Source organism: Miniopterus natalensis, chromosome 16, assembly GCF_054644295.1.
Source record: "Miniopterus natalensis isolate mMinNat1 chromosome 16, mMinNat1.hap1, whole genome shotgun sequence".
Classification (NCBI taxonomy): Eukaryota; Metazoa; Chordata; class Mammalia; order Chiroptera; family Miniopteridae; genus Miniopterus; species Miniopterus natalensis.
In genome coordinates, this window is record NC_142096.1 from 43,187,900 (window position 1) to 43,256,392 (window position 68,493).

At 54.6% G+C, this 68,493-nt stretch overlaps 6 protein-coding genes across 6 annotated transcripts; 1 reads left to right on the forward strand and 5 right to left on the reverse strand.

Moving 5' to 3' along the window:
• Positions 1 to 5,254: 5,254 nt before the first annotated feature.
• Positions 5,255 to 8,806, forward strand: THEM6 (thioesterase superfamily member 6). Its single transcript, XM_087825214.1, has 2 exons — positions 5,255 to 5,839; positions 8,003 to 8,806. The coding sequence occupies exons 1-2, from the start codon at positions 5,327 to 5,329 to the stop codon at positions 8,114 to 8,116; spliced, it is 627 nt and encodes a 208-aa protein (XP_087681340.1). The 5' UTR covers positions 5,255 to 5,326; the 3' UTR covers positions 8,117 to 8,806.
• Positions 8,807 to 9,402: 596 nt separating this feature from the next.
• Positions 9,403 to 13,045, reverse strand: LOC107539819 (ly6/PLAUR domain-containing protein 2-like). The gene is given in 7 exon segments (XM_087825197.1): positions 9,403 to 9,615; positions 11,244 to 11,381; positions 11,383 to 11,442; positions 11,445 to 11,494; positions 11,694 to 11,806; positions 12,891 to 12,894; positions 12,988 to 13,045. Coding segments are annotated over 7 exon segments (636 nt in total).
• Positions 13,046 to 16,932: 3,887 nt separating this feature from the next.
• On the reverse strand, positions 16,933 to 17,803 carry LOC107539820 (ly-6/neurotoxin-like protein 1). Its single transcript, XM_016216418.2, has 3 exons — positions 17,683 to 17,803; positions 17,372 to 17,473; positions 16,933 to 17,129 (listed from the first exon to the last, which is right to left on the reverse strand). Exons 1-3 carry the CDS (start codon positions 17,732 to 17,734, stop codon positions 16,933 to 16,935), a joined length of 351 nt encoding a protein of 116 aa, XP_016071904.1. The 5' UTR covers positions 17,735 to 17,803.
• A 6,637-nt stretch (positions 17,804 to 24,440) lies between these two features.
• On the reverse strand, positions 24,441 to 25,638 carry LY6D (lymphocyte antigen 6 family member D). Its single transcript, XM_016216419.2, is given in 4 exon segments — positions 24,441 to 24,513; positions 24,515 to 24,659; positions 24,786 to 24,884; positions 25,587 to 25,638. Coding segments are annotated over 4 exon segments (369 nt in total).
• Positions 25,639 to 35,813: 10,175 nt separating this feature from the next.
• On the reverse strand, positions 35,814 to 39,822 carry LOC107539822 (secreted Ly-6/uPAR domain-containing protein 2-like). The gene is made up of 3 exons (XM_016216420.2): positions 39,771 to 39,822; positions 37,392 to 37,490; positions 35,814 to 36,025 (listed from the first exon to the last, which is right to left on the reverse strand). The coding sequence occupies exons 1-3, from the start codon at positions 39,820 to 39,822 to the stop codon at positions 35,814 to 35,816; spliced, it is 363 nt and encodes a 120-aa protein (XP_016071906.1).
• Positions 39,823 to 56,903: 17,081 nt separating this feature from the next.
• On the reverse strand, positions 56,904 to 59,796 carry LY6K (lymphocyte antigen 6 family member K). The gene is made up of 3 exons (XM_087825199.1): positions 59,718 to 59,796; positions 59,142 to 59,243; positions 56,904 to 57,190 (listed from the first exon to the last, which is right to left on the reverse strand). The coding sequence occupies exons 1-3, from the start codon at positions 59,794 to 59,796 to the stop codon at positions 56,904 to 56,906; spliced, it is 468 nt and encodes a 155-aa protein (XP_087681325.1).
• Positions 59,797 to 68,493: the final 8,697 nt, after the last annotated feature.

Below are 68,493 nucleotides of genomic sequence, written 5' to 3' on the forward strand. Positions count from 1 at the left end.
ACCTTGTCTCTGCTTAATTGGCTGAAGTAGCGACTGGCAGCCCAGACCCACTGTGTCGTTTCAGTTTTACCCACATCTCCGCAGAGCTTTCTAACAGGCACCTCAAACAGCATTCCTAAACCTGAACTCTGGACCCTCCTGCCAGCCTCACTCCATCTATGCACTCCCCATCTCAGAGTGGCTGCTCTCCACCAGCTCAGGCAAAACACTCAGAGTAACCACTGGTGCTCTGTGTCCCTTACACCCCACACCCAGTAGCCCAAGAGTTGTGCTGAGCTCTGCCTTCCACAGCCCTGTGATGGCTGCCACATTCTCGGTCGTCACATGCTCCCCCGCCCAGTCCAAGCCACTCGGTCTCACTGTTGCCTCCTCCCTGATCTCTGCTTCTGCCCTTGAGCCCCTGTACTAGCCATGACTGCTGTGTGCCAGCACGCCCCAAAACTTAATAGCTTGGAACAGCAACCACCTGGGTGTTCCTGGTTCCGTGTGTAGGGATTTGGCCATGCTGCAGTTAGACGTGCTTGGCAGAGAGGAAACAGGCATGTGAGGGGAACTAGAACCCAGGACTCTTCCTTGGTGGGTGTCTTGGGTGTTAACATAAGAAACATTCAAATCTGTGAAGAATTTTTTGACTTTATTTGAGCCAAACTGTCAACTTATGCCAGAAAGCAGAACCTCAAAGGATTGAGATAATGTTCGGTAGAATAGCAGTTTTGCACCTTGTTTTATACATTACCATCAAAAGAGGAGACAGGTTACATGGAGAAGTGGGTTACATGGAATCCATTGGTACTAAATTAATTTCAGACCATCTTTTGTGGTTACTTTAGGTCTTTGAGTTTGCAAGGCCACCATGCAGGCTTTCCCCACACTTGTCAGGTTTAGCATGTGGCCCTTTTCCATCCACATGGGACAGCGAAATTGTCCCCAGGAACAGACTCCATCCCTGTGTGTAACAGTCTGCTGGCATCTTGTGAACATGGAACCACCTGCACCCACCCCCAAGATGCATGGGGCACCCCAAGATTCCCCCACCATCACTCTGCAACCCTCTGGCCTCGCCTTAAGGATTGAGTCCACTCTGGCAGAGAGGGAGAGGTCAGAGAGAGGGCAAGGACGAGCACCTGCTAGTGTCCCCTGGGGCCAGGCACTGTTGTCCCTCACTTGCAACCCTTGGCTTGGAGGCGGCACTGGACCCAGCCGAGCCCCTCCTCCAGGTTCTGGAGGCCTAGAGTGGGGACACCTCACCAGCCAACCCCTGGGGGCGGGCCTTCGGGTGATGAGTTTCTCCCAACAAAGAAAGGGTTCAGGCTGAGGGAGCTTGGGAAGCCCACCTCCAGCTGGCAGAGTGGGGACCTCGTGTAGGAACAGTGTGGCAGGTCGCAGTGGCCTGTTGGCCATGACTTCCCGTGGGGTATGGAGTGCTCCCATCAGAGCCTGTCTCCCCCCAGACTTGGTGCTGCTGCTGGCAAGAGCTGGGAAGCCAGGGCTATGTGAGCTGCCCCTGCCAGATTTGCAGCTGGTTTGGGCCCAAGGGAGACTGGGCAGGTAGTTGGAAGATCAAGAGAGACACAGGAAAATCTGGAGTCCCAGGAGGTGACCACAGAGCAGAGGGAAGGAGGGGGCTAAGGGTGAGTCCTGTTAGAGCCTTATCTAAATACCGTCTACTTCAGATGTGGGTGAGACTCCTTCCTGAGGCTGGTTCCCCTCTATTTGCGAACCAACAAGAAACAACATCCAACCCTATAGAAAGTTTTTATGAATTTATTTGAACCAAACTGATGGCAACTGCCAGGAAGTAAAATCTCAATGGATTGAGAAAACACTCCGGACAATGGCAGTTTTGAAGCTTATTTCATAAGTTAGAGTCAAAGGAGGAGACATGGGGGGGGTTCCATGAAATCCATGGGTCACAGATTAGGGAGGCAGGAGAAAGCAAAGAGGGGGAAACCTCTGGGATTGGATAAAAAGTAAACCAGAGAGATGGGTACTTCTTTTACAGTTAACTACATGTTAACTGTAGTTAACATTTAACATTTACAGCACACAGAGATGGTACTCAGGGACCAAGATAACATGAGGGTTCTGTGGGCTTCCACTCTGGTGCTGTGGGTATACACTAAGGGGTCTGGAAAAGTAGATTGTTAGATGGTCCAGGTACAGAAACCAGGGTACGGAGACTCAGCAGGGCAGGAAGCCCCGGATGCCTAGCAAGGGGCACAACTGGGGAAACAAGAACCTGGTCCCCAGGGTAACCTGTCCTCCCCTAGCATATCACTGGTCACGCAGTTTAGACCCCTGAGCATTTCTTCCCTAAAGGTAACATCTAGAGCTCAGTTGTATTTTAGCTCCAAGCCCAGAAAAGCAGCAAAACCAGACAAGTGGCTGCCTCAGGACCAGATACATTGACTAATAACCCCCTGCCCTGGCACCAACCAGTGGAGACCAAGACCTTGAAAAAGTACATCTGTAAAGCTGGTGAATATTCTACTGAGACCCTCCCCTGAGACCTCCCCTAAGATTCCTGCCTGCAAGAAAGAGATAAATATGCTCAGGACAAAGGACCCAGTGCATGCTTCCCACCAGGGGAGCACGCCAGTGCCATCTCCATCCATCTGAGGGGACCCCACCAGGCTTGCAACCAGGAGAGCAATGGGCAGCAGCAGCTCATCCTGGGCTTACCCCCTGAACCTGTCTCCAAGGCCCCCGAACCTGACCCCTTCTCTCCAGCTTCTCAGGGAGCCAGAGCAGCCTGGCCCAGGCTCTCCTGTTGCCTCTTCTATGCCCGTCCTTGTCTCACTGTCCCAAGTACGCTTTTGCTGACATCATGGACCCAGCACCCTTTGGCTCAGTGTAGCCCTTCCCTTCGGCTATCCCCACCACCTTTTAATAAATTTAATTTTTTTTTACTCACCATCTGAGATGCTTATTTAGCTGACCTCGTATCACCACCGACCTCTAACCTTTCAAAGATTGCTCTGACATTCCAAAGATATGTTATCCTAAATTGCAAAAACACAATAGACAGACTCACTTAAGGTAAAAATTGACTTTGTCAAGGATGCTGAAGGCTTAGGATGGGGCTATTGCGATGATCCGTTCTTAGTTTGGAAGTTTTATGTTCAGACCATCCCATGTGGTTCCTTTCTGTCTCTGAGTTTGTAGGGCCCACCATGCTGGCATCACCTGAGCTTTTGTCAGGTTTTGTCAGTGGCCACTTTTCTGTCCACACTGTGAAACCAGACAAGTTGTGTGCTTCAAATACAGCGGTGAGACAGGCGCAGGGTGGGCATCCCAGGCATCCCACAAGGAAGACATCAGAAGGAAGGGTGGCAGGTCCCAAGTTTGGCAGGTAGCATTCACTAGCTGCTCAGGCTCAAGGAGAGTCCTGTTTGTTTTATGCTTTGCCCTCCACACCCACGGGGGACAGCAGCTTCATCCTACGTCGCTGGAGTCAGATTTGGGGAGGCTCCTGCCGCTGCAGTTCTGCCTGACCCTGGGGCCCGATGCAGAAACCACTCACGCAGTGGTTAGCCTCCAGCTGTCTCCCGGGACCAAGGCAGGTCGGCAGCCTGGGGGTTCTCCCCATTACTGTCCTGGGGCAGGGCCTGGCTCCTGGATGGGTAGACGGATGCACAGACAGCCTGCGGGGTGGATAGGAAGCACAGGGCACAAAGCCGCAAGTTAAGAAGTGCCACAGACGGAAAGCAGGAAGAATGAAGAAGGCCGAGGGTGGAGGGGACCTCTGGGAGGCTGTCCCCAGAGGACCAGAGTGCTGCTCCCAAGACCCAGGCCCTGGCTTCTGCTTCAGGCAGCACGGGGAGGGTACAGCCTGTACTGCTCCAGTCTGGACTCCAGGCCTAGCTATGTCTCTCCTGACTCAGGGTCCCAGGGTGGTCAATAACCTTTTCAGAGACTCAGCTTCTCTTCTGGAAAATGGGGATCATGACAATAGCCACCAAGGCCACCAGGGGACCACAGAGTTGTGTGGTCACAGCACAGGGCTGGCGGCATGAAGCTTGCTTGCACTGGGGTGACTTGATCCCAGCTTCATCGTTGTTTTGACCAGAGGAGACTTAATTGTCAGGCTCAGATACTCCAAAGCAGGGCTTCCAGGTCAGAGGTGTGTGCAAGCTGCCCAGCCCCAGCGTGGGACTGTGGAGTGGGGCTGCCCAGGAAAGCTGCTCCTTTGAGAGGGAGGCTAAGAATCCTGCAACCTGAGCACAGGCCTGGTGTGGGCTAGATGAAAGCCCAGGTGCTCTACCACCGCAGCTGCCGCTGGATGTGTTCTCACAGCTACATGATTGCACAGCAAGCACCCAGGAGCTCTTACTCCAGGACTCCAGCGAAGACTTGAAGACACGCCCCCCCCACCCCACCCCCACCCCCGCCCCCGCCCGTCACTGGTAAACACTGTGATTTGAGAGCCCTGGGGGCCAGACAGCTGAAAGAGCTGGGCTGACCTTCTCTGTTCTGTCCCTCCCCAGCCTTGCAGAGAAGAGAAACAGGCACCAAAATGTATGCCACAGTCCGCTGGGCTGAGTCCCAAGTGCAAGATACCTTTGAATCCATTGCTGAGTCATTCGCCTCCCCTCCTCCACCCCAGACGTTACTTGCTCCCGATTCTAAAGAGACAAAAGGTGGGAATGCTTGGGAATAAAGTTGGGATGATCAGGATCTTTGGGGGTGAAGGTGGGTGGGCTGGGACTGAAAAGGTGTATTGTGGTCAGACTGTGATGCGCCCTAAATCTGCCGCTTATACTTTAGGGGTGTCTCCCTGCGGAAGTGGGCAGCCCCTGGTGGTTCTGGAGTACAGGAGGGTGGGCTTCCAGTAGAGTCTCCAACCAGCACCTTTGGGGGCTGGCTGTGTCCATTTCTCTTACAAAGTTCCGCAGCCTGGGCTGAATAAGTGCTGGACCCTTTGACTCTGCTCAGATCACGGGCCGAATCACTAGGGCTAGTCCGCGTCTTCAAGGACCAGGAGAGACGCCAGGGGCTTGGGCTCCCGGCACAGTAGAGACCCTCCGGGCGACTCAGGGAGCTTCTTCCCCTGCAACACGGAGCGCAACCGCCAGACGCCGCTGTGGCCCTGGGTGCGCAGTCCCGTGCCCCGCCCGCCCAGGGAAAGCGAGAGCGGCGCGCGCGGCGGGGCGGGGCGGGGCGGGGCGGACCACTGAGGGCAAGGGGGTGCCCGCAGTGGGGGGCTGGGCTCTTGCCTACAACTCCAGCGGCCTCAGGCCCGTTCTCCCCTCAGCAGCCTTAGTAGGGTGGTTCGCTCCGGCAGTGCGGCGCTCGCGGGTTTCGGGACTGGCGGGGTTCCGACGAGATGCTGGGGCTGCTTGTGCCTTTGCTGGCCTTGGCGCTCGCCTACTTCGCGCTGCTGGACGGATGGTACCTGGTGCGTGTGCCGTGCGCCGTGCTGCGCGCGCGCCTGCTGCAGCCGCGCGTCCGAGACCTGCTGGCGGAGCAGCGCTATGCGGGCCGCGTGCTGCCCTCGGACTTGGACCTGCTGCTGCACATGAACAACGCGCGCTACCTACGCGAGGCTGATGTGGCGCGCGCCGCGCACCTGGCCCGCTGCGGCGTGCTCGGGGCGCTGCGAGCACTCGGGGCGCGCGCCGTGCTGGCTGCCTCGTGCGCGCGCTACCGCCGCTCGCTGCGCCTGCTCGAGCCCTTCGAGGTGCGCACCCGCCTGCTGGGCTGGGACGACCGCGCCTTCTACCTGGAGGCGCGCTTCATCAGCCTGCGCGACGGCTTCGTGTGCGCGCTTCTGCGCTCCCGCCAGCACGTTCTGGGCACCTCGCCTGAGCGCGTTGTGCAGCATCTGTGCAAGCGCAGGGTGAGATACCCCCAACCCGTGCACGACCCCGCGGGGCCCTCAGGACTCCTGGTCCTTGCCCCCTTCCCTGGTGAAGGCCTACTCCCTCGGGTGCCGGACCTGCCGCGTACCGTTCCAGACCTTTCCTTTGGGCCCAGGGCCTCCTTTACTGATGTTCTTCCTAGGAGCTCCCAGGGTCCCAAATAATCTCTTCATAACTGGAGTGCGCTTGTTTCCCCCTGCCACTTCTTAACCTGGCCCCTTAAGATTCCATGACCATTTGCCACCTTTTCCGGAACAGGGAAGCCCAGACCAGGCCTCTCCCAGCAGGCTGTGTTGTGTGTCTTGGAATGTGGAGCCACCCTCTCTGGTCCTTGGTTCTGAACATAGTGTGTATGGGAAGAGAGGGAGTCAGTGAGAGGACGTTGCTGCGAGTTCTCAAGACTGGAGATTCCCCCTTTCACCCAGCTTAGAGCTGAGGGACTGGGTCACCGTCCCCTGGGTTTGGCATTGGAGGATTGAGTCCTGGAGAGCTGCAGGCCTTTCTGCTTTTTCCTGTTGGAGAGAAAAAGCCACAGTGCTGCCTGGGGCTCAAGGCCCCTCCCCCAGGGCCAGCTCCTCCCAGGACAGCAGATTGGGCTCCTGCAGCCTGGCAACCCCGGGGCCTGGGGACAGTCAGGGTGTTGCTGCAGCCAGGTTTGCAAGGGCAGCTCCTGCTGCACGTGGGTTCCTGAAAACTTGCCTGGAACTTCCATGTCTAAGCTGGGCCTGTCCCAGCCCCTGGTACCCTCAGGCAAGGCACTGCCCTCTCTGAGAAAGGAGGGACACTGCCTCACCTTAGTTGTGAGAAGTCAGTGTTTCCCCATGTGGGGAAACAGGCTCAGAGAAGGAGGGGAACTGCCAGAGGCTGCACAGCAGGCCACAGGCACAGCTCCCTGGTTTTCTGTTTCTGTTGAGCCAGGAACACAACCAAAGGGCCTGGATCTCCCCCATCCCCATTGGCACAGAGATGTTCTGTGTGTCCTTTCATGTGTCAGGAGGCCGGGAGGGGGTGGCCATCAAGGCTGTAAGTCGATGGGCTGAGAGCTGTGACCAGAAGGCAGAGAAAGGGAGTCAAGGCCACTTTCCTATATGGGAGGCTGCTATGTGGGCTGGAGGCTAACTTGGGCTGATGGGTGAGGTCCAAGTGAGAGGGCTGACAACACAACATGGCAGGGACATGCTAAGGACACCCAGCTGGCGACAGGAGGGCCAAGGGATGGCCAGGAGTCGCCAAGTTTCCAGCCTGAGCCCTGGGAGTCCCAGGTGGAATCTCGGGTTTAGTGTGGGGCTGGCTGAGCCCAGTGCCCAGAGGTCCTGCAAGGCTGGCATGAGGTGGCGTGGTCTTGGGGGGACAGCTGGGCTAGGAGGAGAGTGCTCCCAAGAGCCAGGCCTGGACTTGGAGTAGAGCCTGAGCCCAGACTTGTCCTGTGAAAAGGGCAGCTCCCCTACCTGCAGGGAAGGCTAGGGCTCCAGCTCTGAGCAGCTCTGCCTGGCCTTCTGGATTACCTGAGACGGGTGGGCATTTACCTGGGGCTCTTGCCTTATCCCTGGGAGCTCCCAAAGCCAGTTGGTGAAGCCTCTGACCCACCAGGCCTGGCCCAGCATTTTGCCTGTCACTCCACCACAAAACAGAGGCCGAGTGGGCAAAACTGGAAATGCAGTGGTCAGGCCCGAGCGGACCTGGGAGGACAAGCTCCGTTCCTCATGGTGCCCTCAAGAAAGAGGGGCTCACCACAAGCCCTTGCCAGCACTCCCCCCCCCCCCACGCCCTCCGCCCCCTGTTCTTTCTGACTCTGAAGGCCTCTGGCTCCTCTGAGTTTCCCACCTCCTGTCACCCTCTCCAACTACCTGGCCTCAGGTTTTTACCTGAGTTCTGGGGACACATGGAGAGCTCAGGTATAGCTCTGGGAGACGCAGGCCTGATAAAGGAGAGCAGTGTCTTGAGAGCTAGGATGAGGAAAGTTTAACCACTGAGGGCCCAGGAGGGTGGGGGGGAGGAAGCCATCTGGGGCTGGGGACAGTATCAGCAGAGGCCCAGAGGTGTGAAGGCAGAAGCCTAGCTGGATGACCCTCCCTGTACCCCTGTTTGTTGCTGTGGCAGTGGAGGGCTCCTAGGAGCCTCACCCTACTCTCCCCCTGCAGGTGAAGCCCCCTGAGCTGCCGGAAGACGTACAGCACTGGATTGCCTACAACGAAGCCAGCAGCCAGCTGCTGCGGGTGGAGAGCGGGCTCAGGGATGTTGTCAAGGACCATTGACCACTCCCTGCCTCGCCAGCCTTTACCTGGGGCAGTTGTCCTCCCATCCCCCACCTGCCAGGGAGCGGAGAGTGCCGAATGGGCTGGCCAGGCTGGGCTCTCTGAGCTTGGAGTAGCCTTGTGACCAACCCAGCCCCCTTGACCCTCTCAGCCTCCTTTCCCTTCCCCTGTTATTTAATTTATTTATTTTTAAAAATATATCTTTATTGATTTCAGAGAGAGGGAGAGAGATAGAAACATCAACAATGAGAGAGTCATTGATCGGCTGCCTCCTGCACTCCCCCAACTGGGGATCAAGCCCGCAACCTAGGCATGTACCCTGACCAGGAATCGAACCGTGATCTCCTGGATGCTACCTAGGTCCATGCTCAACTGCTGAGCTATGCCCGGCCGGACCCCTCCCCCATTATTGACACCCCTCTGTGATCCTCCCACACTGAGCATGGGATGAGGTGACATAGGCCTATGGATAAAGTGGGAGGCCCAAGGCCCTTGGCATTAGGACTGTGAGTGGTATGGGGAGCCAGGCTTCCGTAGGCCCAAGTCCAGTGACTGCTCTGAGCACAGGGACCACCTGCAACTACACTGAGCACCAGAGCCTGCAGTTGGAGCTGGGTGGGGGAGGTAGGGCCCGTGCCTGATTTGGGTGTAGTGAGAAACTGCCAGCATCTCAAGGCAAATCCCTCTGGCTGCAGGTGAGGGAGCAGCAGGCTTAGGGCAGAGTCTTTAACAGTCAGAGGCCAGGCAGACTGACTGGAGGGTCCTTATGTGGGAGGTCTGGCCAACTGGGCTACCCTTGGGTAGGGACAGGGCCTGTAGCTGGGGTCAGACGGCATGGGGGCTCCTGTGGAAGTGGCGAGCTTCCTATAGCTGGGGAATGTCCTAGTCAGGACCTGCTGCCCAGGAGAGAATGGAACAGGGAGTGGGATTCTGCCTGGGTGCCCTCTACATCCCACCTTCGCCTGTCTGCATTCCTCGGTCCTGTAGGGGCGTGCTGTGTGACCACGGGTGGCCCTGCCCTCTCTGGCCTCCCACTGGGCTGTCCTTGCCTCACATCCTGTCCTGCTGCCTCCTTTTTCCTTCCTCTGAGGGGCCTGCCTCCCTAGATGGTCTGGGGAGGGGTCTTCTCCGCTTTGCTACAGTGGCCTGCCCTGGCAGCTGTTCTCAGGGCTTCCTGATGGAGTCAACAGCCTGCTGGTATGCTGGCCAAGCCCACCCACTCCAGCCTAATGCCTCACCCAGCAGCTGGGGAAAGGGAGGTGTGGAGAGGCAGGAACTGGCTGAGATCACCGAGCAAGAAAGCCCAAGCCCGGGCTCTGCAAGATGGCCTTGGCTCCCTGGCTGGCTGGGAACACTGGGCTCAGGGCCCTGGGAGTGTGACTGCTGCTACCTGCCTGTGCGGCCACCTGCCTGTGCACCCGCTGGCCCATGGGGCAGGCCAGAGCAGCTAGAGCCCGGACCTGCCTTCTTTCCACCCTATCCTGGAGGCCCACCACCAGCTAGAGCCAGGAGCACAGCGACACCTGACCCCACACTGTCTGCCTTAAAGCCACCATGGAAAAGCCTCAGTGTTTGTTCTATTTAAAGAAAGCCTAAGATTAAAGGGCCTTAAACTGTGAGCATGCTGGGCAAGTTCCTCATTTTGAAACCCTGACCCTCTGGAGAAGCAGGGGACACTTACAGGGGTGTGTTCTGGTGTGGGGGGCTGTCCAGGCTTATAGGGCTCTTGTGAGCTGAGGGACCCAGTTGGCAGGGCAGGACTTGTCCCCGTTCCACAGAACATGGGACTAAGGTCAGAAAGGAGTTGTACCAACCCCTGCCCAGCTCCCAGTTGAGGATGCCTAGCCCAGTTTCCAGTTTGTTCTAAGGGTCAAGTCCCATGATCCTATAGGGGCCTTGGGAGGTTGTACCCTAGACTCTGGATCCATGCCCCCAGGCTCCTGGTGGGGGTAGGGGGAGTCTTGAGTATAAGGGCTGTTCCCTTGAAAAGGGCAAGGAAGTGGGAGCCCCCAGGACATGAAGCAGGCGAGTGATGGGGAGCACTGCCCAGGAACGCTTGGCTCTGTGGGCCTGGGACAGAAAGGGTGGCTGGAAACAGTTGGATTTGCAACAGGCATTCAGCAATGGGAAAGGGGTCTGGAGAGAGTGTGGCCCGGCCAAGGTTGTGTGGCAGGTTGGTGGTTTATAGCTAGGGTATTGCTGAAACCCAGGTTCTCCACCTACCTGGGCAGCCTGACAGAAGTGACCTGGCCTGTGGGCTGGGACAAGTTGTACGGGCTAAGGGAGGGTTTCAAGGAAACAAAAGGAAAGCATTTGCAAAGAGGGAGGCAGTAGTTAACGAAAGTCAGCCACATGTGGAGGGAGCGTGCTCCAGGTGGGAGAAGCCACCAGGAGAAGGGACACAACCTTGTGTGTATGTGGTATGTGTGGTCTCAACCCAGACATAGGCCCAGGCAGCCCTCTGGGGACAAGAGTCCTATTAGGTGACTGGGGAGATGGTCTGGAGGATTTGGTGTTAGCCTAAGTCCAAGGTGAAGTGACTGTCCCCTCCACGCTGGAGCTTGGGTTTCCCTGAATACTCAAAGTGGGGCCCAGGAGGACTTTCTGGAGAAGGCAGGTAGACGCTCAGGGATTCCCCCTGCCAGCCACCTCTCAGCACCTTCTGCTATGTCTTCACAGGCCTGACCATGAGGCCAGGGGAACGTGCAGTGGGGTGCTTCATGGAGCCATAACCTGATCCTGGGCCACTTCTGGCTGGCCTAGACCTGCCCTCCACCTGGATGGTGTGCCCTCCTCTAGCTAACCAATTTCTCCATCATGTGAGGCCCTGCCCTGGCTCTGGTGGGTGTGGTGGTGCTCCTGCACATGGAGCCCCATTTCCTGCCCCACCCCAGTCAGGCATCTATGCCCGAGTGTTCAGAGGGCAGAGTCCTGTCTGGTCTATGTGAATGTCCCAGGCCTACTGACCATCCTCATTTCCTCAGGGAGAGAGGTGGGAACAATGATGTGTGAGGAGAGAGAGCTGCAGAGCCTGGAAGGCTGGGCAGAGGCAGATGGGGAGATGGAGGGGTAGAGGGGACACAGGCCTAGTGATGGCACCAGAGATGCAGGTGGAGACCCTCCCCACCCCAGAGAGGAGACTCAGGATGCCTGATGCAGGTGGGCAAGCTTCTTCAAGGGCATTCAGGGCTGGGAGGGGGGTGGGGGCCAGAGCACAGAGGCTACCCAGGGCAGGCGTCCCGTCCACATTGCATAGCTCAGTGTTAACAGCATGACACAGGCCAAGTTAGGCCAGTGCCATCCACATCTGAGGGCACACACTTGCTGGGTTGTTGGTGCAAGACTTAGTCACCTTTGCATCCCCCAGGGAGGGGTACACTGTGGGCAGAGAGCACCAGTGTTGGGACCCACTGTGGGGTCACCATCCCATTTCATTCCCTGAGTGGTCCAGCCCCCATGCCTTCTACCAACTGAGTGCCCACTACGCACGCAGCAGCCAGCACAGGGATCCTCACTAGCAGGGGAGGGGGGCCTGGGACTGTAGCCCTGCCAGCCCAGCCAGCCCAGCGCCACTGACCTATCTGCAGGGAGTAGAGTGTGGTCTTGAGCATGGTTTCATTGGCATTGCAGGTGGCAATGATGACACAGCTGGACACCCCTGTGGGCTCCTGATAGGTGCATTGCAGAGCCCTGCTGGGTGGGAAGTGATAAGGAGGCACTCAGGCAGGCCCTGCCCCTCCCAAGCCCTCTGTCCTGGAGGCCCAGGCTTGAGGGGACAGTGTCACCCAGGGCCCAGTTACCCACCAGGCAAAACTAAAAGTCCCAAGGCAGTGTGTGGCCCTGGGGGAGGTGGGCTCCCAAGGTGGGGATGAAGTGGCTTTGGCCATGTGGGGGAGGCACCAGTGTCTGCAGGGTAAGGGTGGGCTAAGCTGGGCCTGGTGTACCTGCAGAGACTGTCCTAACAAAGCAGGGACCCAGGGAGACTCAGGCAGGTCAGGCTGCACTGCAGCAGGGGTGGGGCACAGCCATTCCTCGTCCTGCTACAGTGCCCTACCCCTACACAGGAGCCCAAGCAGCCCACTGACACTTTGAGGCCACAGGCTTCTCCACCCCTATAGGGTGTCACTGTGTCTCTCTGGCTAACCTCAGTTTCCCTCAGAAATGGGCAGAACCATGTCATCTAGCTGGGACCCAGCTCCTGTGGTTGGGTGTGGGGGCCCCGAGTGGCTGGAATGTCTCCTCAGTTGTTTTCTCAGATGCTCGCCCCTGCGCATATGTCTGTGTTTGCTTCCCTCTGCCTGTCCTCTGCCACCACCAGCAACTACCTTGTCTGCCCAGGGCACCTGTGAGACCTGCCGCACACCCTGCCCTGCACCATGGCCCCAACTGTGGAGCTGCCTGTGGCCCCTGGTGAAGGGCAGTTCCCCAGCTGGCACCCAGGGCATTTGCTGGTGACCCAAGCCCACCTAGCCAGCCTCAGCGCTGAGGGGCAACCCCCTCACAGCACACCCCTCCTCACCCCCACGCCCCCTCCGTGCTGCCCCACCCCCCTCCATCTCTTTCCTCTCCCTGAACCAGGCAGCACCACCACCACTCCCCAGCCTCCCTGCTCCTTTTTTAAACCCTCATCACTGGACGTGCTCAGAGAGAGGGAGGAGAAGAGAGAAACATCGATCGGCTGCCCTCTGCACGCACCCCAACCAGGGATCAAACCTGCAACCCAGGTATGTGCCCTGACCAGGAATTGAATCAGCAGCCTTTTGGTGCACAGAACAATGCTCAACCGAGTCACTCCAGCCAGGCACCTCCCTGCTTTCTTCCTCTCCCTGTCCCAGCTGGGCTGTCCCCCTCACACCATCCTCGCCTCTCACCGAGCTCTCCACAAAAAGCCAGCACCAGGGCCAGCAGCACTAGCCATGTCCCCTGCATGGTCCAGTCCCCACACAGCCACTCGGTGCTTGTACTTGGCCTGCCTGCAGGGATAGTGGACACCCAGCACAGCCACCAGACCAGTCAGCTGACAGATTAGCGCGATCTGGTTTCCCGAGGGTGGTAGAGGTTTGAAGAGCCGCCCCCACTTGGGCCCTCCCGCCTCCACCTGGGCTTCCCGGTCCTCTGTGGGGACTTCTCCACCCTCTTCCTCATTTCTCCGCCTCCCCGCTCCCTGTCACCCCCCCATCTTAGAGTTTGGGAGTCCTCACTCCATTGGTAATTCCCCCTGGAGTCCTTCACCTCCCTCCTTCCCTCCACCTGGGACACACACCTGTGCCTGGAAGGCCCCCCATGCTGCCTGGGAGAGAGTGGCAGGGGGTAGGGGTCTCAGCCACCCCCTGACTCCTGCCTCTCTCAGGCACCCTCCTGCCTTGGGTCCCCACTTCTATCTCCAGGGCAGATCCCTGGTCTAGTGGCTCTGGGTCCAAGTTCCCCCAGGTTCCAGGGTCCCACCTCCCAGCCCCTTTGAGGTGGTTACGGGTAAGGCAGTTTGTAGTGATGGGGGCACGTTGCTTTGTGGGTAACCAGCTGCAGAGGCTCAGAGGCTTAAGGAGACAAAGAGGAAAAGTACTGAATCAACAGAAAGGTCCTAGATGGAGGGTGGAGGTGAAGACGGGCCAGGGTCACCTTGGGAACACTAATCCGGGTGTCCACCTTGATCTCTAATGAGGCTGCCCCTCAGGCAGGGCTCACCTGGCCCCATTGCAGGTCAGGAAATTGATGGGAAGTCCCTGGGCCAAGGTTCAGGCAGGAGCGGGTGAATTTGGGTCTGATGATTCATGGGTGGCTCCAGCCACTGCTTCCCCACCACACACACACACATCCCTAGGATGCCTGCACCTCAGCCTCCCAGGGTGTAACTGCCTGTCACCACTGCCACCTTCAAGCACCACAGATGCCAGAGCAAACCCTGGCATGGGGTGGTAGATGCAGCCCTGAGGCCTTTAGCAGAGTGGTCAAGGCCATGGTCTTGCTGGGCTGTGCTCAGACTCACTCAGGGCTCCACTGCACCCCACTCAAACTCCAAATGTTCCTGCTGCAGAGGTGCCCTTCCCCCCACGGTTGAAATTCTAACTGTCCTGGGACACCCCCCCTCCCCAGCTTTCCTGGGGGATCACGGATCAGCTCATTTGGGATCTGTTCTTCGCCTACAACTGGGAGGGCTTGTGTCTCATGGGCACTGGATAGGGCCCTAGGTCTCTCTCAGCACTACAGCTCCGGAGGTACCAGCCCTCAGGACTGCACTGTGGATGTGAGACTGAGGCTACTAGCAGCTGTCTGACAGGCAGTCACTGAGAGGGCTGGGTGAGCCAAGGCTGGGATGGGCCTGTCTGATTTTGCACTTCACCTCGCTGCAATAGGGCATTGATGCAGGTGAGCTAACTGGATTAGGCACCCACCTACCACACACCCTAGGTTCCTCCTCAGGTCTAGCCAATTCCTTTGTCTTGGTCCAGCCCAGCCCAACTCCTTCCTGTCCTCAGACCCAGGGGCTCCGCCCTTGCTTTGCACCCAGAGCACACACCTGGCCCTGGACATTTGCTCCTCCCAGAGTTTCTGTAGAGCCCCTCTGGGGAGACCTGGGCTGAAACTTTCTGCAAAGTTCAACTGTCTACTTAGGGTGGGAGGGATGTGGCCCAGCCAGGGTCTGGGCTGACTCTGTCTAGGGTGCCTGTGTGCTTAGAGGCCAGCACCCTCCCTCTGGGTCAGTGTACAGCTTGTGCCCAAGATCAGGACTCAGCATGTGACCAGGTCAGGGCTCAGCCTATGTTACTCTTCCCCAGCCTGCCTGTGGGGTGGTCTCCCAGTAGTCTCGGGAACCCCAAGTAGGCGGGAGCTGTCCCACCTGGGCTCTGCTCACTGTCCCCCTCTGAGGCACCAGGCAGAATTGCTCTATGCCAATGTTTGCAGCTGTGCAGGCTTCCCAAGGCAGCTGCTGAACCCCGTTCTTCCACATCCTTCCAGAAGGACCCCAGTTGGGCTGTCCCCCCTGGACCAGCACCTCTGGACTAGCCTGCACTTAAGTTGCTCCCAGTTTGAGCACCTTCCAAACAGTCTAAACACTTCATCACTGCTAGGAGACGCATGCTAGGAGGCCAGTGTCTCCCCCTTGTGCTGAGGGGCTCCTTATCCATGTCCTCAGGGCTTTGACCTCCCCTCCCCTATCACCTCCACTCCACCCTTCCAGATTTCCAGAAGGGTAACTCGGCAAAGACTACCATTCACTGCAGGCACTTCACCAAAGACCCATCGGCTCTTCAATGGGAACCATCACAGGGCAGTTTACCCCCACAGCTCAGAAACCCTGCCTCAGAATCCTAAAGTACTTTATCAGGGTCCTTCCCCAGCCCTCACCAAGCCCCAACACTGGGAGACCTGCCTTACAAAAGATGCTCCAACCTCAAGAGAGTGGAGGACAGTGGCTCTAACTTCAGCAGGGGGATGGAGTTCCTGCCCTTCCAGTGGGCAGAGTTGGGCCCACAGGACCCTCAGGTGGCCTCCATTGCCTTGGGGTCAAGGTCAGCACTTGTTCTGCCAGGATCCTGCAGCAGGCCAGCCGGGGCAGGGGTCACTCTGAGTGAGGGTGCAGAGGAAATCCGGGCAGTGCCAGGCAGGCGGGCGTGAGCATGATCCTACAGGGCCTCCTCTCCTCGATAGGCCGAGCCCACCCCTGCCCAGCTCTCCCATAATGATTCGAGCCTGCTCCCCAAGGCTGCCTGACTTAGTTGGATGTGTCCCCTCCAGGGCGGGGTAATAGTTCAGTCTCCCCCTAAAGGAGCAGGGTCAGGTCCAGGTGGCTCTGTGGAGCCTGAAAAACAGACCTAGGGTGGCCCCTTGCCCAGCTCCCTGCCATTCCAGCCCAAAATAGCCCTGGAGTTAGCTCTTTGGAGCAACCAAATATAGCCCCAGGCTGTTACATTAACCAAGCCCTTGGGTGGGGAGTGGCGCAACTCAAGAGTCTGGCTAAGCAAGAAGGGACAGATCCCTCCTCAGACCAGGACACAGCTTCTGGGTCTGGAGGGGCCTCTTGCGGCAGAACCACCTCCTCCCCATGCTATGGAACTTAAGGCGCTGACCACTTGGGGGTACTCTATTCAAGAATGAGACCTGGCTGTCTAGGTAGTTTTATTTACTTACAAGTAAAGGAGATGGGATTCACAACCAAAGTCTGGTTTCTGAAGGAAAGGCTCAGTTATTGCTTTTATACACTATTTGGTTAATTACATATGGATTTCCTTTTTGCAGTTGGCTAAACTTATTCAGTGTGGTTCTGGTTAAGCTCATTCAGTTACAGCTGTGTGTGCAAAATACTGAGCTACACTTTACATTTAGCAAGGACAGCATTTAGTAAGAACCCCCAGACCTTGAGATCCTCATCCTAGCTAACACAAAGTCCAACACTCCTTCCTAGGACAGCTGGGGACAAAGGCCTTCCCGCACAGCCCTCACATCACAACTTCCCCCAGGGCTACCAGGAAGGTGGGGCACATCTCCCTGCAAACAAGTGCTCCTTGGCCGACCAAAGGCCCCCATAAATAGCACACATTGCTGGGTGCCCCATCCTAGGACCAAGAAGTGCCACACACCTTCAGAAGGCCCAGCCCCACACCCACCTTTTGAAATAGAAAGGTCATGACCTGGTAGCAAGGCCCCATGGTGGTTCAGAGAAGTCAAGGGTCCTCTGGCAGACAATCCTGGGTGTGGTTGAGGGGGTCTGGGAAGGGCAGAGGGTGGATGGGGTGTGCAAGGTGAGAGGGTGGGGCTGTCCCTCTCAGAGCTTCACCCTTGAGCGGGTCTTCAGGGGAAGGGGGGCAGGCAGGGTTTCAAAACAGACCCCAGAGGATGGTCAGGAGTATGGGGGCCAGGGCCAGGGTCCCTGGGGCAGTGAGGCCAGCACCATTACAGAGGTCATACTGGCAGCAGGAGGTGGTGGAGGCATGCTTGGAGTAGCCATCATACACAGTCTCAAAGCAGCTGGGCACGCAGGACTTGCTCACCTTCATCCTGGTTGGGGTGTAGTCTGCAGAGGTGCAAAGGGCAGGAGGCTGGCTGGGACCCTGAGAAGGGCCACGACCCCAGGTTGGCCCAACCCCAGCATGCAGACCATTAGGGCAGGTTCCCTCTCAGCTGGGGGATCCCAGAAAGAATCCCAGGGCAGGTGAGAGCCTCCTCCCTCAGTCTCCCTCATACTCCCAGGGGCAGGTGGGAGCCTCCCCATTCAGTCTCCCCAGGAAGGGCTGTGGGGACATCCCACTGACTCACAGGTACGTGTGGTCATGCAGTAGGTGACCATGGATGGGCAGCGCATGGGGTTGAAACAGTTCTCCCCATTGTAGGCACACACATGGCAGTCCAGAGCCTGGGCTGGGGGCCAAGAATGGGGCAGGAGGGGGAGGGAGGTCACCAAACAGGGAGAGCCCCTCCTCAGGCCCATCAGACCCCCAGTTCCAACACCTTCCCAGGGCAGAAGAGTAGGCAAAGAGGTGGTCAGCAGAAATTCTGGTTCCCTCCCCACTTCCCGCCCACCTGCCCAAACATGGTCTGCCCAGCCCTCCATCCTCCATCTGTCTCACCCAGAGGTAGGCCCACCAGGCCCACCAGGAACAGGGCGAGCAGGGGCGCCATGGCTGCAGGCCAGAGGGCAGAGTGTGTGTGGGGAGTAGACAGCAGGTGGTCCTCGATTCAACTCAGACGGGGCTGGGGCAGGGCACAGATGCGGCTTGACAACCCCTCCGGGAGCTCCTGGTCTACTGGTGGTGCTGCAGCCCTGCACAAAAGGGACAAGGACAGGGGGCCTGGGCAGGGGTGCCAGCAGGCAGAGGAGCCACCCAACTCAGCCTGGGTGTCAGGGAAAGTTTCCTGGAAGAAGGGTTATGAGCTGAGAAAGAAGCAGGGGTGAGACAGGTGACCGCAGACCCAGAGCCTACAAAACAGAAGAGCTGTGCAGATTGAAGGGGTGGGCAGGGAAAGGGGAGGCTGGAGGGGCCCTGAGTGCCAGGCCAAAACCCACACTCTACACAGAGGGTGTTCATGCAGGGGTCCTACGGGAGCTTGGCACACAGCCCTCTCCCCACCCAGGGCCCTAGCTACAGGGTGACTGGCCAGGGCAGGGCTGGGCCCCATGGGGGGGGGGGGCTCTCCTCAGTATTCCCTATTCTCCTTTGCTCCCAGGGTGCCCCTGAGTGGGTCCCCCAGTTCCTGATACTTCCAGGCCCAGCTGGGGGTCCCCTCTCCCAGAAAGACCTCCAGAGCCCTGCCCTGGCTCTCAGGTCTGAGTCCCTGCCACTGCGGGAAGCTTCCAGGAGCGATGAGCTGCGTGCAGCCTGCAGGGACATGCGCTCTGAACGCCTTCCAGGAGGACACTCGGCCAGACCGCAGGACGGACAGCTCAGGCCGGGTGTGGTGCCTGGAGTGGAGGCGATGCCCCTTTCTGGGAGGGGGTGGGGAGGTCTGGACTACGGTTAACCTCCCCCCGCGCGGATATTTGGACTCCAGGTCCCAGCTCCGGGCACTAAATCAGACCCCCCCCCCGCAAAAACCCCACCCAATTCCCGCTGCCGCGCCCCATTTATGGGCTGTCAGCCTCGGATGCCTGAGGCCCGCGCGAGGCCAGGCCGGCGCCAGCACTTCCCACCCTTTCGGGAGACCCCACCCCAAAGCCGCGGCGCCGAGCCGGGTGTCGCCGGGACCCTCGGCTCGCCGGCCGCCGCGCGGCGCGGGACTCACCTCGGCGGCCGGGCCGGGCCGGGCGGACGCTGCGGGCGCCGCTTCTGGATCCGACCGGAACCGGACCAGCCCCGGCTCGGGCCCCCCTGGCCGCGCCCCCGCCCCGCCTCCGGCTCCGCGGCCCCGCCGGGCGTCAGGACGCCGGGACTCCGCGGACAGCCGGCCGCTCCCACGCACGCACGCGGCGCCGCAGTGACACCCGCGCGGTCCTCAGACGCACGCCCGCCCCCCGCGCTTCGCGGGCCGTGTGCGCGGGGCTCCTCGCCCGCCCCCTGCCCGCCGCCGGCCGCAGCGCCCCTTCTCCTCCAGCGCCGTCCGGCGGGGCTGGCGCGGCCGCGGGGCCTCCGGGCGCCTCCGGACCCCCGGCGCGCGCCTCGCCCGCCTCGCCTGCCGTGCGACCCGGGCAGGTCACCCGGCGCCTCCGGGCCTCAGTCCCCACACCTGCTCCTCAGAGCAAGCCGTTAAAGGCCCCCCTTGTTCCATGGGCCCCTTCCACCATAACAGTATCAATATTAAACAAGGTTTTTGATATAACTTTACTAACATTTAGCTTTTGTTCTGTTTTAGGCAAAATTTAAGATTTCCACAGGCCCTAAAATTTTCATTTTTTAAAATGTGAGAAATAAAATACAGGCCGTGGCTGGGTAGCTAAGTTGGTTAGAGCATCCTCCTGATATGCCAAGGACTCGGGTTTGAGCCGGGGTCAGTGCACACACAAGAATCAACCAATGGGTGCGTAGATAAGTGGAACAACAAATTGGTGTTCCTCTTTCTCTCTCTGTCTCTCTCTAAAATCAATCAATAAAGTTTTTAAAAAAAGAAAACAGGAGCCTGGCCAGCGTAGCTCAGCAGTTGAGCATGGACCTATGATACAGGAGGTCGAGGTTCAATTCCTGGTCAGGGCACATGCCCAGGTTGTGGGCTCCGTCCCTGTGAGGGGCTGCAGGAGGCAGCCAATGACTCTCTCGTCATTGATGTTTCTGTCTCTCTCTTCCTCTCTCTGAAATCAATAAAGATATATATTTTTTTAAAAAAGCAGGAGTGACTACATTGATATCAAGCAAAGTGGGTTTTAGAGCAAAGAATATAACCAGGAATAAAGAGGAGCACTACATAGCCATAGGGGTCGGTTCACTAAGGGGTCATAACAATCCTAACTGTCTATGTACCCAACAACTGAGCTTCAAAACACACAAAGCAAAAAACGTGCTAGAATTGAAAGGAGAAAAGTCAAATTCATGATTACAGGCAGAGATCTCAACACTGCTTTCCAAAGAACTGATAGAAGTGCACAGAACAGCAGGATAAAGAAGATGTGAGAACACTACCATCCAACTTGGCCTGCTTGGCAGGTACAGCTGGGGGTTAGGGGCTGACCACTGTGCAGTCAAAAATCTGAGTATAACTTAAGTTGGCCCTCTGCATACGAGAGTTCCCAACTACAGATTGAAAATACAGTTGACTAGTGGACCCTAAAAGTTCAAACCAGCATTGTTCAAGGGTCACTTGTAAAGAACATTCCCCCCAATAGAAGGAGAAACCATTCTTTTCAAGTACACACAGAATGTTTGCTAGCATAGACTGTATTCTGGGCCATGAAACAAATCTCAATAAATTTATAAAGATTGAAACCAAATTATTTTCTTGAGCTACAGTGAAATTAAATTAGAAACCAAGAACAGAAAATATCCAAAAGATCCCCAAATACTTAGGAACTTAACAACACATTTCTAAATAACTTGTGGGTCAAAGGAGAAATTTTAAAGGAAATTAGAAAGTCGTTCCAATGGAATGAAAATGAGAACTATATCAGTGTGAATGCAGCTAAATAAAGCAGTGTTTAGAAGGTAAGTTTTAGCACTAATGCTTGTATTAGGAAAAAAAAAATCTTGTTGACTTTAAAAATAAAACAATTAATTAGCAGCAAAAAAATGGGTTTATTCCGGACAAGCAATCTATAGCAAAAGCCCTGGGCAAGTTCAAGAAACAGGAGAGGGATATTTTATGAAGATAAAGGAAAAAGTTGAGAGGGATTTTTTTTGCATGAAAGCCCATGTGGGGAAAGCGAAAGTTCGCAGTTTGTCAGGGTCTGGGCTGCTGGGTGGTTGGTTCGTCGTAGAAGATGCAATGCGCTTCTTTTGCTGTTGGACCAGTAATTGAGGATTCTTTGTGGTGACGCTTCCTCACTGGTCTGTACTTGACCCTGTAGCTGACTCGCATGGTTGGTGTGAGAGCGCCCCCTTCTGGACTCCAGACTACATTTTAGTAAGGCTTCTTTTAATCATTTTTCAGTCTCAACACAATGACCTAATAAGCTTCAACTTCTGAAACTGGAGCAGAAAAGGCAAATCAAACCCAAAGTAAGCAAAATAAAGAATAATAAAATAGAGCAAAAAAAATCAATGAAATAAAAACAATAGAGACCAATCAAACCAAAATCTGATTCTCTGAGAATATCATAAGATTTTTAACCCCCTCACCAGATTGATGGGAAAGAAAAGAGAGGAGACAAATCACCAGCATCAGAGAGGAGAAAGAGGAATTATGACAGGTCTTCACAAAGTTGGAAGGGTAATAAGGAAACATTATTAACATTACGCCAATCCATGCTGTAACTAGATGACACGGCGAATTCCTTCAAAGACTCAAGGAGCAATGCTCACTCAAGAAGAAATGCAGGGTGGGGCAAAAGTAGGCCTGCAGTTGTGAGTACTCGAAACAGTTTGTTCTTGTATTATTATTTATTAATTATTGTACTATTTTCCATATGCACAACTGTAAACCTACTTTTGCCCCTCCCCGTCTATAAGTTGATTATCCCTCTGTCTTTTGAAGAATTTGAAATTGTAGCTAAAAATCTTCCCACAAAGAACACGCCAGTGAATCTACAAAGCACTTAAAGAAAAAATAATACCGATTTCATACAACCCCATCCAGAAACTAGGGAACATTGCCCAGTTACCTAGGAGGCCAGCATCACCCTGATACCCAAACCAGTGCAGCCATTGCAAGAGAAACAACTACAGACCAGCAACCTTCATAAACACAGCTGTAAACATTATGAACAAAGTGACCCCCTTTAGCCAGCCTCTCCGTCCAGCCACCCAGTCAGAGGTAGCCCATCCCTCATCTTGAGATGGTACCTGGTTAGGGTCTGAGTTGGGTCTAGGATGGTTGAAGTGGTGAGTGGGCTGCCCAGTGGGGTCACAGACAATAGCCAGGAGGATGGGAGGCGGGATGGGACCCTTGGAGGCTGGAGGTTAGAGGGCAGTGATGGGCTGGGAGCCATGTTGTTCTTGGGCTTGAAGTTGTCCCTGGAAGGTCACCCTGCAACCTGTGACCTTCAGCCTGGAGTCCTGCCATATCACAGATGCTGCTGTGACCACAGGGGACAACTGGTCTCCCTGGAATGTGCAGGCAGCCTTCTGGGGCCCATGTGGCCGAGGTTGCCCCTGTGGGGACCATGCTCTGTGGAATGGAGCATGTCCTCCATCCCACTTGTGTGGGGCCTTCTCTAGAGTCCGGTATCCTGGATGCACTTTTGCCCCATCTTGAGCTGAACCAGCCCAGAGCACCCTCCCCTTCCCCAGGTTGCAGCCCCTGCCTCACCCCCCACCATTGACTCTAATCTCAGCCTGCCTTGAGCGAGCAGCTTGATTTCCACTGGAAGAAATGAGGATGGTCTGTGGTTTGTGCACCCCTGGGCCACCTCAGACACACCTGTAGGGAGTGGACACAGAGGACGAAGAGAGAGTCTGAGTAGGGGAGCCAGTCCTGTTGGCCAGCTGCCAGTGCCTTGCTCTCTAGTGGCCACCCAGGGGCATGCTGGCCCCAGGACCTACCCCTCAGAATGTTCCTGTTGCAGTGGGAGCACCGGGCAGGATCTCACAGGCTCTGAGAGCACTGGGGGAGAGACCTTCAGCCTTGCAGAGGGTTCCAGGGCCACCAACCTCAGCCATAGGTGATAGACACTGAGGGGCACTGGCTTCCAGGTGGGTACCAAAGACACACATAGGAAACGGAAGCTCTGAGAGTGTAGTGCTGTGTTGAAGGTCACTGGTAAGGACAAGGTGGGACCCAGGTGACCCTGAGCAGGTGGGGTTTGGATGTAGAGGGGTGGGGCAGAGCACAAAAGCATGGGGTGGGCAGCCCTCCAGGGAGGGGTTCCATGGTGGCTGGTCCAGGCAAGGCAGTGAAGGCCCCACATCACCACTCCACTCACAAACATTAGAGCCCCAGAAGAGTTACTCATCTCACCAAGTATGGAAATCAAGGGTGAGTGCTTGGCCCATGGCAAGGAAATGCCACTGGCTCCTCCTTAGCAGCTGCCACCCCTCCACTGTCTGCTGGGGTGGGGCTACTACAGGGATTCTCAGGCCAGGCCTGCAAGGGTGCGAGCCCTGGGGGGAGTCAGGCCTCTGACCACAGTGAGGCCTGAGGCTGCCCAGGAAGTGGGGTGCTCCTGCCAACTCTGTGGTTCTCCTGGGAGGGGAAGGTCGGCTTGGGTACCTGTTGGGTGCTGGGTGTTCACACAGATACAGTGATTCAAACTGCTCATATCCAGGCAGTAGGCCCAGAACCTAGAGAGCTGGGCAAAAAACCTAGACAGTGGGGCTCAGAATCTAGATAGTGGGGCTCAGAACCTAGACAGCAAGGCTCAGAACCTAGACAATGGGGCTCAGAATCTAGGCAGTGGGGCTCAGATCCAGGCAGCTGGACTCAGAACTCAGGCAGAGAGGCTCAGAAGAAGGCCCTCAGAGGCTGTGCTCTTTCTTGGCACCCAGACCAAATGGGGACATACATGCGCACACACGCACACACACACCTCTCTCTCCACCCCAGGTTAGGGTAGCCAAGGAGGCTGCTGGGCTCACCTGCGGGAATCAACCTGAGGTAATGGAACTTACCTTGGCCATGGCTGGGCAGTCAGTGTCTGCACAGCTCCAAGGCTCAGCTGAGCCTGGGTGTCCCAAGACAGCCTGTCTGGAGACCTTGGACCCAGGTCTGGAGGATGTTCCCCTGGGGCAGAAGGGCAGCCTTTCCTCCCTGACCACTTCCTGTGGGAGGGGCCTGCCGCCCCCCCCCCCCCCTCCGCTGTCGCCAAAGACCTGTGGGTTGTATTCCTCCTTAGGCCTCCCCAGGAGCACCCTTCTCTTCTGGGGCATTAGAGGAGGTACCTGGGGAGGGCCCCATCCCCTCTGAAGATAAGGAGGAATAGTGGCATTTTAGGCATCACCATGCTGCCATGATTGGCCCTAGGACTCAGGGTCCTGTGTGGCAGGGTGCATTCCCCCACTTCTGGAACAGCACAGACTCAACCACACTGGTTTTCAATCATTTATTCCTATGGAGTTTCTAATAGAAAAATAAACGGAAACCAAGCAAACTGGATATGAGATCAGAAGGGGTCAGAATGCTTGACTCTGCCCTCCCTCTGCTTGGGGAGCTGGGTCCTCTCATCTTGGGGGAAGGAAAGCTCTCCTTGTCCAAGGACCTGGCCCCAGACCTTCCAAGGAAGCTGCAAGCCCAGAGCATCTGAACCCCCATCATGGCTGGGGAGAGCCATGGAAGTCCTTGGGAAAGGAATGGAGGCCTTGCCCTGGGGTCACAGGCTAGGGGCCAAGATGAAGGCAAGGAGGCCCAGAGCCAGCAGCAGGTCCAGGGTGGTGCTGGTGAGTGGGGCTCAGCAGTCTGTCATTGCACAGGTCACCCTGGCAGCACAGGGTGGCCCCTGTGCCACTGCTGACCTGGCTGGGCAGGTTGTAGGTGGGCACGCACAATTCCACTCAGTCCTTTGCCACCAGGTCCCCTGACAGAGGCTCCACTGGGAATGGTGAGTGTGGTCAGGCCAAGGCCACCTCTGAACCCCTCTCCCCACCTGGCTTGCATCCACAGCACCCCAACCTCCCTGGGATGGTCCCCCACCCTAAGTGCACCCAAGATCACTCACCCTTCGTTAAGGTCCTGCAGTAGCGAGAGTTGACTGGGCAGCTCTGAGGCTTCTTACAGTTGGTGGCACTGGAGAACACGTGACAGCGGAGAGCTTGGGCTGGGGGTGAGGTTGTCAAGGGTCTCAGCCAGGGCCAGGAAGTTCTCTCAGGGACACAAACCCTCCTGGACAGAGCTGTCTGCCACCCTGCTTGAAACCAATCCCTCCAGGTACTGCCAGGGCTCTGTCCTACACCCAGACTCAACAAGAGGAAGGCGACAGTGCTAGTTTGCTGGACCCTGGGGCCTGTGCTGGGAAAGTCTAGAGGAGCTTTGAGGAAGTGTGTTGGAGGTGTGTTGGAGACCCTTCTCCACAGGCCTCTGAGTGCTCTGGGACTTGCTAAGTCCCCCACCCCAGGGGCTGTTCCCCGATGGGCTGATGATGGTTCTGAGGACCTAAGTGTGAGTCAGGGTCTCTGGGGATCTCTGCTTGGCCATGCTGAGCCTGTGGGAAGAATGGCTATCTTGGGGGGAAAGGCAAGAGCCATATGACCCAGGCATCTGTCTTTTCCTGGGGAGAAGGCATTTCCAGAGAGTCGCCAGCATCACTCCCTGTCAGAGTGCCTACCCATGGGTCGATCCAGGATTCTGATTCCAAGCCTTGTAAGTCTGAGTCCACTACGTTAAGATGTGGGCTGGTTTTAAGTTCTAAGTCTAGCACCCTACAATCTCAGGATTCTCTGAGTCTCGGGGTCTGAAACTCCAGGCTTCCAGTGCCTGGCCCACAAGCCACCCCCTCCCCAGCCCCTCTACCAGCCCTCACCTGGCACAGTGGCCGCAGCCAGGGTGACAAGGAGCAGCAGGGCCAACTTCATCGCAAGGTCTTTGGGAGCAGTGGGGCCCCTCTTCTCCAGAGGCCTTATAGCTGGAACAAAGGCTGGTGGGAGGGGCAGGGTGGGCAGGCAGCCAGGCAGCGGCATTCCAGCAGGACTTATCCTGCCTTGGCCGGCCTACACCCACCAGGCAGAGGGCTGCCCTCCCACCTCCGGGCTGGCGGTGCAGCTCCCTGTCTAGCCCTGGACCACTTTGTCCTGATCTCCCATTGCTTCCCTTGCATTCCCCACCCTCAGGGTCACAGATAGGTCTGTGCAGGTGCCTTGTGGGTGCCCAGGGCTGTGCCTACCAGCTAAGAAGCAGGAACGGGTGCTGGCCCTGCCTTCCTGAGCTCTGGGTTCAGGATCGACCCAACAAGGCCCTGGAAAAGGACCCCAGGGAAGGCTAGTGTCCTACTGAGATGTCAGAATTCAGGGTGGTGAGGGGCAGGGCGGGCGTGGGGAGTAAGGTGTGGTTGCTGGATATGCCCACAAAAAGGTGAGCCCGACCAGGTATGTAACGCGAAGGCCGGTGGGACCTACCATGTTGGGGGAGAGTACGGTGGGGGTGTAGAGACAAAAGAATAGGAGGAACAAAAAAACAAAAAAAGAATAGGAGGAACTATGGGCCCCTCCTGTTTGCACAATCTTGCCTCCCACCCCCCAGGGGCCTCGGGGCTCCTCCTACCAGGGATCCCTCCAGTGTGCTGGGGTCCTGGCAACAAGGAGCAGCTGCCTTCGCCTGCTTTGGGACTGTTGCTCTCTCGTCTCTGCTCTTGTCCCGCCAAAACAGCCCCTCCAGGCTGGTGCCCAGGGACCGAAACACCACCTTGGGGGCTCCTGCCCTCACCCCTCCTGCTCCCCTCAGGATCTGAGAAGGTACCACCCCTGCACCTTTGGAGGGGAGCAGGAAGGGTGAGGGCAGGAGCCCCCCAAGGCCCCAAGTCAGCTTCCCGAGCCTAGGAAGTCTGCCATGCTGCTGGCCCCAGCTCCCGGGCGCTTGTTTAGGGCAGCTGGGGTTTCGCTTGACAAGGCTGGTAATGTGGGGGGTTCCTGTGTCCTTACCCAGACAAAGCCATCCCAAGTTCTGAGGCCTCCCCACATTCATCAGGCACAGCCATGCATGGACAGGGGGAAGGAGCATGACCAGTGGCCTTGGGAAGCAGGGCAGCGGGTTCAGTGATCATGTGCTGACTGGCCCGGGTAGGGGATGCAGGTGTGAGGGGTGACTCACTTGGGCCACAGGGCAGGGAAGCTGCTGGAATAACAGGTTGGGGGACTGGAGTTTCTGCTGGGCCTGGCAGAGCCCCAGGGTCCAAGGATGTAAGGTAGTAGTAGAGGTCTGGGCATGAGGCACCAGAGCAGAGGTGGCAACTGGGTTCTGGCTCCATGGGAAAAGGCCTTTGTCCTTGACAAAGCTGCCCACTGGGATGTGACTGTCCATCCTGGGGCCTTTGTAGCAGAAACATCAACAACAGCCCCAGACACAGTTTACCTGTGGGATAAAGTAGATGATTCCGAAGGCAGGAGCTCTCAGACCCGGAGTGGCTGAGACAGTGCAGCCAGGGAGGGCTTCCTGCAGGCTGTGACCTGGCTATGCTCTTGGAGGCAGGATTCAGGATTCAAAGGACAGAGGAGCTGTCATGACCCCCTCCCAACACCCTTTACTAGTTAGGAAATGAGGGCCAGAGAAGGTGGGGCTGGCACCAGGTCACCCAAGAGTGGGGCAGAACCGGCCACTTCTTTCCATCACACTGGACCCCTCCCCTTTTCTCTAGCCTGCTAGAGAAAGTCACGGCTTCCAGGACCCGAGCTCTCTCACCCAGCCCCTGGAGGCAGCCCTGTTCCCAGGCCTGACTGCGCCAGCAGAATGTTGGCATCAGGAGGAGGAGCAGCAGAGGCCTGGGGCGTCAGCACTCCTTCCTGTCCCCCTCCCTCCTTTCCCAGCAGGGACAGGTGGCCCAGCACAGAGATGCAGTGCCTGCCTTGGTCCTGCTCTGCCTCTTTCAGTCACACACCTACACACACAGATGGCCCCCCTGGATAACACACAGAGGGCAAGGCCCCACCCAGATTACCCAGCCTGTGAGCTGGGGCTCTTTCCCACACTCAGGCCTCCCTCCTCCTCCCTCCTGGCCAGAGTCACTTTTACACATGGCCATGGGTCTAGACAATGTCCCTCTTAGCTGCTTCCAGGGCCTGACATGGGCCCCCATGTCCTAGATTATTGCCTGGGACCCTGGCCACCAGCAGTCCTTCTCCAGAGACACCCTCCCCTCATGCTGGGAGGCTTCTGGATACAGTTAATGTCCTAGGGCTAAGCCAGGGGCTGAGATTCAAGGCCAGCCCTGCCTCTAAACTGGCCCCTCGTCCAGTCAGGGCCTCTCTTTTCTTCTCTGTCAGAGCATGAAGCTGTGGAGTGGTCACAGGCAGCTCTTCCCTGCCCCAGGGCGAAGCCTGTCCCCTGGGAATGCCTGGCCAAGAGAGACAAGCCAGTTCTCTGGCCTGGCAGGCGACACCCTGAGACCAGCCCCATGGTATCCCTGCCCACACCAGCACCCAGGACCAGCACTGGGACACCCTCCACAGAGGCCTGCATGGGCCCTGGTGGTCACCTTCTCTGGCTGTGGCCCTGAGAGGCGCTGGGATGCAGGGGTTGGGGCATGAGGAAGAAAGCTTCAAGGTGTGAGCTGCATCCTTCTACGAAGCGGGCAGAACCTGCAGAAGAGCTCGGGCAGAGCCACAGGCAGTCCCAGGGCTGCAGGCCCACCGCTGGACAGGCCACCGAACGTGCACCCCTAGAATTACAGAGCCCAAAGGGCTGGAGAATCAGGGAGCCTGGAGGGACTCACTCTCCCTGTGTTAGGACAAGCGCTCTCTTGTTCTAGGGAAGGACAGAGCGTTTGTTCTCATGCTCTATCCCTGGGTTTTTCCTCAGCTGTGCCATAGCTCATGACACCTCTTGTGTAGCCTGAAGCTTATGGCTGCAAACCCGTGAGCTCTGTGATGCTGTGGCTGGAGCTTCCAGGATAATGAACATGGGTCCTTCTCATTTTCCTTCCTCACTCTTCCACCCTCATTTGCTCCAACACCTATTCACCCATCCACCCACCCATCTATCCATCAACCATCATTTGTCCACCCATCTACCCATCCACACATGAATCCATCCATCATCCATCCACTCATCCGCTCACCCACCTACCCATCTATCCATCAACCACCCTTCATCCATCCACCCATCCACCCATCCACTCACCCATCTATCCATCTATGCATCATCCATCATCCATCCATCCACCCATCTACCCATCCACCCATCCACTCACCCATCTATCCATCTATCCATCATCCATCATCCACCCATCCACCCATCCACCCATCCACTCACCCATCTATCCATCTATCCATCATCCATCCATCCACCCATCCACCTTACCCACCCATCTACCCACCACCGATCTTCCATCCCTCCATCCAACAATTTGCCCATCTGTCCACCCAGTCATCCATCTACCCACCTAGTCATCCACTCACATCACTTATATGTCCTCTAGGAGTCAACCACAATGATATCTCTGTCTCCTCTTCCCTTTCTTTTTCTTTTTTTTTTTTTTTAAAAATATATCTTTATTGATTTCAGAAAGAGGAAGGAAGAGGGAGAGAGAGAGAAACATCAATGATGAGAGTCATTTATTGGCTGCCTCCTGCACACCCCCGACGGGGGGTCGAGCCAGCAACCGGGGCATGAGCCCTGACCAGGAATCAAACCAAGATCTCCTGGATCCTAGGTCGATGCTCAACCGCTGAGCCACGCCCGGCCAGGCCTTCTTCCCTTTCTTATTTACATGCCTGTCCCTGACAAGAGAGCACAGGAAATCTCAGAAACCATGGAGTGAAACCCAGTGGGGGCTCTGAGAGCCTTAGGTCTGCAGGTGGTCAGTGGGCAGCTCTGGGACTTGCAACACTCGACATGCAGACCCACTCCTTTTATTTAAGATTATATGATAACTGGGGTGTTGGGGGGACTCTGCAGGACACCACTGATCCTAACCCTTAAGAGGGAAATAAATATCTTACATATATACATGCTCTTTTGGTCTGTCTGTCCATCTTTGGCACCAGTGTCTCTTACCCAGAAAGTGTAAATTCATTTTCTTAACAAGCCACTACCCCCATCACTTTGTCCCCTGTCTCTTGGGAATAGGAAGTGGCCCTTGTTGGGTGCTGTCACTCTTTAAGCCCCACCAAAACACTGCCAGGGCAACCTGAAATTTTTAAAAAGATTTTTAGAAACAGCTGATGAAATTCTAGGATTGGGACTATTGTCTTCCCAAGCATGTGTGAAACCCAGATTTGAGACATGGACAACTTCTACCCACACCCTGCATTTTATTTTATTTTTATTTATTTATTTATTTATTTATTTATTTATTTATTTATTTATTTATTTTATTTATTTATTTATTTATTTAAATTTATTGGGGTTACAATGGTTAATATGAACATAGAGGTTTCAGGTGTGGGTTTTCGTGTTACAAGATCTGTATATTGCTCTGTGTGCCCTCCACCCAAAGCCATATCTTCTCCCATCACCATATATTAAGACCCCTTCACCCCCCACCCCTTTCCCTCTGGCAGCCACCACACTGCTCTTTGTGTCCACCATTTTCAGTTTTATATCCCACATATGAGTGCAAGCGTATGGTTCTTAGCTTTTTCTGTCCGACGTATTTCCCTGAGCATAATATTCTCGAGGTCCATCCATGTTGTGGCAAATGGCAGCATCTCACCCTTTCCACGGCTGAGTAGTGTCCATCGTGTGCATGCCCCACATCTTCTTTGTCCCGTCCTCTATGGCAGGACACTTTGGTTGTCTCCACGTCTTGGCCACCATGAATAATACTGCAGTGAAAGTGGGGGTGCATATATCTTCGCGAAACCGTGTTTTCGTTTTTCCAGTATACACCCAGGAGAGGGATGGCTGGGTCGTATGGTGGCTCTATTCTTAACTTGTTGAGGAATCGCCAGGCTGCTGTCCACAGAGGCTGTGCCAGTCTGCATTCCCACGAGCAGTGAGGGAGGGCTCCCTTCTCTCCACAACCCCTCCAGCACGTGATTGCTCGTCTTGTTGATAACAGCAACTCTAACAGTGCGAGGTGGTATCTCACGGCAGTTTTTGTATTTCCCTAATAGCTAGTGAGGTTGCACATCTTTTCATATCTGTTGGCTGTTCGTATGTCTTCCTGGGAGAGGTGTCTGCTCAGGTCCTCTGCCCACTGTTTGGGTTGTTTGGTGTTGAGTTTTATGAGTTCTTTATGTATTTTAGAAAGTAAACCTTTGTGGGAGCTACTGTTTGAAAACACCATCTCCCATCTGGTTGGCTGCCTCTCTGTTTTGTTGTTGGTTTCTTTTGCTGGCCGCTTTTTAGTTTGCCACAGTCCCACTCACTTACTTTTGCCTTTACTTCCCTCGCCTTTGGGGTCAAGTTCATAAAATGTTCTCTATGACGAAGGTCCGTAAGTTTTGTACCTATGTTTTCTTCTATGTAACTTATTGTTTCAGGCCTCACATTTAGGTCTTTGATCCTTTTTGAGTTAATTCTTGTACACGTGGACAAACTAATCCAGTCTCATTCTTTTGCATGGGGCTTTCCAGTTTCCCAGCACCATTTATTGAAGAGACCATCTTTACTCCATTGTGTGTTTCTGGCTCCTTTGTCGAAAATTACTTGCCCATGTACATGTGGTTTTATACCTGGCCTCTCTATTCTGTCCCACTGATCCTCGTGTCTGTTTCTGTGCTGATACCATGCTGTTTTGATTATCGTAGCTCTGTAGTGTAATTTGAAGTCAGGGAGTATGATTCTTCTAGCTTCCTTCTTTTTTCTCAGGGTTGCTTTGGCTATTTGGGGTCTTTTGTGGTTCCACACAAATCTGATGACTTCTAGTTCTATTTCTTTAAAAAGTGACATTAGCATTCTATGGGGATGCGTTAAATCTGTGTATTGCTTTGGGTAATATGGTCATTTTAACCATATTGACTCTTCCAATCCATGAATACGGGATATTTTCCCATTTTGCTATATCTGTTTCAATCTCTTTCAATAATGCTTTGTGATTTTCAGCATATAGCTCTTTCATGTTCTTTGCTAAGTTTATTCCTAGGTAAGTTTTGTTGTTGTTGCAATTGGGAAAGGAATTGTTTTTTTCACTTATTTTTCTGAAGTTTTGTTGTTAGTATACAGGAAGGCAATGGGTTTTTGTATATTGATTTTGTATCCTGCAACTTAACTGTATTTGTTTATTGTTTCTAAAGCTTTTTGGTGGAGTCGAGTCTTTAGGGTTTTCCATATACAGAATCATGTCATCTGCAAAAAGTGACAGTTTTACTTCTTCCTTCCCTATTGGATGCCTTTTATTTCTTTCTCTTGCCTGATTGCTCTGGCTGGGACTTCCAGAACTATGTTGGATAAGTGGCGGAGTGGGCATCCTTGTCTTGTTCCTGATCTTAGAGGAAAAGCTTTCAGTTTTTCACCATTGAGTATGATATTGGCTGAGGGTTCATCATATATGGCCTTTACTTTGTTAAGATACTTTCCTTCTATTCGTATTTTATTGAATATGTTCATCATAAATGGATGTTGTATCTTATCAAATGCTTTTTCTGCATCTATTGATAAGATCATAGGATTTTTACCCTTTCTTTTGTTAATGTACACCCTGCATTTTACAGACAAGGTTCCTGATGCTAGTCTGGGTGCAGAACGAAGGAGCCAGCAGGGCTGCCTCTGCATCAGCCAGTGGCCAGAAACCAAGATGACTGTCCTCACGTGGCAGAGACCTGAGCAGGCTCCATCTCAGTTCCTCTGGGCCCAGGCAACTGCTGAGCCTTGAGACTGGAACAGCCCCGCTCAGCCAGCCACTCTTTGCTCAACCTTGGTGGTCTCGGAGACTGGCTTTGGCACCCATTTCTGGTCCAAGCTGTTCGCATGTTTTTGCAGCTTGCTCTGGGTGTGGGGACAGGCCCGCAGGGAAGGGAGGTGAGTCCCAAGCTGGGCCTGCTAGGGAGCTCATTACAATCTCAGGGCTTAGGTGTGCAAGCACTTATGTCATCTCAGTCTGGGAAAGCTATGTAAGCTGGAGCATGGGTGGCTCCTTGGGGAGCAGGGGATGCTGGGTAGAGGGAAAGTGACACCTGGAGGCCCAGGGGCACCCTGGGGCTGTACCCAGGACAGAGGAGCCAGCCCCAACAGTGAGACCAGGTCATGTGAAGCTGCGTTGGTGGGAAGGCAGAGGAGAAGGCCTCCCTGCTAGCTGTCATGGCCACAGCCCCATGCATGTTGCCTCCAGCCCAATCTCTCTGGGCCCCGTTCAGCCCAGGCCTACCTCAGGTATTTCAAGAGTAACAAGTCACAGCCTGAGCCCATTTGTGGCCCACATCACGCCTCCCCAGATCTCCCCGCACCAGCAGCAATAGTAGGAGGCTCTTAGGGCCAAAGCCAGCCTCCCTGTACTGCCACCACCCTTGGCGCTCCCACTCTGGGGGGCTCTCCTTGCAGTCCCTCCAGCCCTTCCAAGCTCCAGGCCTTTTACCTACCGTCCGGCTGCCTTCTTGTGATCAGATGGCAGCCACTCCCTCTCTTTCTGAGAAGCTGGCAACCCCTCCACCACTGCTCTCCTCCACAGCCCCGTCAGGAGCTGTGTCCCATACTTTTTGGTTGGTTTGCTGGCTGTAACACCCAGTCTGTTCTGTCACCATGGTGTCCCAGCACCCATACGATCCTGGTATACAGCACGCGCCCTCTGAGTGCTGATCTAATGACTGTAGCAAAGCTATGGGGGTGGGAGGGAGTGGAGAGAACTCAGACTTCATTGAAAACCACTCTGCCAACCCAGGAGTGAACCCAGAAAACGTGCCTCAGTTTCACCATGTGTAGTGAGGGAAAACCACTCTTTCCATGGAAACAGTCTCCTTGCCCCACCCCAACTTCTGAACACAGAAGCTCTGGGACAAGGCAGTCTTGGGTTGTCATGTGGCGGCCCAAGTGATTTTCCATTGAGACTTGTAAGGGTGGGTCTTGCCCCAGAGCAAAGGAGCCAAAAGAGGAAATTTCCATCATGAGGCTGAGTGGAGAGCCCAACCCTGAGCCCCAATTTTTCTCCTAGGATGGTGGCCACGCCTAGGCCCTATGCCAACCTCCTCCTGGGTCTCCAGAGCCCACAAGTCTGGCTGTGCAGGAAGATTGTGCTGGAGGCTTGGGGGCACCGAAGGAACCTAGATGCCTTGTTTCAAGGCAGGGTCCCCTCAGCCTGCCTTGTCCTCAGAAACCCCGAGGTACACATATGGTGGGCAGAACCTACAAAAAGGCAGGCCCTCCCACTGGCCTGAGCCCTCTGCTTCCCTGCAGCCTCAAGAGTACTGTGCTCCCTGATAGAATGGCCACCACAGCACTGCCATAGGCCAAGGGGACTGACAGCAGGCCAGTCATGCAGGAGGGAGGGACAGTGGTCCAACAAGGCCAGAGAGGTAGCTGCTGGGAATAGGAAGCACCTCTGTCCTTTCGAGGGGTGTTTAGGAACATCCCGGACCCAGCTACCAGGCTAGGCTTTGAGAAGGATGGAGATTGAGGGGAGGGCAGTTGGGAGGCTGGGCATTTGGTGCCCAGGACTGAGGCACAGGTCCAGGTCCAACTGGGAAGGCTCCTAGCCATCACGACTCCCCTTTCCTAGCATCTGAGCTGCGGGAGCCAGGCAAGCAGGAGATATGCCCCGCTCACCTTGCCTGGAAGCTTGTCACCCAGGGGAGGATGTTTGGGAGAGAGGGGCAGGAGAAGGAAAGGACTTGGGCCTGTGGGAGGGGCAGAGGGGCCAGGACATGGGTCTTCTGGTTGGGAGCAGGGACACCCGAGGGAGCCATAGGGCCAGGACCTGGGTGGGCTCCTAAAGAAACGCCCTGAGCAGAGGCATGGGGACAAAACTTCTGGAGAGTTGAGGGCCTCTGCCCTGGGAGAAGTCTCAGAGCCCTTGGCACCTGGCTGTGCCCCAATGTGCCCCCATGCTGGGGGACACCGAGGTTCAGAGAGCTCCCCAGAGAGCCAATGTGAGCCCCAACCTGGGATTTACTGAAAGTGTGTTTGCCACCCGGCCACGGGGTCACCATAGGCACTGGCTTCTCAGATGACAAGAAATGTGTGCTTCCTCCTCACCTGAGCTTGCGCACGGAGAACCGTTCCCACCCTTCTGTGCAGAGCCCCACATGCCTCTGAGGTATAGGGGACTCCCCCTCAAGACCAAGGAGAAGAAACGCCCCCACAAACTCAGCATCTCAGAGAAAGAGGACAGCAGGGTCGGCAACTTTATTTACCTCTCATGAGACCTTGGGGGTGGCTGGCAGTGGTGCCCCTGGGGGTGGAGGGCGGCCCCCATTCCCAGCAAGAATGGGACCTAGCCCAGGCCCACAGTGGGCAGCCAGAGGATCATGGGACAGTCTTGCCTTCATGCGGCAAGGCTGGCGGGACTGTGGAGCCCCTGAGGTAGAGCCGGGGGGACGAATCCCCAGCTGGCTCTCCTCGGGGCGCCTGCCGCCAAGGAGGATCCCGGTGGGTCTGTGAGGAACGGATGCACCAGCTGGGATGTGAGTGAATGAGGGCATATGTGGATGGGCCGATGAATGGGGGTGAGTGAACACAGGAGTGAAAAGAAAGCCCAAGAGACCCAGCACCCAAACCTCTGATCTACCTTCCCCCTGCCCAGGCAGCTCTGGATGCAGGAGGGGCAGGAGGGCCCGGCGGGCATGGAGCACAGGGGGCTCGTTTACGGCAGGGCCCGAGAGCAAGGAACCCAGGCAGCAGCCCCTGTGTTGGGGTGGAGGATGAGGAGGAGAACAGAGGTGCTCTTATCACTCTTGGAAGGCTGAGGGTCCCCTCAAGTTGGGGGCCTTGGGGAGGCTTGCCCCCTGCATTTCCCACATTGGTGGGTTCCCTGGGACAAGAGAGAGCATCCCTCCCTGGAGTAGGAGCCTAGAGAAGCAGGGAGGAGTGACAGGTAAGATGAGGGTTCTTCCTGCCACGGCGGGGTGCGCAGGGAGCCGGGCAGACTGGACACAGGCCACATGCAGCCTGAGTCTAGTCTGAGAGGGGACACAGGAACCCCAGGGCTGGCCTGTGGGTACTGGGCTCACCAGGCTGCCCAGAGCAGCACCCACAGCAGGCTTGCAGAGGTGCTGACCCACAGGGCCCCACGACCACCCACCAGACCCAACGCCCCACTGCGGTTGCACTGGTTGCCCTGGCAGCAGGAGACAGAGAGGGCTCGGCCGTCTGAGGACACGGTGCTGTTGGGGCAGGTGGGGGCGCAGGACTTCATCACCAGGATGCCGCCCGGGTTGGCTGTGGAGACAGGGGCGAAGGCCCATGGGTGGCATGCTCTATGCACCACCCACCCAGCCAGCCAGCCCTGAAGCCCGTCAACATGGCAGGCACAGCCTGCTGCTGGGGCTCCTAGGAGCTTGATGTAGGTTCCCAAAGAGCCTGCCACTGTGTGCAGGAGGATCCTTCCTGGCACCTTTGGGCCTGGGAGTCCAGTTTCCCCCTCAGACCAAGCTCTTCTGTGACATTGCGGGCCAGGGAGTTGCTTAGGGACTCCCACGCCTAGACCCTCTGCCTCTTTCCCTCTGGGAGCGCCTCTATGCTCTGGCAGTCAGGGTCTAGAGGAAAGGTCAGGCCCTGTGCTCAACCTCTGTCCCTTTCTGGGACTGGAAAGCCCTAGGAAACAGTGGGAAGGGGAATATGACACGGCAGCCTGCACATAGCTCTTGGAGTCGACAAGGGAAACAGAGGCTGGCTGGGGGGGGCTGCTCCAGGAGCAGAGCCCCTGGGGAGTGAGCCCAGGCCTCAGCCGCTGCCTTCGTCTGCTCTGGAACTGCAGGCTGTGCAACAGGGACAGCTGGAAGGGAGGGGCTCTAAGACCACAGGCCAGGCGGTGCTGGGGAGATGAGAGCTGCTCCCCCAGCCTGTATTAGTCAGAAGGTGCTGAAGCTGTGGCCCTGACACAGGGGATTGTCACTGGCAGTGGATCCAGAAGCGAGGGGCAGGGTGGGGGGCTCTATGTAGAGGTGCCTGATCTCTCTGTCCCTCTATTTCCTTCCTGGAAAATGCGGATAAGAGCGCCAACCTCTGCGGTTGTTTGGGGTGAGTGAGAGCCACACTGAGGACATGTATGTTTCTAGTTGTGGGTGGTGCTGAGAGCAGCAGTGCCCAGAAGGACACAGCCATTCCGGCTGTGGCAGAACAGAAGGACAGAGCCAGCAGCTCCCCACAGATCAGAAGCCGGGGCCCACCAGAGGGGCCAGGGCAGGTGGCAGTCCCCACTCCCTCAGGAATCCATCTCATGGGACACAACCTGGGACAGCACCAGGCAAAACACCAGACAGTGACATATCTCCCCAGTCACCTCCAGCCAGGCTCAGACCTCCACTATGTGATCTCCACACCCTGACCCTGCTTGTCTCTGTCACCATCGAGCCCTACTGGACACGGACTCACACTAATTTAAACTATAAAGCCCACTTTGGGACCTTGGGTTGCTGGCAGAACTCTGACCCTCACATCAACACCTGACTGTGAAAGTGGGCTCGCTGCTCCCTGCCACCTCCAGCCTCGGGGTGGGCTGCACTCCGGGCTTCCTGCTGGAGGGTGGTGGTGTTCCCAAGGGTCTGTCCATGGTTGGGTGGGCACTGGGGGCAAAGGTACTCACTGGCCCGTGTGATCACACAGTACTTGTCCGTCAGGGCACACTCCACCAGGGACTCACAGTTCTCGTGGCCACAGCATACGTGGCAGTGCAGGGCCAGGGCTGGGGGGAAGGAAGCACAGGCCCATCAGTGTGGGCTGAGGGCTGGGGACCCGGCCTGGGGCTAGCTCAGTGCCTGGCTGCCTGCTGAATGGCCACCACCCGTCTGGCCCTCTCTGAGCCTTCTCTTCCTCTCTCCTTTCCTCCCTCTAGAGGCACTCCTGGTCCCTTGGCATAGGGACATGGTTGTGGTGACTGGCTCTGAGTGTGTGAGTACCAATCCATCAGCAGGATTGAGGATGTAGGTAGGGTGTGGGTGTCTGCAGGCCACCCCAAGACTGAGGAGGACATGGGCAACATGGTGCAATACAAGGAGGGTAGGTTTCAGAGGCCATCTGGGTCCCTTTCTCACTGTCCCTGTCCATCTCTGAGCCTCGATGACCTCAACTATAAGATAGGACCATGTTGTGGCCAGAGGCTGTTCAGTCTTGCTGAAGGATGAAATGACACAGAGCCAGGGCTCTGTCCTGCCCCCTTCACTGGAACCCGGGCCCAGGACTGCTGCCTGGCCCAGAGAATGGCTGTGCATACAGTAAATACCCAGGGCTGTTTAGTTAACAGGAAGGAACGGCCCTGCCCTTCACTGCCTGGGGCCCTACCCATGACCCCCCACCCTGGGGGTTCTGCAGCAAAAGGCCTTGGTCCTGACCAGCCCCTGCATGCTGTATGGCCAACCCCAGGTCCCACTGACAGGGAGACCAGGACAAGGCTCCTGGGATGGAGGCTCCACAGGCCACCCAAGGGTGGCCAACTGAAGTACAGTATATAACCCTGAGTGGGATGGAGCAGAGGGTACAATGACACTTTGTGGGACACCTGGCCGAGAGGCACGTGGTCTTGATAGAGGGCAAGAGCCATCTTGGAAGTCTTCCTGGAGTGGGAGGCCCTGGAGCTGGACATGGACCGATAGATGGGTTTCTATTTGTTATTTGGGGAAAAGATGATCAGGCAGAAGGCAGAGCTTGGCAGAGGCCAGGCAAGCTGGGACCAGGCTATGAGGATCCTGGAGCTGGGATGGGGCAGGTGCACAGGTGGGAAAGCCTGGAGCACCTTGCTTGGGCATGGGGCCTGCACTGCAAGGAAGAGCACCTCTGTGCCAGGGCTTCGGGGGAGGGAGTTGGGTCCTGAGGGGTTTCTCGGGAAGGGTGGCCCATGTGGTGTCCTATAGACCAAGGTCACCTGACCTCGGGGCTAGCACCTATGAAATGGGGTAACAGCACCTTCCCCAGCTGGGCTGGCTGATGTCAGAGACCCTTTCCCTGTGTGGAGTGAGGGGCACTTGTGGCTGAACCCCAGGCAAGCAGAAGGTCAAGCTCAGCCCCGACCCCCAGCTCAGATGCCATGCTTTCTAGGCCAGGGTTCTGAAACCCACAAGAAGAATAGGCCTCTCTGTCCAGGGTGACTTGTCTGCAACTATATGCTAGGTGCTGCTGGGGGTAGGGAGACACTCTTATGTTCTTCTGAACAAGAAGCTGACAGTGCCTCAGTTTCCCCCACAGGGGTCCGAATAGTCCCTATGTCCTTGGGCTATGCTAAGAATTAATGGGTTAATCTCTTTAGGTCCCTGGAGCAATGGCCCTTCAAGCAGGTGCTGTCCCAGCATTAGGCTCCCAGGAAAGAGTCTTGTGCCCTTGTACAAAAGTCCCCTCCATCTGTCCTTCCAGCTTCCCCACGCTGCCATCTCCAGGTCTACCCCTCCACCCTCCACCCCTCAGGGCTTGCCCAGACAGCTAGAGGCTCACCCACTACCCCACTCTCAGGGAGGCTGATGGGGATAATTAACCCTGGATGGTAATTATTCAGCTGATAATCACAGGCTGTGTCACCCCCTCCCCAGGCTCCATTTCCGGTGGCCTTGCCAGGCCCAGGTGCTCTTGCTCCAGGTCACACAATCAGGTCATCAGGTAAGGGCAGAGCTGGGATTAGAGGAGGCTACCAATTCATTTTCCTGGTTTAGCACTGAGAGTCCCGCCTCCCAGGAATCCTTTTTGTCCAAGAAAAACAGGAAAATTGGGACACCTGCTGAAACCAGGTCCCACTGTTCAGCCCAGGGCCCTGCAGCCTCAGCCTCTCACCAGGTCTTTCACCCCCACAAGAGCTAGGTATACCAGAAACTAGGCCTGAAGAGACACGAGGGTCTGCAGGTCTGGTTGGTTAGGGAGAAGCCACAAGGCTTCCCCCTCACTCCCTGCAGCCCCCAATCCACAGACCCCTCAGACCAAAGCCAGCCCTGCCTGGCACCTGTCTGTCCCTGTCCCTGCCACCCAGGTCAGTGGTCCTTACCCAGGTCAGTGCACAGAGCAGCCAGAAGCAGAAACACCAGGAGTGACCTCATCGTGGGGCATCCACCGTAGGGACTGGGTGCAACAGTGCAGGTGCCTTTTATACACCGGCCAGGTAAGACCTAGTAATTTAGCTGGAGACGGATGAGCTTGGGGGGAGCAGGGCCAGCCTGACTCAAGTGCCTAGTCTTCCCTTTGCCCCACCCCTAGGAGCCCCAGGGTACTCTCAAAAAGTCACCTGTGTCCCCTCTCTGCCTGTCTCTCCATTCTGAGCCTTGGATTCCTTGTTCCTGCAATTGCCATGAGGCCCCAGGTTAGGCTAGAAAGCAAGAAGCAGGCACAAGTATGGTGGCCTATGGGTGATAGCCCACTCTGGGGGTCTGAGGGACATGGCCTTGCCCTGGGGTCTGGTCTGGAGGACACAACCTTACCAGAGCTCTTTTAAGTGGGCCAGCCATCTCCTCTGGGCCAGTGCAGGCAGGGAGGTCTGGCTGGGGTTCCAGAAACAGAGGAGTGAGAGTCCACACCTCCTGGTGTCTCTACTCCATCCCCTTCAGCAACACGGGCCTCTCTTTTGGTAGCCTCCCTGGTGACCATGGCCAATAGTCTCTTGAGAGCCCAGAGGCCACCATTCTGCATAGCTCTGTCTCCTCTGGCCTCCCATCTCTCCTCCCGCCTCCCCACCTCCCTCGGCCTCCAGGGTGGACCCTTGTGCCCTGGACATGCTTCCCTCCTTCCCCTTTCCTGCAGAACCATCTTTGTCTAGAACAATCTTAGACCCCCTGCCTGGAGCCTTCACTTTCCCCCAGGTCCCTGCTAGGCCCCTTCCCCATCCACCTGCGGAAGGTGGGCTGAGGCAATAGGTGCTTATTCCCAGGCCCTAGGGTGGCAAAGGATACTTGGTGGGGGTGGGAGGTGGGGCTGGAGCGCAGGCTGGGCCACAGGCATGCATGAGGGGCCCTTGCAGTGCAGGGCGGGTCACATCTCGGGCTGGGGATGGGCTCTCTCTGTGCAGCCACCTCCAGCACAAGTGGCAAGGAGCCAGGAATCAAAGTGGACACCAGAATGTCTAGTTTGTTTTGATAGTATATTTCTCAATATTTTATTTTAATGGTTTTTCAGCTTCTTTTAGAACTTACATATATTTGGCCACATGGTGTGTGGGCCCCCATTGCTCTAGCCCCCAAAAGATAAGGAAGACATGACTCTTATTAAGAGCCCACTTCCAGGCACTATAGAGGACAATAAGAAGCCAGAGCCTGGGCACTTCCCCGGAATTAGTCTGTGCTGAGATGGGAGTTTCTGGCCAAGCAACCTGTGTTCGCTGCATTCCCTCTACTCCATCCACTCCATGCCCTCTACTCCATCCACTCCATCCATCCACTCCATCCACACCATCCACACCACCCATCCACTCCATCTACTCCATGCCCTCTACTCCATCTACTCCATCCACACCATCCATCCATCCACTCCATCATCCACTCCATTCGTCCACTCCATCCACTGCATCCACTCCATCCACACCATCCACAACATCCATCCATTCCATCCACACCATCTACTCCATCCACTCCATTCATCCACTCCATCTACTCCATCCACTCCATCCACATCATTCATCCACTCCATCCACTGCATCCACACCATCCATCCACTTCATCCACACCATTCATCCACTCCATCCACACCATCCACTCCATCCACATTATCCACACCCATCCATCCACTCCATCCACTGCATCCACTCCATCCACTCCATGCCCTCTACTCCATCCACTCCATTCAACTCCATCCTCTCCATGCATCCCAGCCCTCCCACTCCATCTCCCCTCCAAGCTTGCTGACCTTCTGTGGCCATGGCCAGAAGTCTAGCCCTGCCTGGACCTATCCTGGGACAGGGCCTGGACCCTGAGGCCTATATGTCTTCTTGGACTCCACCTCAGTCCTCAGCCTAGATCTGAGAAAGTTCCTGGCACAGCTTCAAGGGACACATGTCTGGAACCCAGACTGGTGCCATAAGACTGGGGCCATATATGGAATGCTTGGCGTGGCTGGCCCTAGACCCAGCTCTGAGGCCAACAGGGAGAGACCAGGTGGGTGCCTGGGGCCAGGAACATTCACCAGCTTTCCTGGCTGGGCCCTCCCTGCCTGAGTTCCCAGGAAGAGGAGCCCCACCCTGCATATGCAAGCTGCTATTGCCATCTTGGGTGGGCCTGACTGTGACCAGCCCCACTCTCACTGAACCCACTCCAGCACTCAGGTGACTAGCCCAGGCTTCTGTCAGTGAATATATAGCAGAGAGACTGGGGATGGGGGAAGAGCCTGAGGCTCTGGGCTCCCTCTGCCCCAGGTCATGAACAAGCTATTTTTGTTCAGGCATTGCTGATCCTTACTCAGTGCCCAGCTCAGGCACTTGGTGCTGGAGCACAGGGATGAAAGGCTGAGTGTGGGGTGTGAGGGACCCACATTTACAGAGACTGGTCAGGTGCCACCCTGTGCTCAGCCAGCACCTCTACCTGGAGAATGAACTGGCTGGGTTGCATTTTGAAGTGGGGGTGAGAAGGGGGAGATCCTTGAGGGCAGTGGAGGAGCCCATGGAAAGGAGTAGGGCAAGCCAAGCCAGGTGATGGGTTCCCCAAACTCTCCCACAGGGGAAGTTGGCTGGATTTTTCCCAGCAGGTGCAGCATTTCTCAAATTGGGGTCTATATTCTTAGGGGTCTGTGGGAGCTTTTTCCTTTAATAGGGCAACCTGAGAAATGCTGAACTTCATGAATCTCAAAGAGCCTTTGAGAGGCAAAGACTCTGCAGCCCCATGGGATAGAGGCCCTGGGAGGGTGGGGAAGCAGAGGAATGCTGCCCCAGTGCCAGTGCCCTTGCCCAGAGGCTGGGGGAGGGGTGGACCGCCCCCTTTAAGCTCATCAGTCATCTTCTACTCACTCTTTAACATGCTGGGTGCTCTCCAATTAAGGCCCAGACTCTGGCCCCAGGACACAATTAAGTTAACTGTGGTCCCCAGCCTAGCACTGGACTCTACTCCCCAGAGTGACTAAGAGGGAGACTGGGGCTCCCTGTCCCACAGGTATGCAGGGCAGGTGAGGGAACTGGGGCAGCGGTGAGGCAGGAGATTACACACTGGGTTTAGACCCTGCCAGCCCAGAGGAGCTCTATCACATCCTCCAATGAGAGATCTGGACCCTTGCTTAGAAACCCCAAGTCCTGCCCTGCCTCCCCTGCCCTGGCCCTCCTTCCCCCGTTCCCTCCCTGCTTCTTACCCGTCCTTCCTCCTGTGCTGGGGACAGGGGTGGGGGACCCAGAATTTGCACTCAGGCTCCTTGCTGTCAGGCAGGGGCTGGTAAAGGGGTGTTCCTACATACACCAAGAAAGACTCTGAGCCCTGACCCTGGTCACCTGTGGAACCCAAGCCTTGGCTATAGGAAAGCTGTTCTAGTCTTCAGACCTGTGACCAGAGTGTGGGGAAGCAAAGAAAGATCTGCTCGCTCAGGACACAGAGCACCTCAGACACAGATTGGCTGGTGGAACACGAGTAGCATGAGCAAAGTTCTGAGTTCTGGCCCCTGCCCCACCTGCTGCCTTCCATCCACCTGCAGCAGAGAGAGGACCAGCTCCCTGGTGCTCAGCCTTGAGTCGTGTGCACAGAGCACACAGGAGCTGCCTGCCTGGCTTCCCTCCTGGAACCTCCCTGCTCCTTCAGGAGGAAGGACTGGGAGGAGGGGAAGAGTGGGGATAATTTTCTCAGGGTCCTGGGGGAGGCTTACCAGTTATGGTCTGTCTGGGCAGCAAGGAGCCAGGATGCAGGGATGCCTGTGTTCCTGAGTGTGGGCAGCTGGTATTTTCCAGGACTGAGGAGGCAAACTGGATAAACCAGGGTGTCCCAGTGGCCAGCTGCCAGTAGGGTGAACCTGGGGCAGTCCAGCCTGCCCCAACACAGTCAGTTTAATTTTGGGTTTATTGGAGAATAGCAGAGAATTTTAATTTGGGACAAGCATGCTATAGCAAAAACTAGAGTCCAGCAAACAAAGGGGAAGAACTTTGAAGAGAAAAAGGAGGAAGCTGGGAGGGTAGCTTTGAAGGAAAGTCCATTGGAGGAAACAGATAGTTTAGGTGGAGGCTGTTTCCCACTGGCTGGGGGGCTGGGCAGCTGGGCAGGATGGAAATCCCCCTGCCTCTTGCTGGAGCAGTGAAGTAGGGGGACTTGCAAGGTGTTTCTGCCCCTGGGGGGGGTGGTCTGTAGCTGACCACAGTGGTTGTGTGTGAGGGCTCCTCCGCATTAGGGCCTCTGAATCCATTTTAAATGCAGTTTCCTTTATTTTCACACCTGATTTTATAAGCCCTACCAGACCTTTTGTATCTACTGTTTCCAATAGTAATAAACTCAGCTCCACCCACCCTCACAAGCTGCCTCGGGTCCCTGCCCCGCTCCATATACCCCCCCCCAAAAGAGAATATTTTTCCCATTGCTTTCAGAAAGAGTGGAAGGGAGAGAGTAAGAGAGAAACACCAATTGGTTGCCTCCCACACGTACCCTGGTTGGGGCCAGGGATTGAGCCTGCAACCGAGATAGGTGCCCTTGGCAGGAATCGAACCCAGGACCATTCAGTCCCCAAGCCAACATTCTAACCACTGAGCCAAACCAGCTACAGCTCCACACTCCTTTTAAGCATAGCCACTCAGCCCCCGTAGGACACCAGGACGAGCCAGACAGCCGCTGGGCTATTTCCCCTGTGCCTCTGGTTTGCTCTGCTCTGCTTCCTGTGGGAAAAGCAGTTCGCCACCATAGCAAGACCCATCCTTCAACCAGCGGCTACGCTAAAGGCAGTTCTAACAGCAACACCACCACCTCCATTGTCCACGTCAGACTCTACCAGAGATGCCCCTCCGGGGCGTCTGCTGCTGCCCGTGGGGTGCCCAAGTCCTCGGAGCTCCTCAGGGCCAGAGAATCTAAGCTGTCACCTGCTCGCTCCAGCCCTAGGGTGGCCGCAGCCTCACCTGCCAAGTCCCCCACGCACAGGGTTGGAAAAGTACAGCCCCCGGGCCATGCCATGCTGTGGTCATAGGGCCTGGGAGCCACGCAAGGTCTTGGAGAGGAGAGGACCCCCCAAACTCCAAATCCTAATCGCAGGAGCAACCCACCTTGCCCAGAATGCTGAGAACCTTCTGCTGCCCACCTGGCCCAAGGTTCAGATGAAGGACAAAGGCAGTGGGAGAATTTGTGAGCCCGCACACCTATGCCATTGGTGGGTGAAGTCCAAGTTCATTCGATAGAATTCCTTCTCTTCTGTCTCCTGGAAACTGGGAGGAATTGCTGAGGAAGAGCAGCCACAGGGTCTCTATCATCAGAACAGGGTGCCCTAGGCTGATGTCCCACTACCCCCATGCTGAGGGTCCTTCACACCCAATTCACTCTGCCTCCTCCCGACCCTGCATTGACCCTGGAAGGCTGCACAAGGGCCTCATACCTGCCCCCCGCCCCACTCCCCGCGTGTGAGCCCTACTCAATCTGGATGCCTCTTGGTTTCCTGTCCTTCAGGTTTACTCCGGGACGTCTACATCTATGTCTACATAGGAGTCCTTTCCAATTGTCCTGCTGGGAATGGTGCTTCCTCTCTCTTCTGTCTCATCGTTCCCCGCCCCCAACCCCACATAGCTCCTGAGAACTGCCCAGAGCGCCCCCGCACAAGCAGCTCCACAGACAGAGAGCATATCAGCAGTGCCCAGGCTGGGGAGCACCGGTGGGCGGTGGGGGGTGACTGCTTATTTGATACAGCACTTCTTTTTGGGGTGAAAATGTTCTGGCATTAGAAGGTGGTGGTGGCTGCACTACATTGTGAACATACTAAAACACACTGAATCACACCCTTTTAGATGATGATTTTTATGTTATGTGAATTTTGTCTCAGTAATTTAAAATCAGGTATTGATTTAAAGAAAATAGAGGGGAGGGAGATAGCAAAAGAAGGTCCTGACTTTCTGTCCCTCCATGCCATTTTTCTGACAGGCCAAGTGCAGTGAAAGACAGCAGCAGCCTGGACTCTCCCTGCCATTTTGGGGCCATCGCATCTGGCTTTGGGGTCCCACACCCTGCTCAGCTGTCAGTTCTGGGGGCACATGCTATCACTGAGTGAAGACGACCCAATTCCTGCAGAGCCTGTCTGACCCACACAGGGACGCTGGACAGTCACCAGTGGCAGTGCTCCCTCATCGCCAACCACAGGCTCTGCTCCCACACCCCAGCCCAGGAGCTGCCAGGATGGTCCGAGGTCGCCCCAGGGCCCTGAGGTCTGCCTACAGCTGGAACCCCTCTTCCAGCTGAAGTACACTGTCGCCTATAGCTGATCTGCTTTTGATTGAAGAAAAAAAAGTGTGTTTGGTCTGTGTGAGGTGATGTTAAAGAGAAAAAAGCTTATCAAATACGAAAAAACACACAAAGAAAAAGCCCTGACTTTGCAGCACTCAAACAATACTGTGCTTTATTGCTCTCTGAAATAAGCTGAAAATGGGTAACTTGCCAGCGGGGGCCTGTGGGTCAGGGTCTCTGGTTCACAAGACAGCAAAGAACTTTGAGGAATGGGGGAGGTGACAGGGTCCTCGTCACTGAGATGAGGGCTTCTCAAGTCAGTGTCCTGCTGACCAGGATGCAGGCAAAGCTCAGGAAGAATCCCGAGACCCCCAGGCGCAATGCCCTATCTATCACCTCCTCGATCGCTTCATCAGGTAAGATGTCCCGCTCCACATTGTTGGGTCCTCCTTGATTGCAGTGATTACCATTACAGCAAAGAACAAAATAGAAACTATTGGTCCTCAGGAGGTGATAAGGGGCTCGTGGAGGCATTTGGGCCTCATAGACAAACGTGCAGTTGTCTGTACAGGTCTTGTAAACGAGTAGTTCACGAGGGCTCACACCTAATAAAGAGATGAAAATCACTGATTTCACATTTTCTGCTTGTAAATACCAGAGCACATTCCCATTCAAAGGAACTAGCTCCATGCCCACATCCTACATCCTCAAATGTTACTACATTGCTAGAGACAGAGGAAGGGAGAGGGGGAAAGAGAGAGAGAAACATCCATTGGCTGCCTCTTGCATGCCCACAACCCGGGCAAGTGCCCTGACCGGGAATCAAACTGGCAGCCTCTCGGTGCATGGGACCATGCCCAACCAACTCAGCTACAGCAGCCAGGGCCGTTGCTTGAACTCTTGACTGAGGGAGAATATCCAAGTCCACTGGAGGGTCGGGTTACCCCATGAGCAACTTGTCCTGGAGATGTTCTCTCTGCACCACCAGATCTCTGCTCAGGCCCGCCTCAAATAGTGTATGGGACCTTGTCACATCGCTACACTAATGAAAGGTCCTGCTCACTTTCTTTAATCCTCACCCAAGGATATGTTTATTGATTTTAAAGACAGAGGAAGAGAGAAAGACAGAGAGAGAAACATCGATTGGATGGTTGCCTCCCATACTCACCTCGACCAGGGAGGGGACCTGCAACCTGGGTATGTACCTTGACAAAGGAATCCAATCCTCGACCTTTCAGTGCATAGGGGTGACACTCCAACCAACTGAGCCATACTGGCCAAGGCTCCAGTATTATATTTTAAGTTCACCAATAAAGAATGAGTCCTAGAGCCCAGCTGGCGTGGCTCAGAGGTTGAGCATCGACCTACGAGCAGGAGATGGAGGTTCGATTCCCGGTCAGGACACACAGGCCCTGGTTGTGCGCTCGATGCCCAGTGGGGGGCATGCAGGAAGCAGCCGATCAATGAGGACTCTTATTGATGTTTCTGTCTCTCTCCCTCTCCCTTTCTCTCTCAAATCAATAAAGACATTAAAAAAAGAAAAAAAGGGAATGAGTCCTAGAAACCTTAGCCTCCCCCCAACCGCAATAAAAGCAGAACCCCAGGCCCGTGCTTGCAAGCTCTCTACCTACCCACGACCTCGCCCTCGCTGTGTGCCCCCACCTGCCCTGGAAGCTCCAGGACTTGTAAGTAATAAGCCTCATTGTTCAAGTCTCCTCACAGTTACTGCTAAAGGGTGTCTTGCGATCATAATAAGGACCACGGGGCTCGTCGAGCCACACACTGGATGTTGACAGGCTGAGCATGCACAAAAAAAGGTGCCCACTGTAGGAACAGAGCACATGCCCTCAGCTCCTGCCCGCGTCCCACATTGGCAGATGCCCACAGGGTGATGGCAGTTGGTAAAAGGGAGAGGTGGCAACCAGAGAGTTGTTCTGCACACGGGCTGGCATGCACAGGGACAATGAGCTCACAGATGCTGAGGAGAACGGGCTCGCAGATAGGCCCTGAGCAGGCCCCAGACCAGCCTCCCTGCAGGGTTAGTGAAATACTTGCTGGTCGCTGGCTGTGCATGTTCTTCTGGTTAGGGCCCTGGGGAGAGGGACGCCTTTCTCAGAGCATGAGTGCCTCTGAGTAGGAGCCAAAAGCATCTTGGAAGTCAGGCTCTGCCCTGACCCCAAGCTTGGCCTACTGTGTGGTAGACATTGTTCCGAGGAGTCCATGGTGCAGCCACTCCTTAGGCCTGCTTAGCTGGAAGCCCTTGCAGAAACCAGAATCAGTTGGTCACCAGGAACCTCCTGGCCGCTCTGGGACATCTGCTTGCATGGCCAGGGACTAAGCAGGGTGGAGGCCTTGAGGGTCGGTTGCACTCCCAGCCGCTGGGGACCCATGGAGTTGTGTCCTCTGCCCCCACACCTCACAGGGCACGTGTCTGCAGGGCGGCTCACACTGCTCTGTCCTGGGCTGAGCCTAGAGCCTGACAACATGCTCTCAGGATGGGGACAGAGCAGGCCGGGGCCATCAACTGAATGCAGAGAAAAAACAGACTGGCTCTGTCCCCTGAAAGTGCTCAGGCAGGTGACTAATTCACAAGGTGTAGAAAAGAAAAGCAGGTACTTACGAATCGAGACTGTCAAACAGCGCCTAACTTCATAGTCGCATATCGTAACTCGTCTACACTCAAAGGAGTTTATGATCGAACAGTGGTAGCATTTCAGACTATAGGTCCCTGAGAGAAAGGAAAGCAGCACAGGGCTCCTGCTCACACAGGCACTTTCCACCCTGGTACCAGCCCACTGCCCCCTTCCCTGGGCCTCTGAGGATGTCCTGAGGCTCACAGGGCTCAGGGCTCCTGGGCTCCGAGTCCCACCACAACTAGATCCCTGGGCAGAAGCCAAGTACACCAGGAGCTTTACCTGTTCCCAGAGACAGGCTCTAGGGAACGCCCCAAGGCGGCCAAAGCCCTATGCTCTGAGGATGCGGCCCACGTGTCCAAGACGGCCTGACAGTCCTAGGAGGCCAGCACCCTCCCAGCTTTCCTGGGACTCAGCCGCTCTGGCCTGCCTGCAGCTGGACCGCCCAGCAGCCCCCCGCCCCCCGCCGGCTGCTCTGGAGGAAGGCTTTCTCCCTCCTGCTGCTCTCCTTGCTCGGGGACACTCTCCAGATCCCCCCTGTGCCTAACTACTGCCCTGACAGCGGCGCTGTCGGCCGGCAAGGTGTTGGGAAGTCCATGCCAACCCTTCCAAAGACAGCTGCTCACTGGGTGCAGCCTCACCCCTCCAGACCCAGGAAGAGCAGATACTTACACCCCGCCTGCGCCACGAGCGCAGACCTCAGGACCAGCAGCAAGGCACAGAGCAGCATCATTTTGCGCAGGACCAGGAGCCTGTAGCCAAGGAGACCAGGGTGCAGGCCAGCAAGCGCGTGAGGACAGCGTGCCGTGCGGCTGCGCGGGTGCGGGGGCCCCGGGCCGGGCGGAGGCTGGGGTGCCAGCGGGCCGAGGCTCCTGCCGAGGGCGCGGGCCAGCTCCGCCCAGGCGCCTGCCCGAGGGCCGCCCCCAGGCCCCGCACAGCAGCCGGAGGCCCAGGGCTGAGCCCGGGGCTGCCCGCCCGGCTCGCGCCCAGGCTTTCTGGAACCTTCCGCGCCCCTCTGCTCCCCAGCTGCCTGGCCTTCCGGAACCCCGCCCTCCCGCTCCCTGACCTTCTGGAACCTACCGCCCGACCTCCCAAAGCTCCCAGGCCTCTGGAGCCTTCCGCGCTGGCCCAACGGTCGCCGCCGCCACAGGGACTCCGAGCGACAGATCCAGGAGCTGCGCGAAGCATGATGGGAGCTGGGCCGGCCCGGGAGGCCCGCCCCCGGGACGCCACCGATCCCAGCAGTCCCCGCGCCTGGGCCGCCGCCGGGCGCGCTGCGGCCGGGCCTCGGCGCTGCTCAGGGCCCGCAGTCCGGCGGTCAGCTGCGCGCTGCGGCCCGGCGGCCGCAGCCTCACCCGCCCTGTCCCGATGCAGGGCAGGGGAAGCACAGCCCCGGGGCGCGCCATGCTGCGGTCTTGGGGCCTGGGAGCCGCGCCAGGTCTTCTGTGTATTTTCTTGTCAGGGGCGCGCGAAGTTTGTTTCATTGTCCGTCAGTCAAGTTCTCTGGACCATCGCTGCCTGTTCGCGTTCATGTCAAAACGCTTAGGCTTTCCGCGCGCGGACTCCTGCCCCGTGGGCCGCCCGGCCCGCTGCCCTCGCAGGTGAGGCCTCGCCCCCGTCCCCCAGGCGCCCTGGGCCCGCGCTCCCGGCGGGGCGTTTCCGCAGCTGCCGCCTGCGGCGCCCCTCCCTCTCCCCCGCCCTCGCTTTGTTGTTGGTTTTTAATCCTCATGGAAGGATATTTTTTCCATTGCTTTACTCAAAGAGTGGAGGAGGGGGTGGGGGAAGCATGGCTGTGAGAGAGACACATGGGCTGGTTGCCCCCCACGCCCTCGGACTGAGGTGGGGATCAGCCTGCAACCATGGTAGTGCCCTTGGCCGGAACGGAGCCCAGGACCCTTCAGTCCGCAAGCCCACGCTCTAGCCAATGAGCCAAGCCAGCCCAGGGCTGAGATCAGTTTTCTTCTGCCTCCTATATTTTTCCAGAGTGGTACAAGGTGTTATCCTCTCTGAGATTGTTTCTCTGAATCTGTCTTCACCGTAGAATTGTGAAGGACATTCTTGTTTTTGTACAAAGTCCTAGATTAGTAGTTATTTCCTTCCACTAGCTTGACATTCTCATTCCATTGTCTTCTGTCTCTCGTGGCTTATTTTCTCTCTTTGGGTCTCGGTTATTAGTCGTCCTGTTGCCCCTTTAGCATTGTGACTGTTTTCTCTGGCTGCTTCGAAGGTTTTCTCTTTGTCTTTGGTGTTTAGCAGGTTGACGACGGTGTGTCTGGGTGTCACTTTTCCCACCCTGCTTCAATTTCTTAAGACTGTCTTAAATCTATGGTACTGGGTATTGATAGCGGGGCTGGGTATTGGAAAACTGTTAGCTCCTAGACCTTGAAATGCTGTGTCTGTCCATCTCTTTCTCTTCCTCTTGGTGATGCTCCTTATCGTTAGTTTCTTCGGCCCACCCAGCGGCCCCAAAGCCCCTGAGGGAAAGCATCAGTCATTGTCACCCGTGTGTCTGTAGAGAAGCTGGGTTCAGCTGGGCAGATCTACTTCTCACCACAGGTCTTGGGTCAGCTGGGATGGTTCTGCTACATGTGGGCCTCCTCCTCCTCCTGCTACCGGCGGGTGAGTGGGCATTGCCTTCGCAGGACAGCGCTAGAGGCATATGACGGCGATCCCAGCCACACAAGCTCGTGTCAAGGCTTTGCTGGGTCACATCTGCTAACAGCTCATTGCCCCCAGCAAGCAAGTCACACGATGGAGCCCAAAGTCAAGGTCAGGGAAATAAACCCAGCCTTTGGTTGAAGGGCCTGCAGAGTTATGCCACAAAGGGTGTTGACAGGGTTGGTAAAGAAACGTGCCAGTGAGGACAGCTGCACACACATCTGGTAGCCCTTCTGCTGCGCGTTGGTCCCCAGGATCCAGCTGGATTCTGTACGTTCCGTTCTTTTAAAAAAGGTCCTGGTCCAGCCCTGGCCAGTGTGGCTCGGTGGTCAGAGCGTCGGCCCATGCAACGAAGGGTCGAGAGTTCGATTCTCGGTCAAGGTCACTACCCGAGTTGCCGGTTTGATCGGGCCCTGGTCCGGGAGCATACAAGAGGCAACCAATCGATGTGTCTCTCAATCTGTCTCTCTCCCTCCCTCCCTTCCACTCTCTCTGAAAATCAACAGAAAAAGTACCCTCGGGTGAGGACCAACAACACGAAACAGCAGCAGCAACGCAGCCGTGCTCCACTTGGATGATTTCTGCGACCCACTCTTCTTGTGCACTGAATCCCTCTCTTGGGTTGTGTCTCATCTGCTGTTAGTCCAGCTCTCATTCCTTTCGTCGTGTCCTCGAGTTTTATTTCGTTAGTTTCTGCCACTTTATAATTTTCTCTTAACTGATTTCCATTATTCTTATTACTAACTATCAGAAGCATTCACCTTTGGAAGTGGTTATCAGTTTCCCCCTGGATGTTGCTTTAGCTTTATCCCAAAAAGTTTTGGGGTTTTGTTGGTTTTCTGAATTTTGGTAACTGTTCCACTTAAAGTACTTAAAATTGTCCATGATGTTGTCTTGTGTTTGAGAGGAAAGCCTGTTCTGTAGTTGTTGGGTGCAGGGTGTAATGTCCGTGTATTAATTCAGTTTGTTGAACAACGCTCTTACTGAACTTTTGCCTTCGGGTCTATTATCTGGAGAGATGTGTTTCAGTATTCTGCTGTTTCTGGGTTGATCAGTCTCTCCTTGCAGGGGTAACACTTTCTACTCTATCCCTTTTGAAGGGCTTCTATTACATATAAATTCTCAATTGTTAAAAAACAGGTTTTTCCTGGTGAGTTGAACATTTAGTCATTTATGCCTGTAAGTGATTTTTGCCTTACAGTCAGTTTGAAATTAATAGTGTAAGTCTGCTGTCTCTTCTTCCCTCTTTTACGGTGAACTTTTCAGGGGTCTTATGTTTTTAGTGTGTCTTTTTCTGGATTAAGACAATTCCACCTGATAATCTCTCTGAGCTGGTGATATTACGTATTGTGGCTGCTCTGTCATCAACTATTTGATAATTTTTCTTTCTTTGATCCGTTTTCGCTCAGTTATTCACTTCTCATTCTCATACACATGCAGAAGGTCAAAACTCCATTTCCATCACTTTGGCACCGACTCAATGTCTAAATTCTATAGTATCTACAACCTCCCTGTGAACAACACACAAAAAACAGAGAACACTTCAACTTACTCACCTGCCGCCTTAACGCTGTTTGTATCCTATTTCTCTATCTTATTTTCTTTCCCCTCCCAAAACAGGAATTATTATTATTGTGCTAGCTAGCCAGGGTGCGTTTTGATTGGCCTTGACCCACATGGCTTAGGGGGCTCCTCCGGTGGCTACAACGAAACCTCATAGATGGGGTGGTGGAAACAACAGGCCTTTATTTCTCACATTCTAGAGGCTGCAAGTCCAAGATCAAGGTATGGCTGGTTCAGTGTCTGGTGAGGGAGGGACCGCTTCCTGGCTTGCAGACGGAAGGAAGCCTTCTCCCTGTGTCCTCACGTGGCGATGACAGAGAGAGCTCGCTGCTATCTCATCTTCTAAGGATACTAATTCTTTTTTCTTTTCAACCCTCACCCAAGGATTTTTTTTTTTTTTTTCATTGCTTTTCAGAGAGAGTGGAAGGGGGAGAGAGGGAGAGAGAGACAAACATCGATGTGAGAGAGAGACATCGATTCGTTGCCTCCCCGGATGAGCCCCGACCGGGGCCAGGGATCGAGCCTGCAACTGAAGTATGTGCCCTTGGCCGGAATCGAACCCATCGAACCCGGGAACCTTCAGTCCACAAGCCAGCGCTCTAACCACTGAGCCAAACTGACTAGGGCAGGATACTGATTCTTTTGGGTTAGGGCCCCACCCTCATGACCTCATTTAACCTTAGTTACTTCCTTACTCCAAATACAGTCACACTGGGGATTAGGACATTCACTTATGGATTGGGGGCGGGGAGGCAATTCAGTCCATAGCCCCTCCTGTTAACCCAGTTCTTTGTTTATGAACCCTTTCTGCGTTCCACCTTCCCACCAGGCTTATTTCACCCCCTTAAAGAGTGTTTTGGGGGTTCCTTTAGTGATAACGGACCAGTGGTAGGCCATCTCAGTCTTTCATTTATCAAAAAGCACCACTCTTTAAGTATTTAATTACAGACCAATTTCTGGTTAATTTCTTCTGCAAGGTTTTATAGTCAACAGTTACGTTTTTCATTTCTAGAAGTTCTCTATACTTTTTAGGGTTTTTTTTTGTTTGTTGGTTGGTTGGGGAAGTCCACCTGAGATTTCTTTGAGGGCATCTGTTTCTTTCCTCAACTTTTCCATGTTGTTTTCTTTCTTTCGTATTCTGTCATTTCCAACGTTTGAAACCTTCGGTGTCTGCTTCTGCTTACTCAATGTTTCTTTTTTTCATGTGTCCGTTGTAAATTTTGATTTTTTAGAAGATGTCAATTGAAATAAAATCTGTGAGTGTATATTCCTACAGAGCGTGTTTTCCTGTGTTCTTCCAGGTATCTACAGAGTGAAACCAGCCCATGACCTCTTGACATTCATCTCTTGGCTTGGAGTTTGTTGGCATCAACTGGTAGTGGAAATCCAAACCCCAGAGGCCTCTCTGAGTTTCTGAATCCTCAGGACAGACTTGTCTCCATGTTTTCCTCCAGGTGGCGCCAACACTGACCCAGAAAAGTCTCCTGCACAGTGTGTCTTTTTTCTAGTTTAATATTTAATGTAGGGCATATCTCTTCTGAAGTTCCTCATTTATGATTTTTACTTTAACTTCCTCTCCTATGGCGACCTAGTGCCTTGTCTCCTCTCCCACCTGTGGTTCTAGGTGACAAGAGAAAAAAGCAAGTGTCCTGAAGGCAGCAGCCTTGGCAAAGTTCTTCTGCACAGAGGCAGCTTTCAGCAGAGCCCGCGTCCCTGTCAGGACACACAGCTCCGCTGCTGACCTCTGCATGACCTTCACACACACAGAAAGAACACTTTTTTCTTGCACCTTGGGGATTTCCATCCCTTTTGCGCTGCTGTTCAGGAACACAGCAGCCTGCTTAGCAGAGTCCCTTACTGAACGTCCCTTTCCCTTTGTCAGCTTTCATGCCGCTCCGCCCAACTCGAATGGCTCTTGCTGACGACAACCCCCTACCCTTCACGCTCCCACTTCCATATGGCCGAGATGCTGCTCTAAACTCCCAGGTGCTGTCCAGCACCTGGCCTTGTACTGCTCACCTGGGTTTGACCTTCTCCAGCCAGCCAGGTGTCCACAGGTCATTACTCCATTGCTCTCCAGAGACGGACTGCACTTCTCTCCTGCCCTTGTGCCTGCCGACTGGCTCAAGCCCAGGTATCATGGGCCCCTGGCCTTTTCTGCTCCTGCCCAGGGACTGCTCCTGGGCACAGCCCTCCAGCAAGCTCTGCTGGGTCTCTGCAAGAGTAATGTTGCCTGTGCTGTCTCAGCCAGGACCTCCTTCTCTCTCGCCCGTCAGGACTGCCCCGAGCTTCCAGCGTGCCACTGAAGACCCAACCCGATTCCTGCTGCCATTCTCCCGTGTTCAGCTTCACCGAGAAAGCGAGGCTGTTGGGAACAAATGCTTTCAACCTGCTGGCTCCTCCTTACCACCCTCTGTCTATGTGCCTGGCCCCGGCTCTGCTATGTCGTGGGAGGCAGTGCGGCCTCTGACCAGGGCCCTGTTCCTCTGTGCCACAGGAGGACCCTCTGTGGGAGCAGGGGCGGCTCCTGCTGCCTGCCCCTGCTGCCCTCACCCGCCCCCTTGCTGGGAACAGAGGAGAACACCCAGTTTCTGCGCTCTCCGTGAAGCACCCGTCCACCCCGATCCTTTGCCCTGCACTACCCTCTATGTCTCCCTCCTTCCACAGTGACTTTTCCAGAAGGAGTCTCTGTCACATGGTACCATTATTCCTCAATCCATTTTCACTCCTCATGCTGTGATGATCTGATGTCTCCCGCCACTGAAGCACTGAAAGTGCTCCTAATACGTCACCAAAGACCCTGGCCCTCACTGAGGGGCCCTGCATACTCCCATCCTTGCCCATACCTGACCTGTCCGACAGGCTCCACTGTTAGGCTGACCTCTGCTTCTCTGCTCCCCCTGGGGCAGCGCCCCCGTTGGCCTGCCCTAACCACAGTGCTGCTCCCCAAGTGCAGTCCCAGCTGGGACTCGGAGTAGCTGGGCAGCACTGTTCCTGGGGACGGCATGAGCAGCAGGGCATGAGCACGGAGGCTGAGCGTGCAGAGAATGAGCACACGGTGGGAGCCTAACAGATACTGTAAACGCTCTCCAGTCCTGGGACTGCTGGCCAACCCTCAGGAGCCATGTGACAGAGATGGCCCTCCTCCGTGTCTCACGTATGGCACGGAAACTCTCCTCTGCCTGCTCCACCTGCCTTCTTCTGGGGCCACTGAGACTCTTCTGGAAGGTTCCCAGGCTGCCCCACACAGCCCACACCACAGGGGAGAAGCATTTATTCTGTGCAGAACATGCGCCTGACTTTTTGGCCCCCTTTGCATGGCTGCACTTTAAATCAAGTGTGAAAGATGTGCACCGCAAAGCTGCCCACCTGGCCCAAGGTTCAGATGAAGGACAAAGGCAGTGGGAGAATTTGTGAGCCCGCGCACCTATGCCATTGGTGGGTGAAGTCCAAGTTCATTCGATAGAATTCCTTCTCTTCTGTCTCCTGGAATCTGGTAGGAAGAGCTGAGGAAGAGCAGCCACAGGGTCTCCCTCACCATAACAGGGTGCCCTAGGCTGATGTCCCACTACCCCCATGCTGAGGGTCCTTCACACCCAACTCACTCTGCCTCCTCCACTCACCCTGTGACCCCCAAAGTTCCAGAGCCTCTAAATGCACCCCTCCCCTTTACTGCAGCCCTGGAAGGTGACGAGGAAAGAGTGGTTGCTAGCCATAAACAGTCACAGGGCTCGATTTCAAAGAGACACTTGTAAACAAAATTGCTTCCAGGAGGGCATGGCCTTGCTCTGAATGCAAGCTGCAGGCCAAGCCCCAGGGATCCTGTCCTACCTCCAATTCCAAGGCCCCTCAGAAGTCAGACCACGAGTCAATCAAGGGAAAACAAGTTTAATGCTATAGCCTTCCACCATCTGCAGGAGTCGACTTCACTTCTGCAATGCAGGAGGCCCACTCTGTGCCTCAGGACAGTCCAAGGCCCAGGGACACAGAGGTGAGTGTCAGGAACAGCACCAGCCCAGCACTGCCGCCCCGCAGGTCACCTGCTCGTCCTACTTCTTTGTAGTTTCCTTCCGTCTCGCTGATGTTTGGGGCATCTGTGTTGCATAAGTCCGTCCGACAGCAGCTCGCATAGAGGAAGGGCGTAGGCTTTAAGAGTATAAAAGACTTGGAAAGCACGTCAGCTGGTTTAACTATTGGACAATACTTCGTGCACTGCCTTGAAACATAGAAGAAACGTACAAATATTCCTGACAGGAAATAAAGACAGAGAGAAAGGAACCATGTGAACTGAAAGCAGTGGCACCAGTGCTGTTTCTGTCTGTATCTGCACAACCCTGAGCCTTCTGGTGCCCTCACCCCCACCCAGAGGCCCACACGAGAGAGGGCACCTAGGGGGCAGGCAGGAGCCATCCCCGGGCAGGAAGAGGGTCAGACCTTTGTGTTCCCAGCTGCTTCTGGGGGCTTCTGGCTTGTGTGTGTCAGTTTTTGTTATTTCATATGTCCCACTGAGAACAGCTTTTATAGGGGATGTACATGTTTAGGGGCAAGGGCACACAGTGTGTTCTGAAAGGAGTGTGCACGCTTTAAAAAGTCTGTAGCCCTGGCCGGTGTGGCGTCAGACGCCTCCAAGCCTGGCCTGTCCATGTGCACGGGGAACCTGGTCTGGGGTCTCCGTTTGGGAATGTACTGGTGGCTGAGGCCTCAACTTCTCTCACACAGGGCTGCTCAGGCCTCAGTGACCACAGACAGACACACGGGAGCCAGGGACTCCTGGCCATTCCGGCCATTGCCCAGGGCTTGGAGCTGGCCTCTCAGTGAGGCGCCCGCTGCCCAGGGCCTGGGTGTGAGTGCTGTGACTGCAAGCCTGCTGTGGGCACAGCTTGGTGCTGGCCTACTCGTCAGTCTATGACTTCACCTCATCTTGAAAATCACTTCAATCACTTCTCCGCTTAAGCGACAACATCCACAGGAGGCTAAAGTGAGGCTTAGCCTCATCGCAGCCTCCACATATTTCCTGGAACATGGAAGCCCCCATCCCCGCCCCAAGGGGCTAAAGAGCTGAACCTGAATCTCCAGCCCTGACAATGCCACCGTGGGGGGCAACGCCGATGCCAGGCCTTCCAGAAGTTCTCAGGTGACTCACAGATGAGTCACTGGAGGCAACAGGCTTTTACTTTTTTAAATTTATATTTTATTAATTTTTAGAGAGAGAAAAAAGGACAGGGACGGAGAGAGAGAAACGTGGATGTGAGAGCAGTGCTTTGGTCAGCTGCCTCCTGCATGTCCCCTACCGGGGATGGCGCCAGCAACCTTTCAGTGCATGAAACAACACGCAACCCACTAAGCAACACCGGCCAGGGCTACAGGCTTTTTAAAGTGTGCACACCCCTTTCAGAACACACTGTGTGCCCTTGCCCTAAACATGTCCATCCCCTGTAAAAGCTGTTCTCAGCAGGACATATGAAATGACAAAAACTTACTCTTTTCTTTAAAATTGGATGACCAGCACAGCTGGTGTGGCTCAGTTGGTGGAGCATCGTCCCACACACCAAAGGGTCTGGGGTTGGATTCCGGTCGAAGGCACATGCCCGGCTGCAGGCTCGATGACCAGTAGGGGGTGTGCAGGAGGCAGCTGAAGGATGTTTCACTCTCACATCGATGTTTCTCCCTCTCCCTCCCTCTCTCTCTAAAAAATCAATAAAAACATATTTAAAAAGCCAAAAGTGAATGTACAGAATCTCTCCTATTCTCTTCTTACTCCCCATATTCCATCTTGACTGACCAGCGACGTGTGCTCTTAAGTCATCACCATCCTACACAAGCTGGCTCCCCCTCAGCCCTGCTTCCACTTCTGGCTTCTCAGGACTTGGTTCTTCACATTCAAATGAAGGGTCATTTTCATGTTAGTTACTCTCTATTGACTAAAACGAGACAGACCCTAAAAAAATGGACCTGCCTCTGGAACCCAGGGTCATCTGAAACACAGATGACCCTTAAACAAACTCTGGGGTTAGGTGCACAGACCCCCTGTGCAGTCAAAATCCATGTATAACTCCAGTCGGCCCCTTGCACGCAGATGTCCAAAGTGACATCTACACTTGACCAGCATGGGTTTGAACCGCACGGTCAGTTGAAATATCCCTGTGTAACTGGACCTTGAAGTTCAAGCCCGTGTCGTTCAGAGTCAGCTCTACTTACGCACAACAGCAGTAACACAAAATGTACTGTCTGCTTCACACTTCATCTCGCTGGTGCATGTCAAAGTATTGTATTCCTCACAAACGTGACACTTCAGTACACCTGAGAGGAGGAATAAAAAGGAAAGTGGAATGTTACAGTTCTCCAGACTGGTCAGGGAAGCACCCGCCACACACTCCCTCCCCAGTGGGTCCCATCTTTCCCATGCCCCACAGCCCACCCTGGCCCCCGAGTTCCTTGTCTTTTTTCCTGAGCTTCCCACATGCACCCATAGGGTGTGTCTCCCTCACACACCCACACCCAGACACACAGCAGGGACACAGACCCACAGGCATGCACACCCACACCTTACACAGGAACACACACACACACACACGCCCCTGGCATCTCACATTCTGCTGCTCTAGGAACAGAGGCCCCCCCAGGGCTATGGGTCTGCTTCCCCGTGCCCTTCCCATCCACCGTGCCGGCCCACAGAACCTTCTCCCGCTCTGGGTCCCCTCCGGGTTCCCGAGCCCCGGGTCCTTACTCTTGCACCGTAGCCTACTGTTGGGTCTGTGTTATGGTAGGACTCACTTTGTCTTCCAGTCACGGTGACATTTGTCTCCACCCATGGCAGGCCCATGACCAGGAGAAAGGCAAGAAGGACTGTCATCTCCAGTGGTGTCTGGCCCTGGACATGAGAAACAGGGCCGCTTGGTCAGCTTTGGCACGTGTGTGTCCATCACCATTCAAAGCCCAGTGCCACTGGATGCTGGGGCAGACCACCTGCTCCTCACCCATGGGACTGCGCCTGGCGTGCCCTGTTGGTGTTTGGTGGCCTGTCACCATTACCAAGCTCCCTCCATCCCCAAGGACCTCACCGGCCCTGGGACTCTGTGCATTCACTCACCCATCCCCCAGCACACCTCCTAGGCAGGTGTTCCAGATGCCCCTCCCCAAAGGCTGCACCAGGTTTCCCGCGCCCCTGCCCTAGCTCCTGCTCTCTCAGCACCCCACGGGCCCCTTCCACCCAGCAGCACCTCCCTTCCTCCTCCACCTTTGGCTCCCTCTCCACCCATCGCCCAGGTCATCCCCACAGGGCACGGTGCCCTAGTGCACAGGAAGGCTGGGTGTTTCTGCAGCGCCCCGGCCAGGGCAGCTCCGCCCAAGGGCCCCTGCACGCCCCCTCCTGGGCCCTGGGTTCCTTCTGAGAGGTTCCTCGTCGCGCACCCCCTTCTCCCTGCTGTCGGGCACGTGCTGGCCTCCAGGTGGAGGCGCCCGCCCTGGGTGGGGGAGGTGGCAGCCGAGCTGTCGAGCGCCGAACCTTTCCGGACAGCCCCACTAGAAACGCCCCCAAATGAGCCCCGGGTTCTCCGGTGAGGGCCAAATGGCGCGCCCCACCCCCACCTGCTCTCGTCCCTCGGGCTCAGGAAGCCAGAAGCCTCAAGGGGAGGGGAACCTTCCAGAAGCTGCGCGGGGCACGTCGGGAGGCGCTAGGGCCGACGGGAGGCCCCGCCCCCAGGGCTCTGAGGATCCCAGCATTCTCAGCGCTCACGCCGGAAGGTGGCCCAGCTCCCCAGCCGCGCGCTCCCAGGGTTCCCGAGCCCTGGGTGCAGCTGGGGTGGGGCGCAGGCTCGGCCGCGGTCTGGGGTCCGTCGTGCGGGGCCTGCGGGCCGGCCCTCCGATGCTTGCCCGGTGGCTGCGGTCCAGGGCCCTCAGCAGCAGCCCCCCCCCCCCCCCCCCCGCTGACACCCCCGCTGTGCAAAGGGGCTCCAACTTCGAAAGTGGTCCTGCGTCCTGGTAAGTACCCGCCGCCGCTCTGCTAAGCCCGCTTCACCGAGACCGCGCCGAAGCCACGCCTTCCGCACCTGGGGCTTCTCAGGTGTGTGACCGCACCGGGCCTCCGGGATTCCACCCAGAGGGCGATCCAGCCCCGTGTTCAAATAGGTCCTGCGGCTCTGATGGTTCCCAGGATGAGGTGGGTCCCAGCTAGAATGTATGGAGCACATTTTCAATCTCTGGCATTTTATTTAATTTTTTTTCTAACAGGGTGGAAGGACAACTGGAGGCCACCATTAACATTATTTTTCACATATCAATCCATCTGTTGTTCAGGGTGTCTTCTTGATTCATTTCAGAAATCACTGTACTTTTTGCCTTGTGTGATTCAAAGTTTGTGTCTTATCTAAAAATTCTTTGACTAACCCAAGATCACAATTTTTTTTTTGTTCCCTTCAGGAGGTTTTATGGCTTTGTAGTTAGCTAAGTTCTAAAGCTTGTAGTTAGATCTCTGACCCATATTTCAAATTGATTTTTGCATATGATAAGATGCAAGGGGATATTCAAGCTGTTTTTGCTTTTTAAAACTTTTTTTGCATAGTTTGCATATGGTGGCTCATTTGTTACAGAGGTGATCCATTCTTCGTTGCACCTTTGTCAAAAATTAGTTGATCAGAAACCAAAAGCTGGTTCTTTGAAAAGATAAATAAGATTGATGCACCTTTAGCCAGACTCACTAAGAACCCAAATAAATAAAATCAGAAATGAACGAGGCGATATGATAGCCAACCCAACAGAAATACAAAGGATTGTAATAAAATACTGTGAGCTACTATATGCCAACAAATTGGACAACAGGGGGGAAATGGAACCTAGAAGCATACAACCTTCCAAAGCTGAATCAAGAAGAGGCAGAAAACCTGACTAGGCTGATAACAACTATTGAAATTGAAGCAGTAATCAAAAAACTCCCAGCAGCCCAGCCGGGCATGGCTCAGCAGTTGAGCATCGACCTAGGATCCAGGCATTGGGGTTCGATTCCTGGTCAGGGCACATGCCCAGGTTGCAGGCTCGATCCCCAGTCAGGGGTGTGCAGGAGGCAGCCAATCAATGACTCTCTCATCATTGATGTTTCTCTCTCTCTCTCCCTCTCCTTTCCTCTCTCTGAAATCAATAAAGATATATATATATATATAGCTTTAAAAAAACAAAACAACTCCCAGCAAACGAAAGTCCGGGACCAGATGGATTTACACGCAAGTTTTACCAAACATTCAAAGAAGAATTAACACCTATTCTATTCACACTATTCCAGAAAATTCAAGAGGAGGGAAAATTCCCCAACTCTTTTTATGGGGCCAGCATCATACTAATTCGAAAACCAGCTAAAGACACTACAAAGAAAGAAAATTACAGGCCAATATCCCTGATGAACATAGATGCTAAAATCTTCAACAAAATACTAGCAAATCAGATCCAGCAAGACATTAAAAAGATCATACACCATGACCAAGTGGAATTTATTCTGGGGATGCAAGGCTGGTACAATATTCCCAAATCAGTAAATGTGATACACACATAAACAAACTGAAAGACAAAAAATCACATGATCATATCAATAGACACAGAAAAAGCATTCGACAAAATCCAGCACCCATTTCTGATAAAAACTCTCAGCAAAGTGGGAATAGAGGGATCATACCTCAACATAATAAAGGCCCTATATGACAAATGTACAGCCAGCATCATACTCAATGGGCAAAAACTAAAACCATTTCCATTAAGAACAGGAACAAGACAGGGATGTCCACTTTTACCACTATTATTTCTTGTAGTACTGGAAGTCCTCGCCACAGCCATCAGACAGGAAGAAAACATAAAAGGCATCCAAATTGGAAAGGAGGAAGTAAAACTGTCTTTATTTGCAGATGACATGATATTGTACATAAACCCTAAAGACTCCATCAAAGTACTACTAGATTTGATGAACGACTTTGGCAAGGTAGCTGGATACAAAATCAACATCCGGAAATCAACGGCATTCTTATACACCAACAATGAACTTTCAGAGAGAAACTAAAAAAACAATAACATTTACCATTGCAACTAAATAAGATACCTAGGAATAAACTTAAGGATGTAAAAGACCTGTACTCGGAAAACTACATGACACTGAAAAAAGAAATAGAGGAAGATATAAAGTGGAAAAATATACCATGGTCATGGATTGGAAGATTTAACAACATTAAAATGTCCATACTACCCAAAGCAATCTATAGATTCAGTGGAACACCATATTTCACAGAGCTAGAACAAACAGTCAAAAATGTATAAGGAACAAAAAAGACCACGAATAGCTGCAGCGATCTTAAGAAAGAAGAACAGAGTGGGAGGGATCACTTTACTAGATATCAAACTGTACTATAAACCATCGTAATGAATACAGCCTGGTACTAGTACAACAACAGACATAGAGATCACTGGAATAGAACAGAGACCCCAGAAACAGATCCATGCAATTATGATAAATTAATATTTGACAAAAGAGGCAAGAGTATACAATGGAGTAAAGGCAGTCTCTTCAATAAGTGGTGCTGGGAAAATTGGATAGGTAGCTGCAAATAAATGAAACTAGATCACCAACTTACTCCAACACAAGAATAAATTCAAAATGGATAAAAGACTTAAATGTAAGTTGTGAAACCATAAAAATCCTGGAAGAAAACGTAGGCAGTACAGTCACAGACGTCCCACATAGTGGAATTTTCACTGATACAACTCCTAGGGCAAGAGAAACAAAAGAAAAAATAAACATATGGGACTACATCAAACTAAAAAGCTTCTGCACAGCAAAAGAAAACAGCCTCAAAATACAAAGGAACCCCATGGTCTGGGAAAACATATTTGCCAAGGATGCATCTGATAAGGGGCTAATCTCCAAAGTGTACAAAGAACTCATAGCACTCAGCAAGAGGAAGACAAACAACCCAATTAAGAAATGAGCAAAGGACCTGAATGGACACTTCTTCAAAGAGGACATACAGATGGCCAAGAGACACATGAGAAAATGCTCAACGTCGCTAATCATCAGAGATATGCAAATTGAAACCACAATGAGGTGTCACCTCACATCTGTCAGAATGGCTCCATCTACAAATCAACAAACGACATGTGCTGGCGAGGGTGTGGGGAAAGGGGAACCTGGTGCACTGCTGGTGGGAGTGCAGACTGGCGTAGCCACTGTGGAAAACAGTATGGAGGTTCCTCAAAAAATTAAAAATGGAGCTGCCTTTTGACCCAGTGATCCCACTTCTAGGAATATATCCTAAGAAACCCTAAACACCAATCAGAAAGAATATATGAATCTCTATGTTCATAGCAGCACAGTTTACAATAGCTAGGATCTGGAAACAGCCCAAATGCCCATCAGTAGATGAGTGGATAAAAAACTGTGGGACATTCACACCGTGGAATACTACGCAGCTGTAAAGAAGGATCTCATACCCTTTGGGATAGTATGGATGGACCTGGAGAATATTTTGTAACCTTTGGGACTGTATGGATGGACCTGGGGAATATTATGTTAAGTGAAATAAGCCAGGCAGAGAAAGACAAACATCACATGATCTCACTTATATGTGGAATCTAAAGAACTTAATAAACTGATGGACAGAAATGATTCAATGACATGGAAGCATGGATCAGACTGAGGAATCTCAGAGGTAAGGAGGGCCGGGTGGGTGGGGGGCGAGAGACTAACCAAAGAATTTATATGCATATATGCATAACCCAAGGAGACAGGCAATAGTGTGGTGAGGGACTGGGGAGGTGGGTGGGGCAGGGTGGAAGGGGTCAGTCGGAAGGAAAGGGGACATCTGTAATATTTTGAATAAAAGAAAAACAAATGAAACAAACCAAAAAACTGTTCTTTTAAGTCATGGTAATCTTGGTTTTAAATTAAAGGTCAGCATACCTTTAATTTCACAACTTGATATAATTTCAGATTAAACACACATAAAAATTTCTCGCAACTGAGTCACCCACTTCTTTAACTTCAATCTCCCAAATGAAGTTTTACTATGGTCTAAACCCTAAAATAAATTTCCTTTGGTTTTCATATCAGTCTAAGAAAGATCAGAAAACAAACAAGTTTTATTAACTAGATAATTGTATTTGTACCAAAATCACTAGTTGATTTTGCGGTCTAATTATTCCATGTATCAAAATTTTCAATGTCACATATGCCTAGTATAAAGTATGGCTCATAACGGGTGTTTACTTAATGTTGCCGAACAAATACGTGTGTATATACACACACACAAACAGGCCTTTTTCCTGTTCTTACAGTGCGGACAGAACTGACCAGTCATCAGAAAAATCCACACCTGAAGGATGAGCTGCATGTAGACCTAAGATTTAAATGTTAAAAGAAAAAGAAAGAAAACTCATGGAAAGGAACCGGGAGAAAATGTGGTAGAATTCATTTATCATCTTGCTTTGGGGAAGGTTTTTCTATTTCTGACTCCAAATCCAGACCCATAAAACAAATGATGGTGACAGACATCCCTTCTTGACCAAACTCTAGCCAGGCTCCTGAGTCTTTCTCTGCTGGGCCTCAAACTTCGCCTGCAAATACTTCAGCAAACACTAAGGTGCATCAACCAGCTTAAGGCCACGTACCAAAGATGACCCTGGCCAAAGGAGCAGAGAGCCGGCCCTGGACCGGGCGCTGCAGAAACACCCAGCCTTCCTGTGCACTAGGGCACCGTGCCCTGTGGGGATGACCTGGGCGATGGGTGGAGAGGGAGCCAAAGGTGGAGGAGGAAGGGAGGTGCTGCTGGGTGGAAGGGGCCCGTGGGGTGCTGAGAGAGCAGGAGCTAGGGCAGGGGCGCGGGAAACCTGGTGCAGCCTTTGGGGAGGGGCATCTGGAACACCTGCCTAGGAGGTGTGCTGGGGGATGGGTGAGTGAATGCACAGAGTCCCAGGGCCGGTGAGGTCCTTGGGGATGGAGGGAGCTTGGTAATGGTGACAGGCCACCAAACACCAACAGGGCACGCCAGGCGCAGTCCCATGGGTGAGGAGCAGGTGGTCTGCCCCAGCATCCAGTGGCACTGGGCTTTGAATGGTGATGGACACACACGTGCCAAAGCTGACCAAGCGGCCCTGTTTCTCATGTCCAGGGCCAGACACCACTGGAGATGACAGTCCTTCTTGCCTTTCTCCTGGTCATGGGCCTGCCATGGGTGGAGACAAATGTCACCGTGACTGGAAGACAAAGTGAGTCCTACCATAACACAGACCCAACAGTAGGCTACGGTGCAAGAGTAAGGACCCGGGGCTCGGGAACCCGGAGGGGACCCAGAGCGGGAGAAGGTTCTGTGGGCCGGCACGGTGGATGGGAAGGGCACGGGGAAGCAGACCCATAGCCCTGGGGGGGCCTCTGTTCCTAGAGCAGCAGAATGTGAGATGCCAGGGGCGTGTGTGTGTGTGTGTGTTCCTGTGTAAGGTGTGGGTGTGCATGCCTGTGGGTCTGTGTCCCTGCTGTGTGTCTGGGTGTGGGTGTGTGAGGGAGACACACCCTATGGGTGCATGTGGGAAGCTCAGGAAAAAAGACAAGGAACTCGGGGGCCAGGGTGGGCTGTGGGGCATGGGAAAGATGGGACCCACTGGGGAGGGAGTGTGTGGCGGGTGCTTCCCTGACCAGTCTGGAGAACTGTAACATTCCACTTTCCTTTTTATTCCTCCTCTCAGGTGTACTGAAGTGTCACGTTTGTGAGGAATACAATACTTTGACATGCACCAGCGAGATGAAGTGTGAAGCAGACAGTACATTTTGTGTTACTGCTGTTGTGCGTAAGTAGAGCTGACTCTGAACGACACGGGCTTGAACTTCAAGGTCCAGTTACACAGGGATATTTCAACTGACCGTGCGGTTCAAACCCATGCTGGTCAAGTGTAGATGTCACTTTGGACATCTGCGTGCAAGGGGCCGACTGGAGTTATACATGGATTTTGACTGCACAGGGGGTCTGTGCACCTAACCCCAGAGTTTGTTTAAGGGTCATCTGTGTTTCAGATGACCCTGGGTTCCAGAGGCAGGTCCATTTTTTTAGGGTCTGTCTCGTTTTAGTCAATAGAGAGTAACTAACATGAAAATGACCCTTCATTTGAATGTGAAGAACCAAGTCCTGAGAAGCCAGAAGTGGAAGCAGGGCTGAGGGGGAGCCAGCTTGTGTAGGATGGTGATGACTTAAGAGCACACGTCGCTGGTCAGTCAAGATGGAATATGGGGAGTAAGAAGAGAATAGGAGAGATTCTGTACATTCACTTTTGGCTTTTTAAATATGTTTTTATTGATTTTTTAGAGAGAGAGGGAGGGAGAGGGAGAAACATCGATGTGAGAGTGAAACATCCTTCAGCTGCCTCCTGCACACCCCCTACTGGTCATCGAGCCTGCAGCCGGGCATGTGCCTTCGACCGGAATCCAACCCCAGACCCTTTGGTGTGTGGGACGATGCTCCACCAACTGAGCCACACCAGCTGTGCTGGTCATCCAATTTTAAAGAAAAGAGTAAGTTTTTGTCATTTCATATGTCCTGCTGAGAACAGCTTTTACAGGGGATGGACATGTTTAGGGCAAGGGCACACAGTGTGTTCTGAAAGGGGTGTGCACACTTTAAAAAGCCTGTAGCCCTGGCCGGTGTTGCTTAGTGGGTTGCGTGTTGTTTCATGCACTGAAAGGTTGCTGGCGCCATCCCCGGTAGGGGACATGCAGGAGGCAGCTGACCAAAGCACTGCTCTCACATCCACGTTTCTCTCTCTCCGTCCCTGTCCTTTTTTCTCTCTCTAAAAATTAATAAAATATAAATTTAAAAAAGTAAAAGCCTGTTGCCTCCAGTGACTCATCTGTGAGTCACCTGAGAACTTCTGGAAGGCCTGGCATCGGCGTTGCCCCCCACGGTGGCATTGTCAGGGCTGGAGATTCAGGTTCAGCTCTTTAGCCCCTTGGGGCGGGGATGGGGGCTTCCATGTTCCAGGAAATATGTGGAGGCTGCGATGAGGCTAAGCCTCACTTTAGCCTCCTGTGGATGTTGTCACTTAAGCGGAGAAGTGATTGAAGTGATTTTCAAGATGAGGTGAAGTCATAGACTGACGAGTAGGCCAGCACCAAGCTGTGCCCACAGCAGGCTTGCAGTCACAGCACTCACACCCAGGCCCTGGGCAGCGGGCGCCTCACTGAGAGGCCAGCTCCAAGCCCTGGGCAATGGCCGGAATGGCCAGGAGTCCCTGGCTCCCGTGTGTCTGTCTGTGGTCACTGAGGCCTGAGCAGCCCTGTGTGAGAGAAGTTGAGGCCTCAGCCACCAGTACATTCCCAAACGGAGACCCCAGACCAGGTTCCCCGTGCACATGGACAGGCCAGGCTTGGAGGCGTCTGACGCCACACCGGCCAGGGCTACAGACTTTTTAAAGCGTGCACACTCCTTTCAGAACACACTGTGTGCCCTTGCCCCTAAACATGTACATCCCCTATAAAAGCTGTTCTCAGTGGGACATATGAAATAACAAAAACTGACACACACAAGCCAGAAGC

Coding starts and splice junctions, on each gene's coding strand:
- THEM6 (XM_087825214.1), top strand. CDS start 5,327: ATGCTGGGGCTGCTTGTGCCTTTGCTGGCCTTGGCGCTCGCCTACTTC. Junction 5,840..8,002: donor AGCATCTGTGCAAGCGCAGG/GTGAGATACCCC, acceptor CTCCCCCTGCAG/GTGAAGCCCCCTGAGCTGCC.
- LOC107539820 (XM_016216418.2), bottom strand. CDS start 17,734: ATGGCGCCCCTGCTCGCCCTGTTCCTGGTGGGCCTGGTGGGCCTACCT. Junction 17,474..17,682: donor CCTGGTGGGCCTACCTCTGG/GTGAGACAGATG, acceptor CTTGGCCCCCAG/CCCAGGCTCTGGACTGCCAT. Junction 17,130..17,371: donor CTGCATGACCACACGTACCT/GTGAGTCAGTGG, acceptor GCACCTCTGCAG/ACTACACCCCAACCAGGATG.
- LOC107539822 (XM_016216420.2), bottom strand. CDS start 39,822: ATGAGGTCACTCCTGGTGTTTCTGCTTCTGGCTGCTCTGTGCACTGAC. Junction 37,491..39,770: donor TGCTCTGTGCACTGACCTGG/GTAAGGACCACT, acceptor CCTTCCCCCCAG/CCCTGGCCCTGCACTGCCAC. Junction 36,026..37,391: donor CTGTGTGATCACACGGGCCA/GTGAGTACCTTT, acceptor CTGTCTCCACAG/CCAACCCGGGCGGCATCCTG.
- LY6K (XM_087825199.1), bottom strand. CDS start 59,796: ATGACAGTCCTTCTTGCCTTTCTCCTGGTCATGGGCCTGCCATGGGTG. Junction 59,244..59,717: donor CACCGTGACTGGAAGACAAA/GTGAGTCCTACC, acceptor TCCTCCTCTCAG/GTGTACTGAAGTGTCACGTT. Junction 57,191..59,141: donor TTGTGTTACTGCTGTTGTGC/GTAAGTAGAGCT, acceptor ATTTCCTGTCAG/GAATATTTGTACGTTTCTTC.